The following is a 72,089-nucleotide window of genomic DNA, read 5'->3' on the forward strand; positions in this document are numbered from 1 at the left end:
CAGTGGTTGACAAACACGTAAAGATTAAAGCTTGGATCCTTTCCAATGTCCTTTCCTCCTTCCTTTCCTTTCGAGAAATACCTAAAGCTTGATTCTTTAACTTTATAACAAACTATCAGCAGATCTCCATTTCTCTTAATCACCAACTGCGTGAAAAACCAACGAATTGAAGGTCCATTCGCTCCGAAACGTGTGATGTTGACTTTACAAGTTTTACATTAAGTACGTTTAGGTTGCCTGGAAGAGATCACTATAAGTGATAAGGTCGCCTTTTGCCTGTAACATTATTGTGTTCTTTTCCTTTTTTGTGCAATAAAATTATTATAAATAGGTATGTAAATAATTAGTCGTACTCAGTTGCAAAGTTGTGCTTTACGTTTACGCCTTTAGAAGTTCCGCAAACTTTTGATTTTTCTATAAGCTCTACATTTTCATCATAATCATGCCTCATTCCTATAGGGGTTGTTAGAGACGACCTTTTTCTAATTCTACTTACTACGATCCTTCATATCTCTTGCTTCTTCCATTCCCATCAATCCTTTCTTACTAGTTTCTAACAGTAGTTCTATAAATAAACTGTAGAAAACAGTATAAAATAAATGTACAGCCAATACGATAAATTCCAAACACGTGATATGTGCATCTCTAAGGGCGAGACTAGGCTGGCGCCGCGCTTTTTTAGTTTTTACCCCGCCTCGGGTCCACCGCCAACAAACTGCCGCCATTGGAGTTTTGTTTCAGTTGTACACTGAACGCTGTAGGGAGCGGTTGTGTCTCCCTTCCGCACATACATCGTAAACGTAACACGATACAATGACAATTTAGTGTTTTGTTTTGTTTTTATAAATGAAACTGTGTTTTAACATGCCAATATAAATTTGTTGGTTTGCAAAGTGATTATTTTTGGTCTGAACACATGATTATTATTGAGTGAGAATTGGTTTTAAGTTAATCGGATTTTGAACGAAAGCGAAGGAAAATGTCAACAAATACATTTATTTCCGCCTCCGGTGATGTTGCAGTACCTGATGCTAAAGGTGATTATTTTTTTTTATTTTATTTTTATGTTGTTTTAAAATGAATTTACATTACATTATTACATTCCTCAGTACAAAATTTATACAAATATATTAATTAGATGTTACGTTTAAGTACTTTGATTAAAAGTAATAATTAGTTGTGATTAAAAATATCGGCTTTGAAGGTTCAATGGCTCCGTAGGCTATAGAGTCAGTGGTATAGTCCAGCCAGCCGCTGGACTATTGCCGTACCTATTTCGATTTAATAGGGACCAACTGGAATATTGGGCATGTTACAATAATTTTAGTCCTTTGTTATCATTAATAGTAAACCCTCTTTAGGGTCCGAATCTTAGACCCACCAAGTTTCTTTCAAAAGAAAAGCTCCTAATTTTAAATTTTCTTTTCCAATTCCAAAAAGTTTATTCCATAAACATCCAGGAATTTTCAAAATTGTGATTCCGGAATTGGAATTTTGTTGGTGTCATAATATCTCCGTGCTTCGAAGAGTATGTTTAGCGGTTCGGTTAGTGATAACATTTAATAGTGATCGTTAAATGGTATTTTTTTTATTCTCTACAAGCCCTCGACTACAATCTCAATTCTCACCTGATGACCTGACCGTTGAAATAACTATTTTAAATAATCACAAAAACAAAAATACGATGAAAACGATGTAGTGACTGATAACTTGAATGGTACACCGAGTTACATAATAACCCTGCTGGACCAATTAAGAAAATTTCAATCGGCCCAGCCGGATATCGAACCCAGGACGTCAGTCTTGTAAATCCACTGCACCACAGAGGCCGGCCAAACAGGCAGACAGAAAATTTCTTCAACAATAAATTATGTCAATTAGGTAGCATAGATTAGAGATTTGTGACAGTCAAATAAACCAATATCCTTCCTAGTGGGCGTTTGTCTATGACCGCCGGAAGTCTTAGATTTAGTAACTCACGTACGGAATGACAAATTCGGGTGCCGTATTAGGCTATCCGTAAATAAAGCGAGCTCTGTAAAAGGATCCGATTAATTTATTATAGCAAATTGTTCTACGCCTATAAATAGTAAAGCCGGTACCAAAGCAGCGTAATGAAGTGTTATTAAAATTATACAAGTCATTGCTAGAGTAACCTCAAAAGCTCAGTGGTAAAGCGATCGGACTCATCACCCACACCACATCAGAGGTGGTGGTTCGATCCCCGCCCCGACTATTGTCCATACTAATGTCCAGTTATGTCATGATTTAATGGTAGTAATTAAATTCGAAAACTTAAAATTAAAGTTATGAGGGTTCCAATTTTTCCTTTTTACCTTTTCCTCGAATCATACGTTTTTGTCAAACAATTCGATCGTCTATTTATAGGTAGTTAAGTTTTATCAAACATGTTTGATCGTTAATGCCCACCTTTATAGACCCGCCACGCTCCTCTTATACTGTTTGGCGGGCTTATGGCAATAAGAATTGAAAATTTTCACACAAAGCCCGCCTAACCATACCGGAACAGCGTGGTGGGTATAAGCTACATATTCTGTCTCCTCTCCCTTGAGGGAGGCCTGGCTTTATAGTGGACCGTAAAATAAGCTAATAATGATGAATTTCAGGCTTTAGTGCCGTCCTACTTAAAAAAATATAAATTAGTTTCTCTATTTTTTAAATGCAAACCTAAAGATGCATTTCAAAAATGGAACTGTTTATGTTTGCGGAACAGTTGGCAACACTAACAGTCAGTTCTAAAAAATAAATAAAAAAACAAACTTGACTCCAAATCTCCCGCGACCCCCGCTACGCGACATGTGAACAAACAAATTAACTGTCAATCTCAAAAACGCCTTTACGCCTTACGTAATAAGAGTCATAACGGTGAACAGGTTAACAAGAATAAATTAGTTGTAGTGAAACATACACTTGTTTCGCTAGGGGGTTCACCCTCGTAACATGTGCATTGGATTTTTTGTAGCACCCCTTCTGTTTTAGCGGGCGATAAATAAATTGCTATCGATTAGAATTTTAACGGTTATTGGACTATTTAGGATATGTCTTATTAAGTTTTTATTATAATCTCGTCGTTATCAATCCATATTCGGCTCACTGCTGAGCTCGAGTCTCCTTTCAGAATGAGAGGGGTTAGGCCAATAGTCCACCACGCTGGCCCAATGCTGATTGGCAGACTTCACACACGCAGAGAATTAAGAAAATTCTCTGGTATGCAGGTTTCCTCACGATGTTTTCCTTCACCGTTTGAAACACGTGATATTTAATTACTTAAAATACTAGCAACTTAAAAGTTGGAGGTGCATGCCCCGGACCGGCATTCGAACCCACACCCTCCGGTATCGGAGGCAGAGGTCATATCTACTGGGCTATCATGACTTATAATCTGTCTATACTTATGAAAAACTGAAGAGTCTGTTGGTTGAAATCTATAGTCATCGCCGTTACATAGTGTCTACCAACACAAACTGAATTGAAGATCTGTATTCATTATGATCTATATTTTATCACAGAGTAAAGATATACAGAGAAAGTCTATACAAGCATCGTGGTTAAGCCGGTGAAACCTATAAAAAAATGCGTCACGCGTCTTCTTGACATCCATTTATACAAACTTTTTCATAATTTGTATTTCAAAATTTAACACTAAAAAAATACTCCATCTAATTTCTCTAGTTTTTGTGAACAGTTTTTAAAATATTTAAAAACATAAGACGTAATTTTTCTTGAATAATATTGAAAATTACTGATAGGACGGTTCATGTCGTACCGACACGAAAAAGCGGCTACGACACCGTCATGTTCCGTGCTCCATCTAGGTATATTATTGATTAATATGTGCCTATCCGTTATTATTATAATATCACACTAATCAACGACGTATACTAGGTATAATATAAGTCGTTGACAATAAGAGTTTGGCCCGTGCAATTCGGTATAATTTATTGATAAAGATTTTTATCAATGAATTTCGTAGAATATCCGCTAAGTACGTGCATTGGTACCTACCAACGACAGACAATTTGGCGAACCTGCCTTATCACTTCTCTTTCTTAAATATAATGAAAATACATACTTTGAACATTTCTTTTACATACACAAAAATCAAGTAAGTAAGTTGTATTTGTTAGGATATTATAGTTGTCGTATGCTTTTATTCACAGAAATTCATGAGCAAAGGAATCATTTAATCTTAGGTATATAATTTAATCATCATCATCATTATATCAGCCGATGGACGTCCACTGCATGACATAGGCCTTTTGTAGGGCCTTCCAAACATCACGATACTGAGCCACCTGTAACTTAAACTTCTTTCCTAGTAAAGAAAACAAATTGCAAGTGTTAGTACAAACGCGTTTTTTCATTGATAAATATTACCATCAGAAACAATAGTTAACTTATACTTAGTTAACTTATCCTTACTATGAGGATAAGTTAACTAAAGTTTCTACATAATCTACGTAAACATTATGTAGATACTTCTACATAATGCTTACATAGCATAAATGGTAACAAGAATACTGGCTACATTTCCGGGTTGAACAGCCAGACTGATCCTTTGCGCGCTCCTTTATGTATTTAATTTTTTTTTCTCCAAACAATTGACAGTACAATTTTTAGCGGGAGTCACCCTTTAATTAAGCCGAACACAGATACAGATGTCAACCAGTCGACAGCCAGTGCGCATTATTACAGCTATTATGTGTGTGCCACATCTGGGCGCCGCATCTGGTGACCAAACGGCTTGACGTCACGGCTTTGACATGTGGCGACAACCCGACAACCGTTCGCTTTTATTGCCGATTATTTGTTTAATCCATCATTTTTCATCTGTCGACGTTGTGTAATTCTCTTTAATGGGTACATAGGCTGTAAAGTTGTTGATCTTTGTTTAATTAACGAAAAAATAATCACTGTAATCGTATAGTCCTTTTCATGAAAGAAGTCTCCCAGACGCGGCGTTAATGTCATAATTAAAATAGCCGCAGGACTTCTTTCATGAAAAGGAACCTATGCCGAATGAAATGTTCCATTTTTTTAATTAATTACGAGTTTGTCAAGTAAATTAGGTTAACATTAGGCAAACGAGTATGTACTGTCTCGGAATGGTTTTACACAACGCGTTCGCGCGACATGCTGTTTTTTATAAATCCTAGAAAACACGGATATTTTGGGGATAACAAAATAAATCTTATGTGTTAATCCAGGGTTTGATCTATTTCTATTCCAAATTTCATCCGAATCGGTTCAGTAGTTATGGCGTGAATGAGTAAGACAGACACATAATTTGGCCGTTATATTATTAGTGTGATTAAAAATAGGATAAAAGTTTTTATGACTACGTTTATATTAGACGAAGGCATTCAGGATCTTGTTTATGGCATCCAAATAATGTGGGATTTCCCAGTTGCGTAATGTTGTAAGAATCGCGATAAAAAATGCGATGTTTTAGCAGTTTTTTTACATTCAACGAAATGATCGGCAAAGCGAGACAAATGCCGAAATAACACTAATCCTTGCCTAATAAATTTAAAAATAAACTACGGACGGTATAACGTTCCATTTTTAATCGACTTCCAAAAAGGAGGAGGTTCTACGTTCGGCTGTATGTATGTTTTTTTTTTATGTATCATCATCATCATCATCATCATCATCATCATCATCATCATCATATCAGCCGATGGACGTCCACTGCAGGACATAGGCCTTTTGTAGGGACTTCCAAACATCACGATACTGAGCCGCCTGCATCCAGCGAATCCCTGCGACTCGCTTGATGTCGTCGGTCGACCTGGTGGGGGGACGGCCAACACTGCGCTTACTAGTGCGGGGTCGCCATTCCAGCACTTTGGGACCCCAACGTCCATCGGCTCTTCGAACTATGTGCCCCGCCCATTGCCACTTCAGCTTCGCAACTCGTTGAGCTATGTCGGTGACTTTGGTTCTTCTGCGGATCTCCTCATTTCTGATTCGGTCACCCAGAGATACTCCTAACATAGCTCGTTCCATCGCCCGCTTTGTGACTCTAAGCCTTCTTATGAGGCCCATAGTTAGCGACCAAGTCTCGGAACCATAGGTCATCACTGGCAACACGCACTGTTCGAAGACTTTTGTCTTCAGGCACTGAGGAATTTCGGACGAAAAGATGTCGCGTAGCTTCCCGAATGCAGCCCAGCCGAGTTGGATTCGACGGTTCACCTCTTTCTCGAAATTGGACCTACCTAACTGGATCATATGTCCTAGGTATACGTATTCGTCTACAATTTCGAGTGCAGCGTTCTCAACTATAACTGGGTGGAGCGATACATGAGCATTACACATTATTTTTGTTTTGCCCATGTTCATTTTTAGGCCCACCTGTTGGGAAACTCTGCTGAGGTCATTGAGCATGGTACTAAGGTCATCCAGATCCTCTCAAAGCTTTGTGGGACCATGACCATTGATAATTGGAGTCTAAGTCCAGGTGCTAAGGTTCAGTAAAACAAGCTATTTCGTAGGCACGTGACTGCATCACGTGTTTGGTTACTGTTTCAAAACACAGCCCGTAAAAATGCACGATAAAAGCGATAAAAGCGGAAAATGTTACTAAGATTTCCCGTTTTGAAACAACTTGCAAACTTTTATAAACTCTTTTGTAGGTATTGCTTTGTGTTATTTCAATGGTATCCCAAGACGTGGCCTTTGCGAAACACTGACTTATTATTATTTTTTTTAAAGAATATTTGCCATATCTATACTAATACTAATATTATAAAGCTGAAGAGTTTGTTTGTTTGATTGATTGAACGCGCTAATCTCAGGAACTACTGGTCCGATTTTAAAAATTCTTTCAGTGTTAGATAGACCATTTATCGAGGAAGGCTATAAACTATTTATTATCCCCGTATTCCTACGGGAACGGGAACCACGCGGGTGAAACCGCGCGACGTCAGCTAGTTTTTTATATGACCAATATTTCCATTCCCCTCCAACTAGTCGGGAAAGACTGTGCTAGGAGTGGTGCTGGGAGTACCACCACCTCTCGGTGATGAATCCAACCGCTCTTACCATTGAGACTTTTATTTATCGCCGCTGCCATTTTTAACCGCCTTCTCTAAGGAAGTGGCGTGCATAGGGTTATCGATCAAGGTATGCACAAGTAAGAAAAATAACCAATCTGGGAAAACCTGCATTGAATAAGCACTAAGAAAAACATCTCTTAGGGTATGCAGAACTTTAATGCATGTATAAAGTGCACGCCACTGCTCAAAGGAGGAGGTTCTCATTTCTTTTAGTAACTAATTAGCATGAATTAAACAATTTTTCTTGCATTTCTATTAAATTGTCCTGATTTTCACTGTCTCCTTGATAGAGCTGAGAGGATGTTAAGCCTGGTCATTAAACATAATAGTTATTTAGCGAAACATATTGGTGGGCATGGTGGGTATACGTTCCAAATCCCCTCTCCGGATAATATAACCGGACGGAAGGCCTGGCTCTGTATTGCGGTCAAATGGGCTGTCAATTGATGATTTAATTTCATTAAATAATCTATTTTAAATACATATTTGTACCTTCTTTAAGTGAATTAGAAATTATCTTGACAACGTTTTTGTATCATTGATAAAAAGAAAGTATATCTATCAAGATATTACAGATAGTGATAAGATTATGTCATTATTAGTCACAGGATATGACCCTTGGACCGGACGACGACGGAAATTAATCAAATCTAATCAGTTTGCAGTGTCATAGACTTATTAAAGGGATATTAATGAATTTAATTTATCACTATTCCTTTAAATAACAGAAACTGATGTAATATGTGCCTAGTCCTTGGGCTTAGGAATAAAAATATAAACTAGCTGACGCCACGTGGTCATAGGGGACATAGAGGAATAAAATTGACTGTGACACTTACAGTTAACGAGACTTTCTATTGGTAAAAGAATTATCAAAATCGGTTCCCTATAATACCACAAACATTACCTCTTTAATATTAGTATAGATATAGTAACGATATTTTATAATAGAAATAGAGTACTAGCGAATCAAAACTGAGGCGGACAAATGTGCATAATTCCTTTTTTCATTTAGTCACTTAATAAACAACGAAAGTTTTTTAAACACAAAATACCCAGGTCGAGTTGTGAGTTTAGGAAGTGTAAAACTATATAAAACATAAATTTTACAATGTAAATACACACAAAATTGTGCATGTATGCGCTCAGTAGGGTCGCTAAATTCGGATCATTTTTTGCGGTATAGGCACGTGATATATGACGTATAGTATAAAATAATCATTAAGATAAAGTATATTTTCATTTCAGTATGTAGATCTGTTCATTCCCATGAAATTGTTAAAAGACTAAATAGATAGACTTGGGAATCAAATGAGATCCATGTTTACATGTTTTCTAACAAAGACGAGATTACTAAACGTCTCAGTGACCAGCACATGTTCAGAGCGATTGTCAATGCATCTGCCCGCCGCATGTATGCAGTGTTACATTGTTTTATGCTGTCATAATGCTGCACATCTGGTGCGACAATGCGTTTGTTGGTATTTCTGTAGCTCCACTGTAAACAGACGATACTGAATTTGCTACCAGTTTATTGTAATTACCGACTAAAATAAGGCTAGTACCAGACGGAGTAAACGTAACTTTTATTTTAAGTTGTCGACTAGTTATTATCACCATTATCTTATTATCTTATACCTGACGTTTCGTAAGTGCTTGTAGACTAAGCCTAATTGAAATAAATGAATTATGACATATTATGACTTATGACTTAAACACTTGTAAGAGTTTGCAATTATTGTAGAGTATAAATACGAGTATGAAAACGGAGCCGTGATAGTATAGTGGATTATGACCTCTACCTTCAATTCGGAGGGCGTAGATTCGAATGCAGTTTGGGGCATGCACCTCCAAGTTTTCAGTTATGTGTATTTTAGGAAATTAAATATCATGTGTCTCTAATGGTGAAGGTTAAAAACATCGTGAGGAAACTTGCATATATGACGGTTTTTTTAATTTTCTACAATGTGTGAAGTCTGCCATTCCGCATTGGGCCAGCGTGGTGAACTATTAGCCTAACTCCCCCCTCATTCGGAGAGGAGACTCGTAGTGAACAGTGAGCCCAATATGGGTTGTTAATGATAAATGAAAAAAAATGTTCAGCTACTTGCGAGCGTTAGAAATCTTGTTGCAATTAAGGTGATCAGTTGTTTTTTTAATAATTGAAAATGCATTCAAACACGCAAATACACTAATCATTATCACTCATCACTATCACATTATCACAGGTCTCTCTCCCCATATGAAAGCCAAAGGTGTTATTCTATAACGACCTACGAGTACTAGTACCATATGATGTGTCACTACTTCTTCTTAGAGTGCCTCTTCATTACTGAAGGTCTTCTGTCAGCTTTCTTTGACGGCCTCCGTGGCACAGTGGTATGCGCGGTGGATTTAATGACGGAGGTCCTGGGTTCAATCCCCGGCTGGGCCGACAGAGCTTAATTGGTCCAGATCTAGCTGGTGGGAGGTTTCAGCCGTGGCTAGTTACCACTCTACCGACAAAGACGTACCGAAAAGCGATTTAGCGTTCCGGTACGATGTCGTGTAGAAACCGAAAGGACCATCTTAGATTACATCATCACTTACCATCAGATGAGATTGTAGTCAAGGGCTAACATGTAAAAAAATAAAATAAAAAATTCTATACTTTTCCTTGTCCATGGCTAGGCGGAAAAGTTCTTCGACTGCCATTATGCCAGTCCACTCCCTTATATTTCGTAGCCAGGTCTTCTTTATTCTTCCTACACATCTTTTGCATGCAATCTTGATGATGATGATGATGATGATGATGATGATGATGATGATGATGATGATGATGATGATGATGATGATGATGATGATGATGATGATGATGATGATGATGATGATGATGATGATGATGATGATGATGATGAGATGATGTGTCACGATGGGGCAGTAACACCACCAATTTCCAAACAAATGATTTTTTTATGAAGACCAGTCCAACCTAGGATACAAACCTGGTGATCCGAAGTCACGTAGACTAACCACGGTACCAACTAAGCAGTTCATACACAAACATACAAAGATTCATTTATTACTTAGGATGTTGTAGCATCCTATTTTTTTCAATCGCAAAAAGTTGGGGTGGGAAATCGAATTATAAAATCTGCATGCATATGCATGCGGGGGTGACGGGAAGACCGAATTTCATCGAAAAGGACAAAGGGAGGAAGCGAGCGGGTGGCCACACAAAAACAAAGGTCCTTCCCTTCATACTGTAGATAAAACGTTCTTTTTAATATCCCGTGACGATTCGATTACGATATGTCGTATCGTGTCGTAGTCACGTGACATTTTTTTAAGAAACAATTCTGCAACAGCATGTTTCCATAGGTAGTGTAGAAAATTATAAACAATAAAAAATAATTGTAGGAAATCTAGAATTGAGATTATTTGGATAAATCAAAATAATGTAAGCAGCGAATTAACCATATATTTAATTTTTTTATTGATTTATTCTTTTCTTTTATTAAACATTTATTTTATGGAAAACTATAATATTGTTATTTTTATTTTTATTTCATAAACTATTATTTTCATTATTTTGATATTTCTATGTTCAGACATTTATTTGAGTTTTTTGTAAATTTGTTATGTTATAATGTTGCAAAACTACCTAACATGTTAAAGTAAAGTTAAATAAAAAAAAATATCACTTGACGATTTTATGTCGTACGCTATTTGTATCCGTCATGTCTAAAAAACTTACGCGGATATAGAAAAAGTTGACAATGCACAAAAAGTGTTAAGTTTTTAATGGAAGACTTAAGAATTCCACTTCCATAGATAGGTAGATAAAAAAACGTAGTCTCATGAATCTGGCTTCACTGATTTTGTAATCTTTTGCTATATAAATATACTTATCTCATGTTTCATTAATCTCAATTGGTGAATAATTTTAGAGCGGCTGGACCGATATTAATAAATGGTAAATAATAATTCGAGAATATAGGTGAAATAAAATACATTTTCACTGTAAAAAAATATTATTGAAAATAACAGTATATCTAAAAGTTTTATTCTTTTAAAAAGCTCTGGTGTAAATAACTTTTTTTAGTTAAAAGAAAATAAACGCAAGCAATTTCTGTAACTAATTCTGTAAATAAAATTAGCCTACTCAGACCAAATAAGAACTACCGGAGGATTGTATTCACAAGTGTGTCATCGTCATCATCATTGTCAGTCGATGGACGTCCACTGCTGGATATAGGCCTCTTGGATGGATTTCCAAACAAAACAAAACGATCTCGAGCCGCCAGCATCCAGCGGCTTCCTGCAACCCGCTTGATGTCTTCGGTCCACCTAGTGGGGGTTCGACCAACACTGCGCTTTCCGGTGCGGGTTCGCCATTGCAGCACCTTGGGACCCCAACGTCCATCGGCTCTTAGAACTATGTGGCCTGCCAATTCAGCTTCTCGACTGAGCTATATCAGTGACTTTAGTTCGTCTGCGGATCTCCTCATTTCTGATTCGATCACGCAGATAAACCCCAAGCATAGCTCGCTCCATCGCCCGCTGAGTGACTTTGAGCCTTCTAATAAGGCCCATAGTTAGCGACAACACAAGTGTGTAGGTGTAAAAAAATATTCTTAATTTATTATGTCTGTAATTCAAAATAAAAAAAAAAACAATTTTATTTGACTATCACTTGTTAGTCTAAAATTGCGCGTCTTTTAATAGGACGTTAAATATAGTTTAATCAACGTTGTTGCATCGTTGATTGCTGCGGTTGATCGTATCGCGTTGCCCGGGGAATGACACTGTGTGGCCTTGTTAGGTCGTCCCTTGGTTTTTTTTATCTTTTAATACTTGGTCTCCGTAGGTAATGTGTACAGTGGCGTGCACAAGGATTTCAACTAGGGTATATAATATTATGTACAAAACATACAAAATAGAAAATACCTTCCCCATTCTAGGTTCGTTCTGTGAGTCCTTAGGGTAGGCAGTGTATTTTTGCATCTATGAAGAGCACGCTACTGAATGCGTATAAGTTCTCAACGTGTATAAAATTAAAAAAAAAACTTTATTTTTTTTCTCATTTTAGTTGAAAACTTAGTACTTACCGTAGTAAGCCTATCGTCAAAGAATATTCGGTTTGTGAGATAGCCTTTCTATAAAAAAGATTCCGACGAATTGATAAACTCCTCCTTTTTTTGAAATCTGTTAAAAATTAGACAACAGGTTATAAAAATACACCATTGTAATTATTAGGTATGTACACTAAGAATACTATTAATATTACTATTAAAAAGCTTCCACCAACACCTTAAGAAGCTTTCGCTTAACTGTTGGATCAAGAGTCGGATACAAAAGGCTGTGATAAAAAAAGTGATTCTTGAGACGGCGCGTATTGTGAGGAGGTTCCTCAGTCTGGAGCCCTGACCACCGGTTGCTTGGGCACTCAAAAGTCCCGCAGCGGGAGGGTTGAAATTTTTTTTTATAAGTTTTTAATAGTGTTTTGTATATTTTATGTATAACATTGTTAAAAATTAAAAAAAAGGAGAAATAAATAAATGAGAGATTTTTATTACTAATAAAAAAATATAGCTGTTTGTAAAAATATACCCTAGTTTGTATACGCTGTTTAAGAATGTAGCATTGTTTTAGAAAGCAACAATAACATTTTGTTTACTTCAAATGTTGACAAGTTGGTCACGTTATAAAATTCCACGCGCGCCGTACGGGCCATTTGCATTAATTTGCCAACTGGTACCGAAAGAATTCTAAATAAGTTCTACACATACTCCAACTTACGAACTTACTTAATTAATAGTAAGCACCTAAAGCTAACGGTTAATGGGTCCTATTTACAGTCCTCGCAAGTTTGATTATTACTGTCGTAATTACTTCTTCCAAAGGCTTTAAATTTAATTGGTGAGAAAGGGGAATATAAGTCATCTCTATAATACATGGCTTATGATTTGAAAAAGATTAAATGACGAACCTAGTTACTTAAATGGGTAAAAATAATTTTTAGATTTTGGTCATTGAAATGTGAAAAATAACTCTCCTCCCCGAGCCATGTGGTTTCGCGAGAATTTCCTCACAAAAAGCGAATGTATAATATAATTGTTTCTATTAACTTTTGCATTTGCAACAATTTTTAATAGGATTGAAAATTAGTCTAATTCCGTATAAAAATTGCTAAACTCTTACCTACATTATTGATGTTAAAATTCTATTGATATAAAAAAACAAACTTCGTAGAGTTGGGATGTGTGTAGAGGTCTTATAAAATATTCTCCAAAGATAAATTGCCGCCCGATTCAAATGGCGCTGGCGCTAACTAGTTCGAATTTGGAATAACATCCGGGAAACATTTGGACTTAAATAATAATTTGAATTATCTTTTTTGCATCTTTTTGTTATATTTCGTTTCGTTTGTAATATTATAACTGTAAAAACTTATGACGTGCGTATTGAAATGTATTTTTATTTTTAAGCTCATTGTGCGAAATGCGCAAAATGTTTTGGACAATATTTTAATTTAATCAACTCTAGTCTTTTATTAAGTTGCTCGCTAAATTTAAATTCTTGAAAATTGAATTTGACATACTTTTGTAATGCTTAAAAGGATTTTTTGCTCTATTGTATTATGTGTTAAAAATATACGCGTTGTATTAAGATATTTATAATTTTGGTTGTCAGTTAAAATGAGCTATACCCATTACTTAAAAAACCATCCGTCTTATTAAAAAAAAAAACTCAAAAGAGTATCGCTTGCAAGCAACAGATAAAAAAATCGCAATGTACAGAGCTCCAATTACAATTTTCCCGTGCCAGATGGTTGTAATACACTGGCGCCGACATCTGGTCCGAGCTGTAACATAGTAGCATGCGTAATTGACTTTTTATTTTCCTATGTGATTTATTTACTCCGGGACGCCAGTACAAGGTCATGCCGTATGCTACTCAATTGGCAGTATTAATATACTTTTAATTGCCAGCGTTAGAGTCTAGACATATAGAAACATACATATATACATAGTCTAGTAAAATTTACATTTAAAATAAATTGGGTCAGCCACTGACGATCAGGTAATCTCACTTTATCGTCTGTCTTATAGTAATTACTTGATCGTCGGTGGCTGACATAACAATGGTATGTACGTAAGTTCGGAAGCCTAAAAATTCTTTGCGTATATAAGTAATGTCTTTTGTTCCGCTTTATCTTCAAAGATCGGTGACCACACATGTTTCTTTTTATTTTAGGTGACAGCTTGTGTTGGCAAATAAAAAATTCAGTGGAAAATGTATTATACAAAAGTTCAATATAAGCTGTCACAGTACAAAACAAGTATTAAATTAATGTGTTTTATTTAAGAAATCAATACTAACAAAAATCACCATACGTTTGCCCCCAGTTGCATAAAAAGGCAAGTCCATTCGGCTCCTTGTATCCTATTAACTGTCAATCAAACGGCAAAATTATATGTGTGCAGCTGGGCTGCTGAAAAATCCATAAAATGAATAGGTTTTTTTACCAAGATTTTTTGCGACCAAATCCTCCGAGTCGACCATAGATACGCATAATATTCTAATGTGTCTACAAAAATTGCTATTGTCTATGCTTTAAGTCCTAGGTTTTATTCAAATAGGGACACTAACAAATGACACTGCCAATGTGTCACGGAGATGCAATATGTCACGCTCAACCAGTTGGTTTTTATCCATAATACATCGTATATTGATATGAGCGTAAAAACTTTACTGCTGTCGGAATATATTTTTGGTGTTTTTTTTTTATTTGGAGCAACACCTCTTGTTGCTGAGGTGACGTTTTTGTTTTGAAATTAGGTACATTTACAAACTTCATTTTATTAAATAATTTAAAATAAAAAATATATATGTGGCACTGTGGTAAAGCTATTGAATACCATTTTTTATCAACACAGGCAATTATAATTATTTATTTATTTTATTTATGCAGTATTAAGTACTTTTTTTAAAATAAATAATTGAAAAAAAAAATGTCTATACGTGGACCTGGAATCGAACTCTGGTTTAATAAGCTTTGCTCCTTAATTTCACACCAATTGTCCAGTTATGTCGATATGATATCGTCGAAATGTACTAACTTGATGCACAGCTTGGGTGTTAGGTTTATTTTCGTTACGGAATTTCTTGATTCGCTCGCAGCGCTTAAAGATAAAAGCAATGCAATAGCTTAATAATTGTCATGATTACTATAATAATACAATAGTTTTGTGTTTATATATTATTTCGTTATTTCTTATTCATGATGATTCTTAATTTGATATTTTAAAGATGAATATAGATTTGCTTGCTGCATACTGCAACTGCACTGAGTGAGTGACAGGCAATTACCCGTCATATAAGTTGCCAAAATGGAGCGCTAACAACGCATCTGCCTTTAAAACATCTTAGTTATTTGACGCAGTTGTATGCTAGCCACAAACGGTCAATTATTCTCACGTTTCTGTAGCACCCACGATTATAATTGATTGTGTGTTGGTCACTGCGTACATGACTTGTATAGTATGCCGTGTAGGTTCTGCCGTTTGCTTTTCAGAAACGTGAGAATAATTGACTGTCACTGGCGACCTTTGTGGAGGCATTTGTTCTGGTTCGAAACAAAGCAAATAAAGGTATTATCAGAACACACTGTTATTACACGGGTGCAATGCCTACATTAGCTGGAGTCAAAATATCTATTGTTTCGTTGGAGTAGCCTCAACAAAGCGTCTCTAAGTATAACACACCTGCTTCAGACGAGTAGGTACTAGGTAGACTATACAGGGTGTTGGAGAAAAAAGAAAAAAAAAAAATTCCGACAAAAATTTTTTTTTTCATGTTTATGTATTTGAATTACTTTGTACAACAAAGTAATTCAATTAATTCAGACTATCCAAGGATAGGATAGGACTAGGATAGATAAAGGCGTGTGATTCATGCCTTTATCTATCCTTGCATTTTAAAATACGTAATCGTAGAGGTAAAACTGTAGATATCGACGAAATATTGCAACTGGTACTCCCCACTTCACTAGCAAGCTACTTCATGATATTTATGAATGAATAAGTTAGGTCATAAGGAAGCGATTTAAGGGATAAATATTTTTTACTTCGAAAATATTCATTGTAGAACACAAAGTCCTTAGACATTTTTAATTAATTTTCCTTAAAGAATATAACCCTAGAGTTATGGGAAATACTCCCGAGCACCCTGTATGTCATTTTTAGTCCTTGTTTGCACAGTATGAGTTCCAGAGAAAAGAATAAGACCTATGGTAAAGTATTTTGAGAGGTCTCTAGGTCAGCACAGTAATACAGTTGTTAGGTTAGGTTAATTTTTCTGTTAAGTTAAGGTCCAAGAGATAATGAGAACTACAAAAGTTTTAATGAATAATTTTATAAAGGTAGCTTCCTTATGTAAGACGCTAACAAAGAATAATACCATCAATTCCATATAGAGATTGTTTTAGCGGTGCGGTACCGATAGGGTTGTCAATTATTTCGGCAAAAAAGTAAAGTTTAAAAAATAACGATTTTTTTTTGTGTGATACTTTTGCGGATAATTTGGGCGCTTTGTGCGACGAAATATGCGCCAAATTTCTAATCACTTTAAGTGCAACACGCGTAAATATTATGCCTCTGTCCTATACTTTTGTACATTTGCTGAGTAAGCATGTAAAGTTTGCTTTGGACTTAAAGTTTGGCACATGCTTTACTCAGCTCCGATTTCGCGAATACTGTCGCGAACATTATCGCGATGACTGTGGTCTAGGCATTCGTATTATAACTGTATGTACAGTGGCGTAGAATATGGTTTAAACTAGAGTTACAAACTTTACAATTGATACAAAATGGAAACTTCCTTCTCCGTAACAGATTGGAAATGAGTCCTTGGGCAAAAAGGCAATGTATTTTTGCATCTATGAATTGCATGCCACTGAGTATGTATTCGTTTGGCAACCCTGGGTATCGTGGCGGCGACCGCTCGGCGCCCGGTGTCGCCGCGGTGGCGCGCGCATGCTACATGACTAATCGTATCGGACCCCGGACTAGGGATTGCGGGATATTGTACCACCGAAGTGTCCCACACGGTCTTAGGGTTGGCAACTTTGGATAAAAAAGACAATGTTTATTTCATCCATTTTAATTGGATAAAATAAGTCGAAGAGTCGTCATCTAAAAGAGTTGAGACTTACAGAAATTATAACTTAATACAATATTAATTTCTCTTTTCTTTTATGATGGGCTTAGTGTTGTAGTTCATCCATTCATCCATCTAATTTTTTTTACACCATTAGAGCGATCAAATAATTCATTAAATTGAGCGAAGAGTGATGTGTCGTGGCAAATTTTAAGATTGTGTTAATCTAATTGTACATTAACCTGTATTTTACTGTATGTAAAATACAAGTCCGATCACGAATTAGTCACTCCCCAATGTTTTCATCTATAATCTTCTTCTCATTGCTTTCTTTTGAATTTAGTAAAACTTAACAATCTATGAATAAAACCGAAAACAAAGTCAGAGACTCTATTTTTAAACTCTACTTGTCCCTTGCAAGTTCTTGGTCAAGAAGACAATGAACTACCAACATGAATTGTATCATGACTGATTAAACAATTTCAGAGAGACAAGTTACCAACCATGATGAATTGTATCATGACTGATTGAACAATATCGCACCGCTGGCCTGGCGCCAGAAACATTGGCCGGTGAAAGTCAGCATCACGACTTCCCATACATTAGGCAGAGCTTTAGAGACCGTGCGAATGTACTCGAGTTTCGTACCTAACCGCAGAGGCGACATATTAGTTTAAACTGTAAGGCTGACCGCACATTGCAATTCGGACCGCACATTGACACACATCCAAAACTTACAAATATAATAGTAAACTGAGAGAAAATAACTGTTGGTAATAAGGATACGACTACGTTGAAGTGACGTTTTTTTTAATGCCCGGTAGGTTTAAGTAACTGCTAAGGTTAGTTAAGTTTCCGGTCATGAGGTTCGTGTGCTCGGTATATGCAATATTGAGCTTTTCTTTCTTTCAGAAAAATTCTCAGTAGCCATCTGTAGTTTGTGGTGACTGGTGTCCGTTTTCCGCCCCTTGTAAAAGAATTCGATCCCGGCTATTATCTGACAGTGATTGTTACAGATTCGAAACATTAACAGGAGCAGCTTGGTGACTGTAACCTTGGTCCTTTATTAAGTCATAAAATAGGCATTTAATGACGTTTTCACACAATTAAAAGCGGCAAGAACAAATAAATATGGAATTATGATATGTAATAAAGCTTTAAGATAAATATTAGCGCAAATTTTCGGTGCCTTAAAATTGTCACCGATGTGCGGTCAGCATAAGTAATTTCCATAATAACACTGGTAGTCATCATATTCTCATTTCTTTCGGTACGAACCGCCGCGGTACTTGGTACAGTCTCGTAATTACTGCGGCAATCATTTGTACATCACTACGTTTTGACAGTTCCATGTTTAAATTTTAAATCTCACGAAAATATTCCTTTGCAAATGGCGGTAGCGGTAAATTGGATGATGAGCTTTTGGTTGCGTAAATATTGTTTTTTTTTTACGGTAATGTATTATAAACTTTTTGTCTTTACGTAGAGGTTACCTTACTGCCTCTTAAAAATAACAATTTAATCGTCGACATGCCTTACGTTTAATTTACTTACTTAGTACTCGCTAACAAGGAACTGATTTTGATTGTTTTGACTGTTTTGGACATGATCGTTGTTCATCAAAATATATTACTCATATTAATAAAAACATGATGATGAACATATTTTTGCTACTTAATTTTTATGCTGGAAATTATTGCTGTTTTTCTATTCACAGAACATACAAAACGCTTAAAACTAATTCTAATTCCGTGTTTGTATTCTACATTTTATTTGAATATAGAATCCTACATTCAAATAAAATGTAGCAAAGTAACGCTCTTATGGCCTACCAAAAAATAATAAACAGTTCACTGTACCCTATACAGAGCAAAGATTCTTTTTTCAAAAAAGTAACACTTGACCCGTGCTCGAGGCTTAAAAAAAAAAGAAAAAAAAGCGAATAGAACACAGAACGTGTTTGAAAAGGCTATATATTTTTTTAAGGGCGCCTTTTGTTTCTGTGAAATTTGGCGCCAGATCGGTATCACCTCTCAAGACCTGTTTTATCTAGTGGTGAGATCGACACCATTCAGGACTATAGAAGGGTCCATAGCCGGCTCCTTTGAATCCTTTGCTTGCTTTAGAGTTTTTTGGTTCGGGAATATTATCTTGTAGGTTTTAGTTTTTTTTTTTTATTACAGCTGGGGATCTAGCCTTTTAGTCCTTTTGAGAACTACGCTTTATTAAGGTAGGTTGTTTTATATGAGATTTATGAAGCAATTAACTTTTGTTTTATACACCACTCTGGTCAATAAATTGACTCTATATATCGATATCAGATGCTAATACATATTATGTACATATGAATATAGTATAGTATGACCATGCTATCCGAAGCACGCAGTTGGAACACGATCAATTTCCCAATTCCAGGAACAGTTACAGTTAGTAAAAGTACAAAAAAGAGCAAAGTACCATTTTACTAAAAACACAAAAGTGTAGAGAGAAGAACCTAAAAAAACCGTTTCAGCAGTTAACACTTATCAATTAAGACGAGAATAATTAATTAAGAATAACTAATCTCTTATCAACACTATAACATTTCATTATCACAAGGTCATTTCAATGTACCAGGAATGCAGATGTCGTTGAGTGGTTTTTCAAGTAACAATCATTCTCATAGCGTCCATCAGAGGAATTCTATATATAATGCCACGAAGCAATTAAAACCTCAATCAAACGTAGGCGGGGCCGTCTGAACAACGTTCTATCTTTAAAAAAACCACCTGTAGTGTGAGAAGGTACGCTACATACCATAGATATAGAAACAGATCGCGTGATATCGCACCTGTTTGCTTGTTTTTTTTTTTCATTTGCTAATTAGAATGATACAATTTTAAATTAAAATTCTAATTATTTTGTAACATTAACGTTTTACATTTTATTTTACTTACTAAAATATTTTATTTAAGTAATTTAAATTAAAAAATCGAGTTAGAAAGTAAGCAATGTGGTATTTTTCAAACTACTAATGTTCAATTTACTTTCCAAAAATAATAAATTTAATTAAAATCGACATAAATATCAATTACATTTTTTTGGGTAATTTTGCGTTAAACTTACTTAACCCAGATAAGCTACGGTTGTGAATTTTTTTTTTTATAAGAGAACGCCTTGTTCTGGAGTCTTAAATGAAATTTGTCGTAACTTATCAAGCAGTTTTACGAATGACCTAAAATGCCAATACGAGTGTTATAATAATTTGAATGTCATAGAGAGTTTGTCTATTAGTTTCTAGATCTATGTTGTCCGTGGCATAAGCGAAGACGGCAAAGTATTTTTTTATATCTCTAAAACATTTACACGTTCTTATACTATTGTGTTAATGCCTAATATGGCTTGGCACTAACTTTCCAGGCTTCTATTTGTCTTGTCCAAACGGAACGCCTTCGCGGCGCCACGTTAGCTCGATTATGCGCCATAAACCAATTCCGGTAGCTCCACTATTACCAGACTGTATTTATCGCACGATTTCTCTCGATAATTTTCATAATTATCTAATTAATTAGTAAAATGTATATTTCCAATTAATTTTAATTTTTTTTTTCACTCATATCCGCGTTATATTTTTATTAAGATCAGTAGTCAAGATTATCCTCCGAGGTTCATTCGTCGTCATCAACCCATATTTGGCTCACTGCTCAGCTCGAGTCTCCTCTCAGAATGAGAGGGATTAGGCCAATAGTCCACTACGCTGGCCCAATGCGGATTGGCATACTTCACACACGCAGAGAATTAAGAAAATTCTCTGGTATGCAGGTTTTCTCACGATGTTTTCCTTCACCGATTGAGACACGTGATATTTAATTTCTTAAAATGCACACAACTGAAAAGTTGGAGGTGCATGCCCTGGACCGGATTCGAACTTACACCATCCGGAATCGGAGGCAGAGGTCATATCCACTGGGCTATCACGAGGTTCATTAGCTGTATAGTTTTACAAATTTACAAGCATTTCTAAAGGTCAACAAACAAAATAAGAAAGCAATAAGAAAGTTTTTAAATAAAACAAAGAATATCCTTAAAAGTTGATATTTAAAAGTGTTTTGAAATTACTTTGAAGGATTTGGCTTATTGACCTTGCTATCCTATATTTGCTATATTATATCATATACCTACTTACTTTCCATATTTATATTTATATTATTATATATTTATTTCATACTATATATTTATAAAAAAAAAACAAAAAGTAGGTAAGTGCGTACGTTTTGTTATTGAATCAAGGAAAAACATGCAACCGGAAGTATAGTAAGGATATTTTTATATAAAACTTATTTTTCGTTTCCGATAGCAGTTAATGGAGTTTTGTGTTTATATGAATTGACCGGAAATGCTTTATGTGTGGAATTATTTTAAAGTGCAGTCTATTAATTATTATTTTTAAGATGCATCATTCCGAATCTTTGAGGACATCCATTCATAATCAACCTATATTCGGCTCACTGCTGAGCTCGAATCTCCTCTCAGAATGAGAGGGGTTAGGCCAATTAGTCAGTATGCAGGTTTCCTCGCGATGTTTTTCCTTCACCGTGTTTGAGACACGTGATTATTTACTTTCATAAAATGCACGTAACTGAAAAGTTGGAGGTGCATGCCCCGGACTGGATTCGAACCCACACCCTCCGGAATCGGGGGCAGAGGTCATATCCACTGGGCTATCACGGCTCCGAGGACATGCCACAGTACCTATTCTAGTATTTGTATTATGTAAGTGATAATTTGTATTAGGATATTTCTTAATAATTCTGAGCCTCCTGCCATCTAAAAACCTCTCCTGACTCAAAATATAATTATTATTAAGTTCTACGAAAACAACAAATAATCTTGCAAAAAAAAACACGATGTATTATTATTTATTATACCTAAATTATTATAAACCAATTATCTCTATGGCAACAAAAAGCGAAGGAATGCGGACAACTCTTGTTCTAGAAGTAAAATTATATTACAAGTTAGGCTCGGACTACACTATTCGTTTTCTCCGGTCCTTTAGAGTTTCTAAGTTTCAGTAAATTGTTAAACGATTTATTTCACTTAGAAGTTTATCAAGTGAAGTATACTTAATATTTTAATGATATTATCTTGAAATTTTATTATCTTTAATGTTTGTACATGTAATACAAATATTTAAAAATAATTAAAAAGATCCCCTCCTCGGCTAACGAGACCTTTGAGTGCTCAATTAACCGGGGACAGGGTTCCACAGTGAGGAACCTCTTTATTCGGGGCATTTTAAGGGACCCTTGATCCAAGCAAAACCTTCTTAAGGTGTTGGTCATAATTGTTTAACTTTTAATTTTATTTTTATGTTCGAAGTATATTATGTGGTCAGAGCCTTACAAAGACGCCTCGACCATATGGGCGCCATCAAACCAGTTCGAAGCGATACCGCGGCACAATCCCACTGCACACGAGATTATAATCTAACAGCTATTTCTATTTCAACCCGCTCCAAAATCGGTCCATACATTTATGAACCACGATGCCACTCATACTCATAGATGCACAGATCATGGACTAAAGCCGGTGTACGTCCAATTTCAGGACTTAGGGACTTCCAAACACAACGGTCCTGTCACCTTTTTTTTTTTTTTTTTAACGTGGGGAAATCCTCATGGATACCTTTTCGCCACGGGGAGGCAAGAAGGTTATGTCGGACTTCAACCGACTAAAACCCCACGGTGTTCCGACTCGCCGCCTGATGACTGAGCCACGGGAACATTTCATAAACTACCGCAACCAACGGTCCTGTCACCTATGCCATTTCTGACCAGCAGGCTTAATGCGTTTCAAAAGATATCGTGATAAAAATTCAAAAAATTCAAAAAATTCAAAATTCATTTGTAAAGTAAGCCTAATTGAAGGCTTAGTTTACAAGCACTTTTTAAAAGTCAGGATTATGTCATAATTTTATTTAATCTAATGGTGGTAATAATAGTCGAAAACTTGAAATTAAAGTTACGAGGCTTCCAAATGCGTCTTGGTCCGAGAAGAGCCCACAACAAACTCATAATAATAATTAATTAGTAAGATATTATACATACCACTCTCCTTCTCGTCGTATAGATAGCAATTATAGAGATAGCATACATATCGCTCTCTTTTGTTACGACGGGACAGACGAAACAGATTGGTATATGCAGAAAAATATCTTTATTGCTTGGTTTGTATGTTACTCCAGCTCGGGCTTTATGTATAAACGGATAGAAATTGTATTGTAAACTTAGAAAAAGAAAAGGAATATAGCCCTCTCTGTTTCCGACCCTTGACCAATCAAGCAATATCTTTGGTATTGGTTTATCAAAGGTGTGTGGTCAGAGCCTAACGTCGATGCGTCGACCATATGGGCGCCATAGAACCAGTTCGCAGCGGACAGCGATACAGCGGCACAATGCCAGTGCACACGAGATTACACATCTACAGATTTATCGCCGATGAATTATGTAAAGGACGAATCCGATGATAGCACGCGGAACGTGGAAACGTCGTGTACTTTAGCAGGGGCATGCAAAGAACATGATATCCTGAAAACATAAGACTACTAAAAACTTCAAAAAACACCTCAAGAAGCTTGACTATTGGATCAAGGATAGGATACAGAAGCAGTACCGTATTCAGGAAACTTAATGCCCTAAGCAATCTTCCCCTATGGGTCTATGTTCTTAAGTGACAGTTCACATAAGAACATAGACCCATATGAAAAACCATTTGTGTTGCTCGGTTGTCTCTTGTGCTTTTCTAAACGCGATGACCTAAGCAATTGCTTCAATAGCTTATACGCTAATCCAGAACTGTACAGAAGGAGTTTGGCTGGTTGGAGGCTTCGGCCGTGGCTAGTTACCACCCTACCGACAAAGATTTAGCGTTCCGGTACAAGTGTAGAAACCAAAAGGAGTGTGGATTTCATCCTACGCCTAACAAGTTAGCCCGCTTATATCTTAGATTGCATCATCACTTACCTGGCGAGATTGTAGTCAAGGGCTAACATGTAGAGAAAAAAAATAAAGTGATTTTTCCCCACTCTGGAGCCCTCCAGGGTTACAAATAACAATTGTGACTTATTATTTTTCGTCGTTTTTTCGTTTTTCTGATCCCAACTAACTCTGATCTAACTATGTTAAATGATTTATAATAGGGTAGCTGACCACCGGTTGCTTGGTGTATCAAAAAAATAATAATATTGTTTTGTATTTTACAAAAATTGTTAAAAAAATAACAGTACTAGGTACTTATAAAATAAATTAATAAGAAAAATATTATTACAAACTTTAAATCATATAAGTTTAACTCAACTTATATTGCAATATCCTGTTGGCGAAGTTAGCATTCCGCGGCACACATTGACAGTCACACACATTCACACGCACACAGGCGTAGTGTGTGACGTCACGCGCAGGCGCCGGCGCTAGCTGGTTCCCATGCTCCGAGATATATTGAATAATTGAATTAATACCAACTGCTGACTAATGAGCAATACCTTTAATGGCAATAGGTAGGTGGTTATGGTAAAATTATAACTGTACTTCACTTGGGATGCAAGTTTCTAATGTTTTTTGTTGAGCGGCTAAAACTTTAACTATCGGACGCGAATTCAATTTTTTTTTTAGATAGGTAACTTTTAACATATTGGTATACATATTACCGGTAAAATATTAAACAGTTTGTTTCGATTATTTCAAATTTCCACTCTGATTCCGCGACTACGTCTGTTAGAAAATCAATGACATTCGCCTTTTTATGGTAGGCATCCACATATTATCTGCATCGTACGTATCGGACGCATCGCATCAAACGGATTTGTCCGATCAGTGGACGCATATGTTTAACCACATCACATGTTACATTAAGTAGAAGGCTTTGACAAGTTATTATATAATATATCCATTCATACAAAATACATATGTAATTGTACATTTGTACAAAACATAGGGCGAACGGGATGGCGACCCGTTCCCGTCCTGAAAAGATAACAGATAGACAGACTTACTTTCGCATTTATAATATTAGAAGGTATGGTTTTTAAACCACCCTTGTATTGGAACAAACATTACTAAACAGAAATGTCTTAAATCAATTAAAATGTAGGTAGGTGCATCATTTCAAGACTGGAATCTCATGTAATAGATATTACCAACTTCGTTCTAAGCTCGATCACACTTGACCAGTTATAATTTTAAGTGTGAAAAAATACTGAACCAACCGCAAAGCTTTTTTCGATATTATAGTTCCTGTCACCATGCAGGCTTCAAACCGGAATACCAACTTATAAGCGCCTTTGTGTAATTTAATAGGTGTTATCGAGTGATATCGGATCTGATACATTTTGTAGCGAGGGCCTGTGATGGTCAGATATACTTCGGTACGGTAGCCGATTATGGAGTTTGATCTGTGATAGTGTTTGGAAGGTAGCAGGTTTCAAGGGCTTCAATCCTTCCTAGTATAAAGCGTAGTTTTTTTGTTTTTTGTTTTCCTCTGCAAGCAACCTTTTACCTTCCAAAATTTACACAATTGTCGCTTCTGTCCTCTGAAATTAGGTATTACACTGTTTACAATAGCGTTAATTCCTTTTTTTACCCGACTACAGCGAATCCAGAAGGAAGATTTTGGCAGTCTATGTATACGTGTATATTCCACCGTAGCGCGTAAACTTCTGAAGTGATTTTACTGAATGAGGTGTCAAAAGATTTGTAATAATAGTGCGGGTTATATAAATTTTATAGATTTTTTTTAGGAAATAATCTAGTTTCTAGATTATTTTTAACATTTTGGGTATAATTTTAATCTAAGAAAAACAAAACTTTTTTACTGAACTATTTATAAGGATACTGTTATCACTGCAATTTTTCTTTCTCAAGCCTTCTTTCTGTATGGTGAAGCGGCCCTGCTACTGTATTTTAATAAGGAAGGAGCATTAGGCTGACATAGCTTCAGCCTTTACAATGAGTAATGTGTGGCCATCGCACATCCACGAATATAACCAAGTAGGAATTTTTCCTCGCATCAACCACAAAACAACTTTCAAATAACTTATGCAATCATAAAATTAAGTGTTGGGGTTTTTTCGATTATCTCGCTCATATTTCGTACACCGCGGGGTAACGAATTAATTATTCAAACAATATACATAATTGCCTTTTTATTGATCACGTTTTCGGCTGTGATTAACAAATATATAGCCTCCACGCTTAAATTTGAACTTTTGGCACGTGAAAATGTGACAACCCAGTGTCTGGTAAGTTTCGTCCTCAATAGCTTAACGGTATTAGCAGTCGGACTCATCACCGAGGGGTGGTGGTTCGATCTCCGCCCCGTTGGACTATTGTCGTGCCCACTCTTAATACAGTCTTTCCCGGTTAGTTTGAGGGGAATGGGAATATTGGTCATATTAATAAAAAAAGATATGGCAAATATTCTTTTAAATTAATAAAAAAAAGCGATTTTTTGCCGTTTTTATTATATAAATGGTACGTGGATGGTTTTTTTCCTCTGCGATAGTTATCTAAAACATGTCGAAGTGGCTTTATTCTCTCTCAAGTCAAATATTAAAGTAAGGGCGACAAGTGATAAGTAACATAAATAATTTAAATGAGGGATTTAAACGTGCCTTAGTCACTAATTTAAAAATACATCCTCGTATATTTTTAAGTAAATCAATTACGATAAAAGTCATTGTATAACCATTCAAGTCTATGTGTTACATTCAATTCGGTTTCAATCCATATTCGGTTCACTGCAGAGCTCGAGTCTCCTCTCAGAGTGAGAGGGATTAGGCCAATAGTCCACCACGCTGGCCCAATGCGGATTGGCAGACTTCACATGCAGAGAAAAAAGAAAAATCTCTGGTATGCAGAACTGCAGGTTACATCACGATATTTTCCTTCACCTCTAAAAATTAATAACATAATAAAAAATAATACATTCAATAAATGCAAATAAATTATAACAGTATCTCTCTTGTTACAGATCGTATCCTAGAACGAGACGCGGGCTTCGTGTCGGGCGGCGAAGATGACGACTCGTGTTCCGGCCCCGCCCACTCCGACGACTCCGGAGTCAGACTCACCGAGACCGAGTCACGAGTCAAACGGGTCCACTCCCCCACCCGCCAGCCGCCAAAGAAACGTATCCGCCTCGACTCCACAGAAGACATATGCGAAGCGCCGAGATTCAGACCTTGGTCATTCGCCGAGGAACCCCAAAATGAACCCTTATCTTTAGTGAAGAAAAGCGAAACTAGTCTGCTGAGGCAAAGGCGGAGGCCTTTAGAACCACCTCCGCCTCCAACCCCAACTCTTATCCCAATGCCAGAGACCACAGGCCCGCCTAGAGTTCCACCGCATCCAGGAGTAACCGATTCGTTTACGGAGAAAAACAAACCGCGAGAGCAGAGGAATTACAAAAACATGACAAGAGAAAGGAGGATAGAAGCCAACGCGAGAGAGAGAACAAGAGTTCATACAATAAGCGCAGCTTTCGACACTCTTAGAAAAGCAGTGCCTTCTTATAGCCATAACCAAAAGTTGTCCAAACTTTCCGTTCTTCGGATAGCGTGCGCCTACATTGCGGCCTTGTCAGCAGCGACAGACCCCGACGCTGACCTCGCGGACGCAGTGGAAAAAGTCACGCAAACCATACACACGGAAGGAAAACTCAGGAAAAAGAAAGACGAGCCTTGAACGAAAATCGCGTAGGACTTCAACAATGGTTCCTTGAATTTATACCGTCCTTTGAAGCCTTCGAAGTCATGGAGTACAAAAACGACAATAATTAGCTATATACCTAATAATTGGTTGTTGAAAAATATTTACTTGAAAACTGCGGTAGATTAAGAAAAGATAAATGTTGTTCCTTTTTAAATTCTGATATATTGGGCTTGAATCTCATTCGACTGACACGTATTGATATTTATCTAGACTTCTTATTCTGTATGACAGTTACTACCTATTTTGCACCAAATGTTTAAAATGTGAATAAATTTAATAAATAACAGCCCTATACAAAAATATTGTACCTTTTTATCTTACTTCGGAGATCGGGTATATTTTTCTCAAAACTTTTGTTTTTAAACCTGTAACGTGTTCCTAGCGACAATCGTTCCGTTTTGAAATTAAAGACAAAACCATTCAAAGACAATCTATAGACTATAATAGTTTAGTTTATCATTTACCCATTCCCAAAAGCGCAGTATTAGGAAGGTTGTACAAAACATAAATGAAAACTGTGTAAAGTTATGTATTTTTGGCTTTAATACTTTATATTTATTACAATTTTACAAATCGAGTCAGTAATTTTAAGGCAGAATTGTATATTTTATTTAGTTAGCACGTAAGTTATGTATTTTATGTAAATAGTAGGTTACTATTGCTAAAATGTACAGTGGATTCAAGTTTAGAGACGTAACTAAGGGCATTTGCAAGCTAAACTCTAAAGTGTAAACTTGTTTGAACGTACCACAAAGAAAAATATGTTTCGTGCCTATATGATTCTGAAAATATAACGAAAAAATCTCAATTCAATTTTATTTCCAATTAATTGTAATTATTATATTGAGTCTGTAAAACGGATTCAGTCCAAAATTGATCAGAGCTGTGTATCAAAACCTCGGCATCTCTCTTCTACCAGCATAACTGACTCTGCTATACTATAAAACAAGGGCATATAGCTAAATATAACTCTGTGGTAATAAACACAGGCTTCTTTTGTTTCAAACTGTAAATAACCCCTAAACGATGATATGGTAGTTTGTGACTAGATCGTTGAACGGGGTGATTAGCAATGGAACTTAAAAAATACTGGATACGCACGATTCATGGTACAAAAAAAAAACTGAAATAATCTACGACTGTTGAGACTTGAGTCATAAATTGAATGCCTTAATTGTGATAATAATATATTTCTGTAGAAAATAATGCGTGTTTGTAGCGTTGCAAATTAATTTATTATGAGATTCAGTTGAATGCAAGGATTATTTTACTTTTAAATCTTTTTTATTGGCTTCACGACTCTGCGTTCTACACCCTTAGCCTCTGTCACTTTGTTTATAAAAAAAAATATGGTTGTTCGACTTTAAAAGTAAAATGAATCACGTATTATTTGCTGCAAACTATAGATCTAACGCATAAACGGAAATAAAGAAAAGAATTTTAAAACTATATTTCATTGTTTTATTTTTTCTATTAGCTTTAACTTTCCGAGAGTAAAATCAAGAAATTAAACCAATCAAGAAATTATACCATGTACGGTTAAAATATTTAAAAGAAACATATAGGTACAGCAATAACAAAAAACACAACAAGGTAGTTGGTAGATAGACATATCTTTTTATTTATATATATCTAAGAAAGCTATTATTTAAATTTAAAATTGCTTAAATTGCTAGTAAAGAACTGAAAGTATTGTTCCTTGATCCGAATATCGTTAATGCATTTTTCATGAGAAAATTTTAAAAATGCTTAGGTCTAGATATAACAAAGACTGATTTGTACCTGAAGATGCAGTTTTAAAATCCAGTCACAGCACAGAACAGAAAGCTAAATCAGATATATTATCATCTTTCGAAGTTTTCAGCACATGGCAAAAAGAATAAACTACAGAATTATCCTTGCCATGTGCTCAAAACTGCCAAAGACAATAAAACTTTTTTTTACAAGAATAAAAAGGCAAGGAGCATAACGGAAACAGCTTAACAGTAATTTTAACGTCTTTTCAATGTTTCTTTTTTCTATGTACATGTACAGCTACTAATTCAGACAATTTACGCCGACATTTACCTAAATAGGAAGTAGCTAGCATCTGTTGGTTCACAATAACCTCTCTCATGGCACAGCTGCTCGGGGTGGTAGATAAGGTGGCACGTGGCTCCGTGTAAATACTCCTTTGCCCCTTATCTGTTCTGTGGGATGTTGAAAAATAGGGAGTCGCGGTTAGCGCGGGGTTTTTACGTTCGTGAGTAGGAATAGGTAGCTCGTAGTATTAGGTACTCTTTCATGCCTTTGTTTTTTTTCCTGACTACAGTAACCAGGACCGCTTAAGAGGTTACAAAAGTTCTTTAAACTTTGAACTAGGTTATCAACCCATATTCGGCTCACTGCTTAGCACGAGTCTTCTCTCAGAATGAGAGGGGTTAGGTCAATAGTCCACGCGGATTGGCAGACTTCACACACGTAGAGAATTGCGAAAATTCTCAGGTATGCAGGTTTCCTTACGAAGTTTTTCCTTCACAGTTTGAGTTTGTTTGATATTTAATTTCTTAGAAGGCACATAATTGAAAAGTTGGAGGTGCATGCCCCGTACCGGATTGGAACCTACACCCTCAGGAATTTGAGGCAAGAGGTTATATCCACTGGGTTGTCACGGTTCTTAAAATAAGCCTTGCACTAACTTGTAAACTAAGCCTATTGGAAATAAATTAATTTATAACACAAAGAGCACAATTTTTGCCAAAAAGTTAAATTAAGAATATGTTTTTTTTTATCGGTAGGTAGTAAATACACTATTTTTTAATAGATTAATAAGTCCTGCTTATTAATCTATTAAAAATATCAGCTGCCCTGAGGCCTGAAAGACTCATTTGCCTTTACTTAGACCTTCAACAATACAGACCGAATCACAGCGATGCTACTAGACGGTAGTCATACTTCCTAGGACAAGTTCTACCTATTAATTTGACTCTTATATTAAACTTGCACCTCTTCCAAATAAGCTTGCATCGCCATAAACCTTCAGGCAAAGAGTATAAAATCTTTGCCACCAGGTGAAAATAAGTATAAGTTGTCATTGAATAAAAATTATAATAAAAAGGCTAAAAATAAAATAAAATTAAATTAAAATAAAATTAAGTGTCCTTCTCTGTATAAGAAACTCGAACCCGGTTCCTCAAAATCTATAGTCGTAGTTGTTAACCGCTACAACAATGAGGCATTTCAATTTGAGCCCCATTTGTTCTGCGCACGTTTACAAACAATCTGCCCTTTATTTTAGTGCCATGTTACTAACGATACGGAGACAGCTGTTGTCACAAATGTTGAATTATCGCTAATGCCTCTGATCGCCCCTAGCGTCCTTCGCTGGGGGATCGATTGGGTGCAATTTATGATTACGTATCATTATTAGACCAGATACAAGACCTCTGTGGTGTAGCGGTGTAGGTGGCAGATCCTGGGTCTGTGTAGAGCAAAACAGTATTATTTTTTCGAAAAATTTACTTATCTATTTTTTTTAATTTTCTTAGAGACTTAAGTACTACCTACCTACAGTCGTACAATGAATCCTTAGTTTTAGGATTTTCTGAGTAATAGGTAATATTTGAGCAGTAATTAATAAAATATTGTATTCTGGTAATACATACGCATAGGCGTATATAGCGGGTGGGCCGGGTGGGCCGGGAATAGTCTAGAAGACTTCTCGACTTCTCAATTTGAAATTCTATGATGGACGCCTTAATAGTAATAATTTTACACAAAATATCAAATAATAATAATTATAACTTTTAATAAAGAAAACCCTTTCGTAATAAAGATTTTGAAAAATATTTTAGGACCTTTTCTGATACCTATACCATAGATAAAAAAAATAATAAAAAGTCGAGTCGTTTCCGTCCACAAACATTGCTGACGAAATTTTTATAATGAGTGTCGACTGTCGACTCTGTTCAGTGATATGTAGGCCCACCCCAGGAAATAATCCTAGATACGCCAATGTACATACGATATATTTTTAAAAGCTTATGTACAAAAGATTACCTATTAAGCACCTGTAGATTGATTTTAAAATTTAAAGTGCGCTCTACACTCGCGGCGTAGACTCCAAAATTTCAGTTTGGTTTATTTTGGTTTGTGGTTTGCACTTTTCAACGAGAAGGCTGTTGACGAATTCATGAAAGATTTTGAAGATAACTAACAAGCCGCGAACGCCTATATCAGTTCACAGCGTTTGCACCGCGAGTGTAGAGCGTGCATAAAATTAATTGTTGCGCCACCTATTGACGGGTAGAAAACTTTTTGAAACCCAACTTCCACCACTAGATGGCGCTGCGTAGAGTATCTGGCTTGGAACATTCTTCAGCTAGATGGCGCCGTTTTTCTACATTGTCTATGACAACTTTTAGCGGGAAATAAAAATAACCTACTGTTGACAATTACTTTATTGCTTGCGATTATTCGAATCTAATATTAATAATTGCGCAGAATTGTTAATAAGTAAATAATTTAGACAGTCCATTTGAGGCATCTCGTATCCAAGTGTGTTCCAAGACATCGTACGGAGCAGTATCTAGCACCACAGGATATACAGGTATAGTTAGATGGAAATCCACATACAGCGCAGAAATGGCGGTCGGGAAATCTGAAAAAGAATGATTTTACATTTTCTTAATACAATTTTCTACTCTTTAAGTGTTATTACTTACATAAAGTTCAATTGTAAGGTGTTTTTACGTTAAACAACATGATAAATATTCTAGAACTAGGATGTCAGAGATTATATTGTAAAGATTTTTCTCATTATCATAAAAAATCTCGTTGTTTTAGGTGTATAAATTTCATGATTTTAAGATTACAACAATAAATATAATTATTTGTATGAACAAAAGAATATAAACATCAGTTAGTAAATAAGCTTACATATTATGTTTAATGAAGAAGCTTTGCTATTTTACAAATTGTAATATTTGCATTTAATATAAATTGAGTACCCCAAACAAGGCTGTAATATTGCTTTCATTTTATTTGTATCAAACATTTAGTAAATTATAGCTATTTTTTGTATATTTTACTCATCAGACGTAAAATAATAAATAGTCATTCTAAACAATACTAATTGAAATTATTTCCACAATCTTGTTATTTTTTTTTTATTTTTATTTATTCGGGCAAAAAACAGTCATTACAATAAAAGTTTTACAATCAAATATTTCTTAGGACACAGACAATGCATTGCCGAAATGTTGTGAAGCATGATCAGATTTACTTAATTTTATAGTATAACTAGCGGACCCGCTCAAGCTTCTCTTTCACTTATGATGCACTTCTTCCCTATCCCTACCCTACCCTGCTTCTACCCTACTCCTACCCTACCCCTACATTACCTCTACCGTACCTCAACCTTAAATACATATGAAATTGTAAAGTACTCACTTGGACGGTCCAACTTGAGCCGACAAGTAGTTCGGTGGATCCGGTCTGAAACTTGCATCCTCCTCGACTAACTGAGCAAATGTCTTTCTGAATCTCATTTTGTAATACTCAGCACTTTTAGATTTTTTCTTTCTTGTCGGTTTTTCATTGGAATCTGCAAATTTGGGCACCTTTTTTGACATAACCAGGTCAGCATGCGGGTCTTCGTGGAAGTTATCCTGTTCCAATGCTTCAACAGCTTTCCGAGCTCTCCTTTTTCTCGCTGCATCGTCTAAAACTCTCCTTTTCTCTACATCTTTGACTCTACCCGACTCTCTTGTAGACATTTTTGTGGCTTGTTCTGTAACACACATACAAATAAAATGTTAGCTTGAATAACCAGCAATACCAATTTGACACATCAACTGGAATTTTCTATTACTAATACACACACACACAGTCAGACATATAATATACAGTTAATTTTTCATACATAAATAGGAAGTTCTCAGTGGCGTTCATAACATTTTTAACTAGGGTAGGCATTGTAAAAGCAAAATCCAACTTGGCTTAGTTTACAAGAACTTTTGAAAGATAAACTAAATATACAGGTATATTTATTACTTAAATCGTATTAGGTACTTTGTAAGTGAATATATTTTTACATTTGAGGGAAGTATAAAAAATTTCGTTATCAACCCTTATTCGGCTCACTGTTGAGCACGAGCCTCCTCTCAGAATGAGAGGAGTTAAGCCAATAGTCCACCACGCTGGCCCAATTGGCAGACTTCACACATTTAATATACTCAAATTTAATATGATTTTTTTTTAAATTTGCACATTCAGCTTACAAATTAGGGATAAAACGACTGACCTGACTTACTGGTTACTTTATGAAATTAATAAATTATAATCCTTTATCGTGCACTGGAATACTGAGTTGGTCCATCAAGTCGTCAACTCGGGCTTGCAGTGTGTCAACAATGTCAGACGAGATGAACAGATGTGTTTCGTCCAGGTCTTGAAGGATAAACTTTCTGCCGAGTGCGAGTGTCTCATCCAGGTGGAGCAAGAACTGTTTCATCGCTGGATCACTGGAAAGAAAGACATAATATTGAGTATTATTGAGTACATAAGACAATAGAGCAAACATAGGTAAATAGATAGATAGATGAACATAGATATTACTGAGGAAAGAAGACATATTGAGTATTACTGCATACAGAAGTCAATAGAGCTAATATTATATAGATAGCTAGATAAGTATATATATTACTCAGCATTGAGTATTAGTGAGCAAAGAATAGAGATATTGAGAGATGTCCAAAAAAAGAGGACTGAGCGCTGATGAGAAGAAAATCAGGATGTTGGAGATATTCCATAAAAGCAAGGACTTTTTTCAACTAAAGGTACTTCAGTTCTTAATCAACCCCTTTGTTGCTATTTGTAGACAAGTCAAATTCGACCAAAAAATAAGGGTAAAGTTACATGAATTTTCATTCTTTCCAGGAATTAGAGAAAATAGCTCCCAAAGAGAAAGGAATAACTATGCAATCAGTGAAAGAGGTAGTTCAGAGCTTAGTTGATGATCACCTGGTTGACTCCGAGAAGATAGGCACTTCTATCTATTTTTGGTCTTTTCCAAGGTAATATACTCTCGTCATATTAATGAGGGCGGATAATTGTGCCCCTGATTATACTCAGCATTTGAGACCGAACAAATTGCAAGTTTTTAGACAATCAATGCCTAAAAAAAATTAACTTTATTTTTATAATAATAATAATAATAATAATAAAGCCTTTATTTGCTGAATTTATAAACAAAATATTATTACAACATATCATTGACACTGATTCATTTCTTCAGCTTGCCCTCGGGCATAGGCCTCCTCCAGACACTTCCATATTTCTCTATCTCTTGCTTTCCTTCTCCATGTGTCTCCTGCTGTCTGTCTGAGGTCATCCTCCCATCTTTGGCAGGGGCGACCTCTTTTCCTTTTTCCTATCCTAGGATACCACTCTGTCACATCCCTGGTCCACTTATCCCTTTTATCCCGCATGAAGTGTCCTGTCCACTTCCACTTAAGCTTCTTAATTGTTACTGCCACATCTCTGACCTTGGTCTTGCTTCGGATAGTAGAGAGTCTGACTTTGTCTTGTTTTTTTATATGAAGCATGCTTCTTTCTAGATTATTTTGGCATGTTTTCAGTTTCACAATATTTTTCTCAGTCAGACCCCAGGTTTGGCAACCATAGGTTAAGCATGGCAAGATACAGGTGTTGAATACTTTAGACTTGTCTGATATAGGGATATCTTTATTTTTCATTACTTCCTTAAGGGACCAGTAGCTTTTCCAGGTGTTGCATATTCTCCTGTCTATTTCCTTTGTGTTTTGTTCTCTCGGTGATATTGTTTGACCCAAATAAATATATTCATCAACATACTCCAATATGTTTGAACCCAACTTTATATCTTCTTTCTTACAATTAGTCATTACTTTTGTTTTGTTGGTGTTCATGTGTAAACCGACTTTCTCACTTTCTGTGGCTAGTTGTTGTACCATTATTTGGAGTGATTTTGAGTTATTTGATAGTAAAATAAGGTCGTCAGCAAACCTCAAATGGTTTAGATTTTTTCCATTTATATTTAGGCCAAAGTTGTTCCAATGTAAGTTTCTAAATATATTTTCGAGTACAGCAGAGAATAGTTTGGGCGATAGTGGGTCACCTTGTTTTACTCCTTTTAATATTCTGAATTCTCTTCCTGGTTGTTCCAATTGTATTTTTGCAACACCGTTTTTATATATTTCTTTTAAAATGCGTACATATTTTTGTTCAACTCCTTGATCCATTAAGGCTTCCCATAGTTTATTGTGTTTAATGGAGTCAAAAGCCTTGTTATAGTCTACAAAGGCTATATATAAGGGCATACTATACTCATTATATTTTTCCATTATCTGTTTTATAACATGGATGTGATCAAGTGTTGAGTACCCACTACGAAAGCCTCCTTGTTCCCTTGGTTGGTGTTCATCCAGAGTGCTAGATATTCGGTTTAGTAAAACTTTTGAGAATATTTTATATAGATTTGATGTAAGGCTTATGGGTCTGTAATTGTTAATGTCTTCTTTACTTCCTTTTTTATAAATCAGGATTATTGTGCTCTGTGTCCATTGTTTTGGCACTTCTTCTGTATCTAAGATATTATTAAAAAGCATAGTGAGGGGACAAGTTATTATATCTATTACATTTTTAAGAAGTTCGTTTGTTATGCTGTCATCCCCTGGTGATTTGTCCTTTTTTTGGGACAGTATGGCTCTTCTTACTTCTCCGTTTAGGATGCATGGGATAGGTTCTTCGTTTTCTTGGTCATTGTTGGTATCTACTTCTTCAGTAATAGCATCCCAGTAAAGGTCTTCATAGAAATCTGTAGCTAACTGGTTTATTCGTTTACGGTTTGTTATTTTTTTGTTCCTTTTATTGTTTACTCCAGCTATCCATGTCTTGCTTTCTTGTAACACTTTTAAAGCTTTGCGTACACCTCCTGTTTCATTAATAAAGTTGCTTATAATTTTTTTTCTGTATGATTTCCTGTGATTTCTTATGGATATGTTTATATGTTTGCTTATTTTGGCAATTTCTTTCCTGTTGTTTTTCTTGTCTACTAATAGTGTTTTCCTCTTAGCTATGAGGTCTCTTGCTTCAGACCCTATCTTGTCTGTGTTTCTTATTTCAGTGTTAAATTTTTTGTTTAAACTGTTCAAGGTCGTTTCAATGCAATCATAGTTTTTTTGAACTGATTGTGTCCTATTAATACCCTGTAGTGATATTTTAAGTGTTTCTATTAAGTTTGGTGGCATTGAAGTCTGAATATGCCTTGTCTTTCTATTAATATGTTTTCTTGATATTTTTGGTGAAGTAGAAGATATTTTTCCCCTCAGAAGACGATGATTTGTATTGAAATTAAATTTGTTGACAATGTTTACATCTTTGAATATTTTTGGTTTGTTTGTGAGTAGGAAATCAATTTCATTTTTGTATTTTCCATCTGGGGAGATCCATGTCCATTTTCTTGATTTGCGCTTCTTATAGAATGTATTCATTATTGAGAGGTTATATTGCAACGAAAAATCTAATAATAACTTTATTTTTAATCAACTTTAATAAGGGGGTTCTTTATTTGATCTGTTTGTAATGTAGTTTGTATGCCCACAACTTTCCAAACTACTGATCCAATTTAGATGAGGTTTTTGTTATTTAATTGCACCAGGTAAGGTTTTAGTATATAATTTGAAGGCAAGCTGCCAATCAGTATATTGTAGACAGTTAGTGCTCCTTTATAAATATTGAGGTTTTTTGTGGACTGTCTCTACCAAAGGACTATGGAATCAGATAACAAATCAGCACCTATATTAGAATTGAAACTATCGTGAGTGTTGTTCTTATTATTTTTTTTATGAAACACAGCTAAAACTCATGCTCATCTGAGTTTGGATCGTGCCGCGTTGCAAGAACCAGATCAAAACCAAGGGCCCCGTATGGGTTCAAAACTAGTCTTACATAAACATACTTTGAAGTTGTATCACGTGAGTTTTAGCAGTGTTTCATAATAAGTTAATACAATAACAAAAGCTACCCAATTATTTTTATAGTAAAGCAAATAATAACAAGAAAAGGAAGCTTCAAACTCTGCAAAGTGAAGTTGATGAAACAACCAAGAAATTGAGAAAAGCTGAAGATACTTTAACTAAGGAATCAGTAAGTAAAACCTTAGGTATCAATATATAGATTATAATCTGTATAGATCAGTATATATTACTCAACAGGTTGGACGGGAACCTAGCGATGAGAGAACTGAGCTTCTGGCAATGTTGGAACAACTTACAAAACAAGAAAACAAACTTAAAAAGGAGGTGCAAAAATATAGGGACTGTGACCCCGAGTATATAGCTCAAGTGAAAACTGAAATTGAAGTTAGTTTAAACTGCAATTGAATATTTTACATTTGTTGATACTGGTTTTGGGTATATACATTTTTAGTACCCATGTACAATTTCATTATCAAACCTGGGTACCTAAGTGCCTACTATGATCAAAGAATTCATCTGTTAAAATTTTCAAACTTAATGCTTTAACCATGAAAGATTACAAACAGACTTACTTTGCTTACTTTACTTCTTGATAAGAAAATTTATTATTTTTCTGCAACAATTGCTGGGCATGGCAAATTTTGCAGGAAATGAGTACATTTTCTTACCTATAACCAGGTATACTAAAAATAATACCATTTTTCTAAGGATTATAAAACATCTGATACGTGAAAACCCTAATACTGACTGCAAGGTTCTCAGTTGAGTAGGTAAAGCTCAGAAATATTGGGGTTTTGAGTTGAGTTACGCTCAATTCATAATTCATTAAATTCCCTTATAATAAAAAAATGGCTTTGTATTCTGTTTTTAAGGACTTGAAAACTGCAGCAAACAGATGGACGGAAAACATATACATAATCAAGTCATACATCAAAAACACCTTTCAAATGGAGAATGATACCATTGACCAGAGCTTTGGAATACCACCAGATCTAGATTACATAGAAGATTAATTTAATACCATATTTACTGTATAAAAAAAAGATTGTTTCAAAAACAAAAACCTCTTTTCAGCTATGAAATTACAAAGTGATACTTAATTTGTTCATTTCCTTTTATTAATTGTTTGATATTTTCACAGTGGTGTCTTGAGTTTGTGTATTATATTTACGATATCTTTAATTGGAGGAATTAAAGTTCATTAGTGTATAATTATTTTTATTTCATCATTCTTTGATACAAACCAATCCAAAGAGCAACACTAAGATGTGATGGAAATCAGTTTTCAGTGTTCGAAATTTAGCCAAGAAAGCTAGAATACAGCATATTAGGAGATTTGTTAATTGACTTACTCCTGATGCATAATCTCTAACCAACAGACAAACGGCTCAATGTCAAATGATAGATTGCCAAGTAACAATTTAGGAGAAAGAAGAAAAAATAAAAGTAGTAAAACAAATCCTGCTGTGAAATACAGCCCCTGTAGCCAAGTGGCTTGTTGATTCTCTGTCTACAACTGCTAACTCTTCAACTAAAAAAATGTATGGGAATGACATTTGCTATTGACAGGTCATGCGATGAAGATCTGTCTCTACTCTCATTCATAAATTTTTCTAGCTAATGTTAGTGATCGATCAATGTGACACTTGGCTACAGTGGCTGAGAGACGAATATCTTAGCATTGGTAGAGAGAAAAACACCAAGCAAAGTCCAGGACTTCTACGACGTACAGACTAGCTACAAAGCCATTTTTAGTTAGTTCATTTGTTAGGTCATAATATTTATTCACTTTTAAACTGTGGTCCTTCGGAATGTTATTCTATCAATTTTTTGCGTAATAATTCCTTGGCTTTGATAGCAGTGAAAGTGTTGGTCTGTTAGGTTGTTTTGTAGTGGCTGTTATGCATGCATGCATATGTTATGTAGGCTTATAATAATGTAAGTAGTTTTGCTGAACAACAAGAATGTGCTGTTCTTGTCTTAGTTTCAATTATCTATATTATATGAGCAATCTGTACAAAGGGTAAATGAAGGCCTGGTTGTAGACATACATTTTGGCTCTAGAAGTTACGCCAATGGTTCAATATGAGTACCAGATCACTCTTTTAGGCTGAAATAAATAAAGTAAAATTAGCCTTAATGATTATTTACCTCCGCTAGGAGATGGCACTAACAGTAGAAGTATGTCAACACATCTGATGAATGGGCACTGTACAGGGTATTGAGAAACATGTTTGAGCCTTCATGACCTTTGTATTTGCATGACCACATTTGTGTATTCCTGCACTAAAGTCATTATGCCAGCAATAGATTATCATGAACAGACTTCTTTCTTGCTTGTTTTATAGTAATGTAAGTTATTTTAAGTATATATAAATTTCCTAGCTTAAAAACACACAAGCAGTAAGTGTTGATGCTTTATAACCTATCACCTATCAAAAATAAGTAGGTAACTGCTTAAAAAAGTGGATGCAAGGCAAGTACTTTTGGTAAAATGTTTGCGTGCATCTTAGATAACGTAAATCGTACAGAAACACTTCTGGAAATGTGTAAATTCAAGTGGAAATTTATTATGAGCTTATTACAATTCGCGCTATATAAACGTACCATTCAACAAGAACTCCTTTCATAACATTCACCATGATGCATTATTATGTTCGCTCCCCAAACAATTGGTTTTTTCACAACACAACTTCTTACTTTAGTCTATTTCAAAAATCAAAACTAGCAAATCGCTACACAAAATCACCACAAAAGTCACACACACAGATTAGTAGACAAAACAAAATAAAATATTGATCATTGATCACACTTCACAGATTAAATAGATACTTGTTATGCGATTTGCGACCTCAGAGTACAGACTAACAGTGAACAGGAGCACAGATTAATATACAATATAGATTATCTATGATTCTATAGTATCTATGGATATACTATAGACCATAGACTTAGTATATCTATGCTATAGACAGACTAGAGCTTTATAATATAGACTCTCAGACCAATTACAAAAGGAACTAACTCGTTAGAACCTTAACCCCTCTGTCAAAGATCAAGAATCAACAATCTTCATAAACTGTATTCACGATCAAGTAAAAATTTAATCAATCATTTGATAGTTAATTTAACATTATCACCCTATTCCCGCCAACCGGCATTAGAACAGCGTCGTGTATCTAAACCACATATCCCCTTTCCTTTAAGGAGGGAGGCCTACCCTGTTGTGGGCAGTTAAAACATACTGATAATCATGAAATATCTGTCTGTTTATCCGTGTTATTCTCAGAAAAATATATAATTTAGGTACTCGGGGAAAACTACATTTCACGCGGACGAAGTCTCGGGCGTCTGCTAGTTACTAATGTGATCATATTTTTATTAAATTACGCAATCAGTTATGTAAAAGCTTCAACTTGAAGTGTTTATGTAGTTAAGAGACACCTAATGGAAAACTGCACCGATAAACCTTATCGTCACTTGAATGGCGGCGTTGCGAAATGTGGTGGCTTTTAGCTTTTAAAGCCGCCCACTGCCAATACCTACAGTTGTTTTATACCCCACATAATGGGGCTTCATTGTAAAGCGCGGGTGACACTGTAGATAAGGTAAACAATTTTAAAAGTGACAATTTAATTGTGTAAACATTTTTACAAGGCGCGCTCGCATTGGGAAAACTCTTGCGTATAAAATAGGGATGATGACAGTTTTTTTTAAATTGTATATAAATTAAGAGTATGCTAATAGTAAAGCAATTTTGTAAAAGTAACAGAGTATCTGCGATCATTACATTCGGAGCTACAGGGATTTAAAGGGTCAGATTTGCGGCGCTGCCGCGGATCCCTGAAAAACGCCCCATACAAAATGGCACGAACTAATGACGTCGTAGGTAATGTAATGATCGACTAGTATCTTCGTTATTTGTGCGTTAATGTTTGTAGTTCATATATTAAAAAATGTCACATTTAATGCAAGGAAGCTAAACTGTATGAATTTTCATCTAATTACGATAAAAGAATTTTAATAGATTTAGAAATTTTATAATCTTATTTATTTTTCAAATAACAGACAATATTTGCTTTTTATGCATAAATTAGTTAACATTGACCTTATTTACCTGAATGTATCATAAAAATCAATATATTCAAACCTAGTCATCATCCCTATTGTCGTTTTTCTAAAGCGACTATTGGACGCCTGCGACTGGAAACAGTGTTAAACTTAGGTACCATACCTTCATTTTGAATCACTCAATTTTGCGTAGTTTTAAAGGTCTGAGCGTCTAAGCGTATACGATGGCGGAAAGAATGTGGAATATGACGGTGGTTCTTGAAAGTCAAAGCGAAAAGTCCATATCAGGAATTTATACTGTTAGTCAAAGCCTTCGATATGAGTCTGGCCGCTTATCTATGTCATTGAGGAGATTCATTGAATAAACACTATAATAACAAAACTTTTATATAAAAAAAATACTTTTTTCAGCACAATCTTGACAAATCCTTCCGACTAATGCGACAAAATATTTTTATCAAGTTTGCAGAGGCGTATCCAGGGGAAGGTTGAGGTCTCATACCCGTTCCCCAAAATCAAAACTTTGAAGTACGAATGACGAATGAGGAATGTTTTGTCTAACGATTACCTAAGTAACGCATGGAGATCCTATGATGTATGAGGAACTGTTTTTCAATGATCGTGAATACAGTAATAGTATTCGTGACATAATAAGTCAATATGTATAAGCCTTTAACGCACTTAATATGAGCAGGACAGCACGCAGGTATTAACTGACTCATTTCAAGTTGCATTCAGCGGTTTCTTCACAGCCACTCGCCTTAAACTTAAAAAGTACCTTTAAACTCTGAGTATGTGCCTATTTACTTTAAGGAGTTATGCTTACTTTGTTACTTTAACAAAAACTTCTTGACAGACCGGCACCAACGATTTGATATAGTACTTACTTTACCTTACATTTCTAACTCTTATAGCAAAAGTGTGAAGTGCCCTTCGAGTCTGTTTCTTGCCCACCATAAAAATGTGAGCAATTTTCAGGCAAGAGTATATTTTCCAGGACGGCTCGCATTAACACCTAAACTTTCAAATTATCGACTTCTTCATTAGACATAATCATTATTGTAGTCCAGCGCATGCCCATCTAACTATAAAAAACCAAGGAAGACTTTTCTTACAAAACATAGGTACCTACGTATTCTTCGTATCACCAACTGAAGATTATGTAGATATACCTACGAACCCTGGTATTTACAGAGTGTTCGTCCTCTATATAATTGAGTAGTCTTTCACCTCAGAATAAATTAAATCCCTAATTATCTGCTTAAAAGGCTTGCATTGCTGTCCTACCGTAATTAAATAAACAGGTAGATACAAAGGGCACACAGGACCGCCTTGTTATAAAAGTCCCATGGGCACATAATTTAGGGCCCATAAAATGTAAACAAAATATTATAAAATGAAACATCATTTATTTCCTTCAAAAAAAGGTTTCCATTTACCTGTGACGATGCAATCTAGCTTTCGACTGCGTAAAAATTCGTTTTTTCAAGGTATTTCAGACCAATCATATTCTTTCACAATTTCCTGCGCAAAATTGAAAGACGGACAAAGTTATATTATATATTATACTTATACCTTTAGTCTTTAGATGTGTGGAACACTAACAATTTAAAACAGTCGACGGTTTTCCGTTTCAATAAATGCAATAAGGATACAATTTAGTCAGAAACTGGGCCATTTTTGTCTGTCATTAGGATCCCTATCAGACTAGGGTCCAAAACAAATTCATCGTTTGCCCATGTAACGGCCCTGACTATACGCATTTACGAGACATGGGTATTTAAAGACGGGTCTTTAATTACTTGCCTGTATTTATAGAATTGAATGCAGTGGTTAAGACTTAGCGGGTCTTAAAGCTCCAATGGAGTAATGCTCACCGTGACTGTGGGTGTATCTTACGAGTACTTATTCAAGTCTTAGTGAAGTTTATTCTATCTACCTAAGTTTCTATCAATACAGTAAGTAGTTTAAATGTTTCTTCGAGTAGAAATCGCAATGTACTTTATTGGCCATGGCGAACCAGCTGGCTTATTCACTATTTTGGCCTTTATTATCAACCTATTAAAATTTATTTATTTATTTATTTATTTATACACATGAAATATGCCCAGAGAAACATTACAGTTTCCCAATTCGTTTCTCGAGCAATCAGAAATAATAATTAGAACAATAAATCTAAAATTACAAAATGAATATTAAGCAATCAAAATAATTTAAAAATAATAAATTCAATTCAAATTAAAAATTAAGAATAATTAACATTAACCAAGTCAAATAAATTAAAATAAACAATTCAAATAAATTAATAACAATTATCAAGAATTAGAATACACAAAAAAAATAACAATAAAAATTAACTAGTCAAAAAACAAAATTAAAAATATCCTAAACATAAAATCTATTCTAGTAACAATTTAATTTTATTTACAAGCTGATAAACAGGTGTGTGAAATGTCCAATTCTAAATTTCTACTAGTGAGATCATTGAGCAGGCGCAGCGCTTGTGCCAGCGGCGCGTGCTGGCTCAATTTAGTTCTGCCAAAATAAACCACAAATCAATTGACAAATGATTTGTGGTTTATTTTGTAGTGCTGTATCTTGCTAGTTGCTAAATATAGTCAGTTATCCACCCAGTCTTGAGTGAACATCAGAATCAGATTGGCAGGAAAGGTAAAAATATGGGTATAAATAAAAAAACCAAAACTCAAAAAATCACTTAGATATATTAATAACATAAAATATATTAGATCACTACGTTTCACATAAACTCCACTAAGCCGTGAGAAATCTAACGTTAACCACATAATAATTTACAATTATTAAATATTAGTTACTTTAACTCTTAATTATTAGGTATAACACACAGGTGCACTACTTAGTGGTCAAAGATCTTGCAACGGCTAGATCTCCCTCAAACACTGAAAGTTTATCAGCTAATGCTCAAGCCATAGGTAAGTATGGTAGGCAATTATTGAGTTTGGACCGTGGTGTTTCTGGGAGGTAGCAGTTTTCAAGAGTGTCCAGACCCTCAATTTTTCATGTATAAAACGTATTTTTTTGTAAAGATGTGCTGAAAAGTTTTAATTTTATTATATTTATTATTCTACAGTAATAAAATTAAGCCTAACCATAGTACAACATAAACCACAGTTGGTTTTACTGTACACTGGTTATTCTAATTATACAGTATTAAAAACTAATAAATAAACAACAAAAAGAAAGCTTAGGGGCAACTCTTCGCTAAAGACGTAGATAATTTTGATTTTTAGTATTTTTGTCGGGTGTCTGTGAAGCTAAGAGACTGCGGACACGATTTCTCATAATTATGTCGAGAAAACTATAAACAAAAATTACATTTTTTACTTTGAAAATTGAGGCTCTCTTGAAACGGGCTTCCTTCTAAAGCCACCACGATCCAAGTGTAACAGAAGCCTAATGTACTGTCCCATGGTGAGAGCATAGGCCGGCAAACTTTCAGCCTTTAAATAGTAACGAAGATCTGGCCATGACAAGCCTTAAATCTAGTATATACAGCGTGGATTCACCATATATTTACAAGTCGGTAACACACATAAAAATTATAATCTTTGACATATAAATTATTTACATTAACATTTAGGTAGGTACTGTAAACATTTCAAAAGTCTAGTTTGAGTTACTTATGAATTATATTTTATTTACAAATTAGATTAATTTTATATATCGAATTTTCATATAAATTATGATAACGTACGATATAAATATTATTTTACTTATTTCTAGGCATTAACATAGTTGTTTAATAAATTAAGTGCTTAAAACTAATTTTTGGTATTTACATTATAATCTGTTTAGATATAACTATTAATTTTACACAAGTTACCTGTTTAGGTTAGGTATATACATAATTGAATCTAATTTATTTATTTACACAGTAGCTACTGCATTTTAGTCAGTAGCGAATTTTAGACTGGAGTCTAGGGCGACAGATTTTGTTTATTGTAATTATTATTATAATGGCGAACTAGGATATCGAATGTTAGAGGTCAGTATTTTGTGGTGTTTCAAAAGACATATAAATTCTTGTAGACCATTGTATTCACCATTATTCGGAAGGAAGCAAGAGGTCGCTAGTAGCTAGTGGGTTGCTAGTACACTTTACAATATAATTACCATAGATAAATTTATTCATAGACAACTTATGATAGACAATAATATACAACAGTCAGGCGATAATTAAACAGTTCAATGGCGCTAAATTTGTAAATCCGACACTGATTTTTGTAGATAGTGAAGGAATAACTAGCTGGTCTAGCAATCGTTGTTTTACCTTATAAATTTTGGGACGGGTTACCGTTATCATCTATGGGTAAGAAAAATAGATGTTACCGATTCTCAAACCTACCCACACACACAAAATAGGTTCATAAAATAGGTCATCCATTTAGATCTTTTTCTTATTTGGACTAGAGAACACAGAGAATACAGAGAACAAATCCTTCGCTGACATCCTAGTTGATCTGAAAAAAAAAAAACAACTTCTCGATGCGTAAAACACTTAACGCTTAATATCGTTCGACTATTTATTGTATCGCGACATTTTACGATGTTGTCGAATCGGTATTTTGCGAATATAAACCTTTTATTGTTCACTCCTAGGCATTTCGGCGCGATAAAAAGTCGATTATGTTAAACTTTATCGAGATTGGGGCATAAACGAGAAGTGTGGGAGTTTGAGATCAAAGAGTATGTAAGTGAAAGGTTCCAAATTCCAATATATGGAAATTCGTAGTTCAATATCTTTAGAGACAGTGCCTACTCAATTACTAGCATTGTTTCTAACATTGTTGCACTGTTTCATTGAATTTATTGTAATTTTATGTTAGTTTTCTCCTCGAGGCGAAAAGAGATTTTCGCGCTACGATAAAAGGACATTGTTGTCGCGTACAGTTGGGAAAAGTTCTGGAAAACTTCTAAGAATTTCTAACTAGAGCACGCTGCTGTATTTGGTATAGCATTTTCGTTTTGAAATAACAAAAAAATAAAAAGTTTGAAAGTCCCCGAATGTTTTGAACTTATTATTACACTTTCGATCTTTCAGTGTGCATTCATTTGAGACCCCATTCGAGTATATTTGCAGAGATTCGGTTATTTTTTACCACTTTCACCCCCCAAACTTCTACACGGTTCAACTGATTTTCATGAAACTTGTCTAAGAACACTCGCGCATAAGTTACCTTTAATACAAAAAAAAAATTTAATCGCTTCATCCGAGCTACGGTGGCACAGACAGATAGACAGACACGTCAAACTTATAACACCCCTCTTTTTGCGTCGCGGGTTAAAAAGTAGTACGTAAGAAAGACGGAAATGAGGAAGACTTGTGGTTTTTAATTAAGATAAATATAGTATATTTATCTTAATTAATTTGTTGTCAAAAATTTTATAAGTCGGAGAAAAACGCGTTTGACATCAGAAGCAGAAGTCTGCAAAACACAATTATTGAATGAAAGTCTGTCAGGTAAAATAATTCCCAGATGTCCTTCAGTGGAGTCATGCACTTGTGAACGATGTGTGTAAGGTAAAAGGCGCCTTTGACTGTTAACAAACACTCCCATTTTCCACTCAAGTCACTCTCCCCGCCTATCCCATATCAACCCAGGATCTCGACTCATGACGACATGAGCCAACCGATCAAATAACTCACTTGCGCCGACATTATATTTTAGGTGTCTTAGCTATGAAAAATTATATCATAGGCAAAAATAATGCATGAAAACAGGTTTCATAAAGGTCTAAGAAAACATTTAAAGTGAGCAATTTAAAATGAGAAACGAACATCTTAAATGATCCGAAAGACTGAATGAAACAAGAAGAAATTGTCGTCACAAAATGTTTTTAAAAATTATTAAAACAATGTTCTTACATTTAGAGCCGTCAGTTCATTAAGATTGTAGAGCATTTAGGAGGAGAGATTACTCAGCGAAATAGTTTACAATGGAGTTTTTTTCCGTCAATTTTAAAAGGTTAAGGAAAGCTAATTGTTCCACTAGTTTTTTTTTTTAATTCTCTACAAGTTAGCCCTTGACTACAATCTCACCTGATGGTAAGTGATTATGCAATCTAAGATGGAAGCTGAGTCTGCTAAAACAATATTAATTTATTTCAATAAGGCTATTATAAGATACCTAATGTTGATAATAATAAGTCGTAAACTCAAAATTAAAATTACGAGCTATTGCTTGGCAAGTTCGTTGATGACACTCCCATGATATGCGGGTGACGGGGGTAAAGACTGAGTGGGTGTGAAATCGAGCTACACGCCCTCCGGCCCGCGCGGACCATCGAGAGTGTTACCAACGGACTTGGCTATAGGCTCCCTACATGGACTTAACGGATCAGCCTCCTTGGCGCCTTGGGCCTCCTTGGCGCAGCGGTGCGCGCGGTGGATTTACAAGACAGAGGTCTAGCGTTCCGGTACGATGTCGTGTAGAAACCGAAAGGGGTGTGGATTTTCATCCTCCTCCTAACAAGTTAGCCCGCTTCCATCTTATCCATAAGGTGAGATTATAATCAAGGGCTAGCTTGTAAAGAATAAAAAAAAAATAGAGAATTTCATTTGAATACGAACGCATTCGGAAAATGCAATACAATCGACGCATACAATGCTACGTCGATCGAGCACTGTGTTCAAAATAACGTATGTCCTAACTCAATACGATGTTTTTAAATGGAATTCCCGCCTGCGTTTTGTTATTTTATCTAGTTTTTGTTGATTGAATTGAATGAATCTACAACTTTTGTGCTTTTGATTAGAGTCGTTCTTGATCGAACAGTGTGATCTTTTTATTAACATAAAAATGGAACCTACTTCAGAGACGTATTTCAGGTATTTTGATTTTAACACAAAATTACTAAACCGTTTTTCATGAAAATTAAATAGGATTGGTCCTATTTAATAAATAGAAGTGGATAGTCTTTCAAACAAAAAAGAATTTTCAAAATTCGTTAATAAATGACGAAGTTATGAGGTAGCAAACATTAAAACTCAAGTAACTTTTAAGCAAAAAATATTTTTTGCTCAAAAGAAAAAAAAAAATATTTATACTTTGTTTTAAAAATGTATGCAATGTTAGGTAGCTCGATTTGCTAAGTGTAGCTCAGTAAATATAATGGTTTCTGCACATCGTACCGGAACGCTAAATCCAATAGGTGACTTTAACTACGAATATACGACGCTCTTCTAGCACCATATCTCACTTTCTAACAGAAAATGGTCGAGTGAGATTTCGCAATGCACTTAAGTTCAATATACCTAAATGGATTTTCTATATAAAAGTTTGCCCTAGATCGGAATGATATTTATTTTTATCGCGTAATAAAATATCTATCGCTCTTCCATGAAAATGCTTTGTGCTGTATGAATTATGTAACAGTTTATTTTGGTATACGGTAAAGCTAAATTTATTCTACAAATATTACAGACTATTTTTGACGGCCTCCGTGGCGCAGTGGTATGCGCGGTGGATTTACAAGACGGAGGTCCTGGGTTCGATCCCCGGCTGGGCCGATTGAGATTTTCTTAATTGGTCTAGGTCTGGCTGGTGGGAGGCTTCCGCCGTGGCTAGTTACCACCCTACCGGCAAAGACGTACCGCCAAGCGATTTAGCGTTCCGGTACGATGCCGTGTAGAAACCGAAAGTGGTGTGGTTTTCATCCTCCTCCTAACAAGTTAGCCCGCGTCCATCTTAGATTGCATCATCATTTACCATCAGGTGAGATTGTAGTCAAGGGCTATCTTGTAAAGAATAAAAAAAAAACAAACTCCAAATCGCCTTTTAAATACTGAGTTTCCGTATAGATCAAAAAATCAAAATTAATTTATTTCAAGTTAGCTTAGTTTACAAGCCCTTTGAAACGTCAAGTTAGACTATTTGTAAATACTCTGCCACCGGTTCAGAAGGCAGGTTCTGGTGAGAAGAACTGGAAAGAAACTCAGAAGAGGTCTTTTAAAAGAATTATCATACCAATTACTTTCCTTATTATGTCCCTTACAGACAGACAATTTTGACGTTTTAAAAGTGGTTCTATTTTTATTTTCGAAACATGAAGTATCTTATAACTTTCCTTGTAGTATGAACTCGAATCATGCCAAGTTCCAGTTGAATTCATCTAGTAGTTTCAGAATGATACACCTTTTAAAAATGCTTGCTATTAACTTTGTAGTGTTTTTTAATAGATGCTACTAATATTATAAACACGAAAGTTTTCATGGATGTTTGGATGTATGTTTGTTTGGATGTTTATTACTCTTCAACGCCTCTACTACTTAAGCGATTTGGCTGAAATTTGGAATGGAAATAGATTTTACTCTGGATTATCCTGAAAAAATCCATGGTTTCCCGAGATTTGATGATTTTGATGATATGAATGTTTGTTACTCTTTCACGCCTCGACTACTGAAGTCGTCTGATATTTGGTATTAAGATATATTATAGCTTGGATTAACACATAGGTTCCCGAGGGATTTGTGAAAAACTTAATTCCACGCGGATGAAGTCGCGGGCGCCTTGTTAGCTAATAATGTGATAATGTCATGCCAAAAAATTTAATAATCTTAACACAACAGATACAAATCATTTGTTCAGTCCATATACACGACACCAAAGGAGGTAGGGTGTAACAAAAGAATGGACAAACAAACCTGCTGGCAATATACACAATCGTAATATGCATGTTTTTCTGAGTCCAAAACTGTAAACAGAATGCGGTCCTCGATTTTTGTATACTAACCAAAGATAGAATGACAAAAGCTAAAAAAAAAACATACATACAGCCGAACATAGAACCTCCTCCTTTTTGGAAGTTGGTTAAAAACGGTGGGTGACAACTGGTGTATTTGATGTATTCATAGAGCACCAATTTTCATTTTAAGCTTACAGTTCCATAAATAAACATTCCGTATTCAAATATCACAAAAATACATCTCTCTCTTTTAAATCTCTCTATGCAAATTGCCACAAGCAAATAAATTCCACCATTACGATGCTAATTAGGTTGTCTGATGTTTCAACAACCATCTTGTTAGAGGATAATTTTCGTCAGAATTATGTATTACTTGTCGGTGGGAATGTGGTCGTTGAATGTGTTATTTATATCTTTACCTCAAAGACATACTGCATTAAGGGCCTGCGATGACTAGACTTACTAGACTAGTTTCATTTTATGAAGGATAAAACTTTTTTTCTTGAAAAAGGCTTGGCTGGCAGACAAGACCCTCAATTGTCCAAGTACAGTTCTCAGAATGGTCAAAAGACTTACTCTTTTGACCATTCTGGCGCAGTTGGTATGTTCTGGTTCTCAGTGAGAGAGAGACAGAGAGGTTTAATTCCCAGCACAGGCAGTAGTATTTTTCAAAATTGGTTAGGTCTGGTCTGGTAGTAGGCTTCGGTCGTGGCTAGTTACCACTCATACGGCAAAGACATAACATCAAGCGATTTAGCCGGAACGATGCCGAGTAGAAACCGTTAGAGGTATGGGTATATATCTATATATCTCTTCCAAGTTAACCTGCTTCCATCTTAGACAGATCGCGTCGTGGGTTTTTCATTCATCGCTACACGCCCCCTGGCCCGCGCGTAACATCGGGAGTGTTACGAACCAAGTTGCCAAGCTATAGTAATTTAGGCTGACGAAATTTCAGCCTTCAGAAATGTGAATGAGTTATGTCTGACTCTCGCAGGCTGTTTTATACAACTTTATTAAACAAAACTCAAATTTTAAATATGCAATTCGAATGTGCTTGGATTAAATATTCCTTTTGTTTACATCGTGAAAGTTTATTCTTAATATCCAGTAAAGCTGGTGCTTGCGAATTTGTAACTGCATAACAGAATTTTTGAAACAAAGAGACTATTGTATCTTTTTGTTGAAAATGGTGAAGTGTTTTCATAAAAAGGCTTAAAACGTTTTCTGCAATTGTCTGCGAGTAGAAAGAAAACTTATTATTAAATTTTTCATAATATAAATTAGTTTCTGTGAAAAACTTTAAAAACTGCCTACCTTTTCGTAATTTTCTAGAAAAGTCATGATATAGAATTTTCCAGAATTCAAATTAGTTTCTGTATAACTGCATCAAAAGCTCGACAGTAAAGCGACAGACTCATCAATGAAAGGTCGTGGGGTCGATCCAGCCTCGATGGTCTATATCACTCATAACATAGTATTTCTGACTGTTAAGTTCCTTAAAGATAAAAGCGCTTGGAGGCCATTGGATCAGCTTCCACCTTCACACAGAAAGTAAAACTATAAGAAATTGTAATGTTATCAACAATTGTAAATTATAATACTGTATGATTTTTTAAAAAAGAGCAACTGTTGAGTTTCATGCCGGTTTCTTCTCAGCAGAACCTGCCTTCCGAACCGGTGGTAGAATCTTTACAAATAGTCAACTGACGTGTCAAAAGTGCTTGTAAACTGAGCCTACTTGAACTAAATGAATTTTGATTTTGACTTACTGAAGACACTTAGAAGGTGGTGAAAGCTGTCTAAATTAACTCACTGCATGTGTTTAATTTTAAGTTTCATGGTAGGTATAATAAATAAATGCAATAAATTTCCCAGCACCCTGTATATTGATACTAATAACTACAAACTAGCGGACGTCCTTGGCTTCGTCCGCCCTAAGACCTCCTTAAGAGCGCGCAGCGCGTCGGCACGATATAATAAAATTCGAAGCGCAAACGAGACGCCGAATTATGACTTTCACGTGATTGAAAAACACGGAGCGATTGACGCGCGACGCAAATGTGACGTGAGCGCCAAAAGAATTTTACCTAATTGCAAGTAAATTAAACAACATAACGAAAAACAAAATGGCCATGTTCAAGATATATACCTAATTTTCTATACAAAACAAAAATTTAAGAAAACAAGTTTGCTTTTCCTGAGATTGAAAGCAAAATGTGAGCAAAACATGTATTTTTCAAAAAAATAAACTATCGAGAAAAGTTTTACAAATTGTGTATTTTGTATAGTCATAACGAAGCTAACACTTCGAAATATCATTTACCCAAATATCAGGCTCCTAATTTTTCCAGAATCTGAGATCCAGAACCATTTGAAACCATCAAATTACATATTGCACTCTCTTAATTCGTTCGTAAAATCCGTTCTTAGCGGACGTTTGTTCGCTATAAACTATACAGCCAAGTTTCATCTTTGTACGTCTAACAGCTTTCGTGATGAGTGAGGGAGTGATGACCTATTTTATTTACTCGTAGATTCGAAAATGTGTCTGTCTGTACCTTTTCAAAAACGCGCAACCGATTTACATAAATTTTGCTATAGTGATACAGGACCATGGAGCATAGGTTTCTTTTTTCGGAAATATCTATGCGGGATTTGTGAAAAACAGAATTACACGCGAACAGACATCGCGGAATCTAGTATCATAAATTAAATTAACCTATTCTTATAGTCTAGACATTTCACCAAACTTCCATTTGAATTAACTACGTCCAAAATTGTCTATGGGTAGAAGGAAACTCTCCGTGCTAATGTCTTTAGAGTCTATGTTAGTTTCGGCTAGTTTCAGACCGTTTTCACTCTCACAGCACTTGGGGAAGGGAGGCATGTTGTCCGGCTTGAAGACTAGACACTTCCTGTAGTTCTCCTTGCTCCTCTCCTGATTGTTGTTAGCCGCGGCGAGCGGGCGGGGCCTTCCTCAGAGGTTCGAGCCGTTGTTTAGGAGGCGGATGCTACTGTCTCGGCCGACACTTGTTCTGTGGGACAGAGAATATATTTAATGCCTTATTTTTGACGGCCTCCGTGGCGCAGTGGTATGCGCGGTGGATTTACAAAACGGAGGTCCGATCCCGGGGCAGATTGAGATTTTCTTAATTAGTCCAGGTCTGGATGGTGGGAGGCTTCGGCCATGGCTAGTTACCATCCTACCGGCAAAGACGTACCGCCAAGCGATTTAGCGTTCCGGTACGATGCCGTGTAGAAACCAAAAGGGGTGTGGATTTTCATCCTCCTCCTAACAAGTTAGCCCGCTTTCATCTTAGACTGCATCATCACTTACCATCAGGTGAGATTGTAGTCGAGGGCTAACTTGTAAAGAATAAAAACAAAATAAAAAAAAAATGCATAGATCAAAGAATAATAGGCAGATAGAGCGTACGGAACACGGCAAGGATGCAGCCGTTCCAAATACAAATTCAAAACCGAATACATTCTCGAGAAAGTACGACACGAAGCGTCGTATCAGTAATTTTCAATATTATTAAAAAAAATGGCGTCTTATGTTATTAAATGTATTAAAAACTGTTGACAAATATACTAATAAAATAAGATCGAGTATTTTTTATAGTCTATTATGATATGATATGAGCCGTGATAACCCAGTGGATATGACCTCTGCCTCCGATTCCGGAGGGTGTGGGTTCGAGTTCGGTCCGGGGCATGCACCTCCAACTTTTCGGTTGTGCGCATTTTAAAAAATTAAATATCACGTGTCTCAATCGGTGAAGGAAAACATCGTGAGGAAACCTGCATACCAGAGAATTATCTTAATTCTCTGCGTGTGTGAAGTCTGCCAATCCGCATTGGGCCAGCGTGGTGGACTATTGGCCCTACCCCTCTCGTTCTGAGAGGAGACTTGAGCTCAGCAGTGCAGTGTAAGTACACGTCCATCGTTTGTTATTGATGATGATGATGAATACTGAATAGATAATATATAAAGCGGAAAATCTCGTGTTTGTTTGTTGAAACGGGGTAATTTCTAGAAATAAGTATCTGTCACAAAAAGCTCTACTACGAGTACTATCTATCTCTCGATCTACTACAAGTACTATCTATCTCTAGAGAGAAATATAAATGAACGTAAATCGTCTATTCCATCTAGCGTAGAATTGCACCAACTGCACGGCACTCGGCAAATGTGCACCCAGTGGCGGATTTAAAAATTTGCCGCCAGTAGGCTATTGAATTTTTGAAGCTTCTACTGAATTCTGAAATCCGATATCCTAGTTCGCAATCAATACAATTAGGTACCTTTAATTGTGTCAATGAGCCGTGATAGCCCAGTGGATATGACCTCTGCCTCCGATTCCGGAGGGTGTGGGTTCGAATCCGGTCCGGAATTCTATATATAATGCCACGAAGCAATTAAAACCTCAATCAAACGTAGGCGGGGCCGTCTGAACAACGTTCTATCTTTAAAAAAACCACCTGTAGTGTGAGAAGGTACGCTACGTACCATAGATATAGAAACAGATCGCGTGATATCGCACCTGTTTGCTTGTTTTTTTTCATTTGGTAATTAGAATGATACAACTTTAAATTAAAATTCTATTTATTTTGTAACACGAGATATTGTGCTAAGACGTTTTACATTTTGTTTTACTAAAATATTTTATTTAAGTAATTTAAATTAAAAAGTCGAGTTAGAAAGTAACTAATGTGGTGGTTTTTAAAACTAATAATGTTTAATTTACCGGCCCGGCCCGGGGCATGCACCTCCAACTTTTCAGTTGTGTGCATTTTAAGAAATTAAATATCACGTGTCTCAAACGGTGAAAGAAAACATCGTGAGGAAACCTGCATAGTAGAGAATTTTCTTAATTCTCTGCGTGTGTGAAGTCTGCCAATCCGCATTGGGCCAGCGTGGTGGACTATTGGCCTAACCCCTCTCATTCTGAGAGGAGACTCGAGCTCAGCAGTGAGCCGAATATGGGTTGATAACGACGAATTGTGTCAATAAAATTTTGTGTTTTAATATTTTAGTAGGAGTGTGCAGGACGTACAATATTAAAATTATCGTTTGGTACATTTTCTTTGTTTCTGTAGAAGAGACAGTTTTTTGGGTCAAATTTGCCGCCATCTAAAATCTGCCACCCTAGGTTCCAGCCTATTTAGCTTACTGGTAAATCCACCACTGTGTGCACCAACCCACCACCGCAAACAAAAGGTCGCGGATTAAATACGGAACGGCACTGTTTTTGCTATAAATACGAGTACAAGTTAATTGGTTTAGCAAAAAGCCCAGTTCAGAAACCAATTAGTGAGTCAACCGGGACTACATAGCTATTGTAATAGTCGTAAAAGGACATAGGGTCTTTGTTTTTCGAGTTTATTTAGATATATAGCAGAAACAGACGCCTCGCCGTTTCATATAATAATATGTTGGGTTTAGTTTCCGTACTGAGAGATTGAAAGCCAGAGAATACCAATGATATAGAAGGACCAGTAATCATCATCATCATCATTATCAGCCGATGGACGCCCACTGCTGGACATAGGCCTCTTGCATGGACTTCCAAACAAAACAGTCTCAAGCCGCCAGTATCCAGCCGTCAGTATATACTTTGACAGAAAAGTAACGTCTAGCGAGGCAGGTCCTATACAATAATTGGTCTGAGCTGAGAGCCTGCAACAGCCAGACTTATCTCACTATAGAAAGGCAAAAGTCAATGCTCCTCCCATAGGTACTCGTAAGTATGGTAACCAATTATGGAGTTTGGACTGTGGTCGATTTGGTAGGTCCAGATAAGGGTTAAGGTTAAGGGTCCAGATACTCAAATATCCAAGTACCAGACATATTTTTTTTTCAAAACCGAAAGGGGAGTGGATTTTCATCCTCATCCTAATTAGTTAGCCCTCTTCCATCTTAGATTGCATCATCACTTACCATCAGGTGAGATTGTAGTCAAGGGCTAACTTGTAAAGAATAAAAAAAAAAAGTTGCCAATGCCTTTGTTTCGTAGCAACCCTAACCTTACCACCCTACGACGAAAAGAACATTTTGAAAAATGCTCTTATTTTATTAATATTTATTATTTTATCATTAAAACATGTCAGGATTGAAACAATGATATTAAACGGTATCCCCACAACTCTTTTGTGTTTATACATTTCATTTACATCAGCAGAAAACGAGACAATAACTCATAAATTTCCAAAACAAAACCTTCATGGAAGCGACCCTCGTCAAAACGAAAACAATCGATATTATATTCGTTACCGAATAAATATCTCTTGCGATTAATTAAAAACTTAGTTCAGACAAAAAATGATTTGGGGCTCGACCGTTACGGCCGGTTTACATTGTTCAAGTCAAAGATATTTTACAAAACATACATTAGCTCTGTAGCGTAGTGCTAGTATTGCGGTAGTTTTCAATAGACACATCCAGCAGGCTATTACACTGTCTTTGACGTGTGTTAGTTGACATATACGAAATTGAGATTCTATGTAACATCCGGCTACTGGATATCTTATAGTACCGCTATACTCAACCTGCGGCCCTCCAGGCTTCTGTTGTTGGCCCATCTAGAAAATCTGATAGTAATTAAACCATTTTGAAAACTAACCGCGCGCGCCTTTCACCTACCGGTAGTTGCCTGCCGCATCACGCGTTTCGTTATACTTATTACCGTAGTAGTTGATTTCAGAGATTAGCATACTTTTAATTTAAATACAATTAAAAAAACTATTATTATTCCTATTGCAAAAACCTAAGAAATTATTTATTTATTTTTGTGGCCCGAGACACCATGACTAACACGTGTTTGAGAAAAAGGTTGAGTAGGTACCATTGTTATAGTAGGTAGATGACAGTGATGTTTATTTTAATACGTTGATAATAAATACCAAAATAGTGAATAAGTCAGCTGGTCTCGATTCCCAATTCGGTTCATTTTGGGATTTTATATTTTATAAATGGTCTCAGGTCTAGTCTTGTATGAGCCATCGGCCGTAGCTAGTTACTACCATACAAGCAAAGATGTACCACCAAGTGATTTAGCAGCAACTGTGTTAGTTCCAGTCACAGAGTAACCAGAGAAAGTCTTTACAAACTGCGCGCTGAAGCCGGTGCAAACCACAAAAAAAAAACAAAAGTCACGCGTCTCCTTGACATCTACATAAACAAACTTTTTTCATTATTTGTATTTCAAAATTTAACACTAACAATTACGTAAATTAATATAAAAATCTATAATAACCCGTAATCAAAAATACTCCATCTTATTTCTTTAGTTTTTGAGAACAGTTTTTAAAATATTTAAAACATAAGACGCCATTTTTCTTAAGTAATATTGAAAATTACTGATGCGACGGTTCGTATCGTACTAACAAGAGAACAAGTTTTTGAATTTCATATCCGTGACGGGTACGACACCGTCGTGTTCCGTACGCTCCATCTGTATATTATTGACTAGCGGACGCCCGCGACTTCGTCCGCGTAAAAATTAATGTAAACTTCTCTACCTCTACCTTACCCTGCTCGTAAGCCTACCCAACCTTACCCTACCCTACCCTACCCCTACCTTACTCCTACCCTACCGCTAACGCTAACCCTTCCCTCCCCCCACCTTACCCTACCCTAACCCTACCCGTAACCTATCCTACCCTACCCCTAATCTACCCCTACCCTACCCCTACCTTACTCCTATCCTACCGCAAACCCTAACCCTTCCCTACCCCTATCTTATCCCTACCCTAACCCTAACTTACCCGTACCCTACCCCTACCCTACCTTACCCCTATCCTACTCCTCCCCTACCCTATACGTTCCATATCCTTCCCCTACCTCTACCTTGCCCCTACCCTACACTACCCCTACCCTACCCTACCCTACACTTTCCCTAAATTACCTCTATCCTAACCCTTCCCTAACCTCTATCCTATCCCTACCTTCAGCAAAATTGGTCCAGCCTTTTGTGCGTGGTGCAATGACTAAAAGACTATAATTTCCCAAGCGACTTCTATGCTAATACTATAAAGAGGTAAAGTTTGTGGGGTTGTCGGGGGTAATCTCTGGATCTACTGGACCGATTTGGAAAATTCTTTTACCAATAGAAAGCTACATTATTTGCGAGTGTCATAGACTATGTTTGGTCCTCATATTCATACGGGAACGGGAACCACGTAATTGAAACCGCGGGGCGTCATATAGCGGCATTTCTGCGACTTTCAGAAATTTTGTATTATCTCCGAAACTATATAACTAATTAACATACTGTAAAGGGCAAATCTGATCTCTATAATATCCTTGTGATTATTAAATCATTTATTTTGATAAGGATTTAAGTTTAGTTGTGTAAATAATGACGTAAACCTTAGTTTAAAATTTAAATAATTTATTAAAGTACTAAAGGTACTATATCTGCTAAAATATAAAAGATAGATAATAGATATATGGTGTCGTGGACTTTTTTGTAGAACTTTTAAAGGTTCAAAAAGCCTCCATACATTTATTTCAGTTATACGCAATGGTTGAGGCAGCGCATGCGAATAAGTAAGTTTTTCGGTTTGACCTGTAAGAGAAAACCCGCAATATCTCAGTAGTTATATATGATAGAAATATAAAATATAGCCTATAGCACTCCCCGATAACGTAGCATTCTACTGGTGAAAGAATTTTTAAAATCGGTCCAGTAGTTCCGAAGATTACCCCATTTCAAAAAATTGTTACAAACTTACAAACTTACAAACTTACAAACTTTACCTCTTTATAATATTAGTATAGATTAATCTGTGGTTCCAGTATGCTGCCGCAAAGACAATAAATAGATGCATTACTTCTCAAGTAAGCCCGTTACAATCTTGGACTACATCATCACTTAACAGGCCGAAATCGAAGTCAAGGGTTAACTAAACAAGAGATCAATTAAAGTACCGTGACATTTTTAGCATAATAATCACAATAATCTTTAATATCTAAAATTAATTTTACGAGGGTGGGCGCAGTACTAAATATTTTAACTCATTTAAATTGACAGGTGAAATATTATCGCTATCCTTTTCAACAGAGAACAATAGACTAGAGATAGCACTATTAGACTTGTCAGTTTAGTTAAAGTAATTAGGGATTCATAGTAAAATGATTAGGTAATACCTTCCATTATTATGTATTCTATACCTAATTGAAACTATTATCAATCTGAAATTGCTTAGTATTGAAATTAATTTTGAAAATCCTGTACAATACGAGTACATTTTGTAGTAATAATTTAAATACGATTTTTATCTTTCAAGTACTAAGTCTGAACTAAGTTTTAATTAAAAAAATCTTCAATGATAATGTACCTAATTAATTATATTAATTGATTATGAAACACGGCTAAAACTCACGTGTTCAAACGTCGGAGTATGCCCGACTAGTTTCGAACTCATACGGTTTAATTTGTAAAAAACTTAATTATTTAATTTAAAAAAAGTTTATAAAGCCTCCTATCGGGAGGCATGGATTTTTACAATGTTTTAAAGTTGTTGTTGTGTTTTATATACTTATAATAAAAGTGGTCGAATTCTATACATTAATTTGCAATTTAAGATTTTACTTATACCATTTGTAACACCAAACGTTACCGTGGCATAAAGGACGCCAGCGCCATCTAGAATCTATACTTATAATACGAATTCTGTACATCTTTAGAAATTAAATTTTTGTTGGGGATCATTATATAATCGATACTAAAGCTAAAAATATTTCTTTTCGATTTTTTATCTGTCTATCTGTCTGTCTGTCCGTGTTTTTTTTTGTTATTTGGGCATCACGCTGAAACTACTGAATGAATTCAAATGAAACTTAGCACAGTTTAATTAGTTTAATACGGAGAAGATTATAAAATACTTTTTATTGCGAAAATAGAATAAGAAAGGGGTGAAATAGGGGTTGAAAGTTTCTATCGAAAGTTCTTCATTTTTAGAGTTACAGTTTTAAAAATTTGTTCATAAATCATAAAGAAAAATTACGAAATATAATGGGATTAAAAAAATTTTAAAATTCAAACTCTAAAGTGGTGAAATAGGGCTTGAAAGTTTACATTGATTTCCACGCGGACGAAGTCGCGGGTGTCCGCTAGTGAATAAATAAATGAGTATAGGTTTGTACTATTATATTGTGTGGTGTAGGTAGGAGTCATATAGAAGGAAGGTAGTTCTTACGTCCGGGGCACCATGCTGATGTTGGTCTTCCTGCTGGAGGTCAGACGTCTCGAGGTGGAGAGAGAGAGAGAGCCACGCTGCCCGTGAGCTGACCCGCTGCGGCATAGGAGGTACCTTGGAAGATAATAACATGTTTAATCATCCATCATTAGCAACCTATAATCGGCTCACTGTTGAGCACGAGTCTCGTCTTATAATGAGAGGGGTTAGGCCAATAGTCCACCACGCTGGCCCAATGCGGATTGGCAGTATTCACATAGGTAGAGCATTATGAAAATTCTCTGGTATGCAGGTTTCCTCACGATGTTTTCCTTCACTGTTTGAGACACGTCATATTTAATTTCTTAAAATGCACACAATTGAAAAGTTGGAGGTGCATGCCTCGGACCGGATTCGAGCCTACGCCCTCCGAATCGAAGGCAGGGCAGAGGTCATATCCACTGGGATATCACGGCCCTATTGTGTAATATTTAGCTCATTTTTGCCAACTAAGGTTGATACTTGATGGCTCAAAGTCACGCGGGCGATGGAGAGATCTACGAGTACCTATGTTCGGAGTACCTCTGCGCGATCGAATCAGAAATGAGACGATTCGCTGATCAAAGTCACCGACGTAGTTCAACGAGTTGAAAAGTTCAAGTGGCAGTGGGCGGGGCATGAAAAGTTTTTACCTTGGAAGAAAATAACATGTTTATGTTTAATATTAACTTCGTTTTCGCTAACTCAGGAAGGCTCAATGTTACTCGGGCGATGGAGAGCTACGAGTATGTTCGGAGTATCTCCGCGTGATCGAATCAGAAATGAGACGATTCACTGATCAAAGTCACTGACGTAGTTCAACGAGTTGAAAAGTTCAAGTGGCAATGGGCGGGGCGTGTAAAGTTTTTACCTTGGATGAAATCATGTTTATGTTTAATATTAACTTCATTTTCGCTAACTCAGGAAGGCTCAAAGTTACTCGGGCGATGGAGAGCTACGAGTATGTTCGGAGTATCTCCGCGTGATCGAATCAGAAATGAGACGATTCACTGATCAGTCACCGACGTAGTTCAACGAGTTGAAAAATTCAAGTGGCAATGGGCGGGGCATGTAAAGTTTTTACCTTGGAAGAAAATAACATGTTTATCTTTAATATTAACTTCGTTTTCGCTAACTCAGGAAGGCTCAAAGTTACTAGGGCGATGGAGAGCAACGAGTATGTTCGGTGTATCTCCGCGTGATCGAATCAGAAATGAGACGATTCACTGATCAAAGTCACCGACTTAGTTCAACGAGTTGAAAAGTTCAAGTGGCAATGGGCGGGGCATGAAAAGTTTTTGCCTTGGAAGAAAATAACATGTTTATGTTTAATATTAACTTAATTTTCGCTAACTCAGGAAGGCTCAAAGTGACTCGGGCGATGGAGAGCTACGAGTATGTTCGGAGTACCTCTGCGTGATCGAATCAGAAATGAGACGATTCACTGATCAGTCACCGACGTAGTTCAACGAGTTGCAAAGTTGAAATGCACATACAGTTTTGATGAAAGTAGGAAAAGTTAAAAAAATGTTTTTACTTTTTTCGTGTAGGTTGAGGAAAGTAACTCATAAATACGGATTAACCTAATTAAATTTTTTAGTCTAACTCGTTTGCAAAATAAATATATATATATATATATATTTATTGTTTACAAGTTAGCCCTTGACTACAATCTCACCTGATGGTAAGTGATGATGTAATCTAAGATGGAAGCGGGCTAACTTGTTAGGAGGATGATGAAAATCCACACTCCTTTCGGTTTCTACACGACATCGTACCGGAACGCTAAATCGCTTGGCGGTATGTCTTTGTCGGTAGGGTGGTAACTAGCCACGGCCGATGCCGCCCACCAGCTAGACCTAGACTAATTAAGAAAAACCTCAATCGGCCTAGCCGGGGCTCGAACCCAGGACCTCCGTCAATAAATCCACCGCGCATACCACTGCGCCACGGAGGCCGTCAAAATTATAATATTTGTATAGTTAAGTGTATATAGATGTGATAGTTCGTTTAAATACATTCGACTAGCAAACGCCGCGTGGTTTCACCTGCTTAGTTCCCGTTCCAGTAGGAATACGGGGATAAAATATAGCCTTTGACACTCGCTAATAACATGGCATTCTATTAGTAAAAGAATCAAAATTGGTTTGATTGTGTCAACACTGTTGAGCACGATTCTCCTCTAAGAATGAAACGCATTAATCCACCACGGTGGCCAAATGGTGGATTGGCAGACTTCATACACTTGGAAAATGAAGAAAATTCTCAGGTATGCAGATTTTCTCACGATAGATTCGTTAAAATTAGGTAGGTACACTTTTAATCAACTGAATAGACTAATTTGAGTGTTCCTCTTAATACATATCTCGTTAAAGTAGCCTTCTAAGTCACGTTATCATCCTTAATAGGATAAATGTATTAAATCGGGGGAGAACATCAAAATCGAATCAACCGGGCCCATTAGAAGTTAATAAACAGAGGGGTTGGGAGGGGTGACATTATCACGTCTCAGAGATTTTCACCCTTAATCTAATATAAGGTACGTTGGGAAAATAAAAATTCGTGTGAGCTGAAACGATTCGAATGAATGATTCATTGATAAAAAGGTCAAGGGTTTACCTGCCTTGTACGAGTTCAGTAATGTGTTTTTTTTTACATTTTTAGGGTTCCTTACATAGATTTATGACCTCTGCCTCCAATTTCGGAGGGTGTGGGTTCTAATCCGGTCCGGGGCATGCACCTCCAACTTCTCAGTTGTGTGCATTTTAAGAAATTAAATATCCCGTGTCTCAAACAGTAAAGGAGAAACATCGTGAGGAAACCTGCATACCAGAGAATTTTCTTAATTCTCTGCGTGTGTGAAGTCTCTTAATCCGCATTGGCCAGCGTGGTGGACCCATCTCATTCTGAGAGGAGATTCGAGCTTAGCAGTGAGCCGAATATGGGTTGATAAATATATAAAAAGCTTGTTCGAAAACGGGTTTTAGAATTTTTCTGTTTTAAAAGAGGAGAAAACTTTCTATAAATGAGTTCTTTTTATACTAGAAAAAATACACGGCTTTCCGATACTGAACGTAAATAATTAATGAACCGTATTAGGATTATCGGATATTCGCATCGTGTATTATGGTTTCTTCTATATTACTACGCTTTATTTATAATGTAAGTACAAATAAATGTAGGAAACCAGAATTTTTTTTTTTTTTTTTAACAGTATTTTCTATATCCGCTTTTTAATTATTCCTCAGCAGACTTATTTTACCTCTGCGTTTGGGACACAGGAATTCAACTTAATTGGTCCAGCAGATTCCGAGAAAATATACTGTGACAGACAGACATTAAGATGTGCGCGAGAGATCTTTTAAGGCTTCTGTTTTTGTACGCCACTTTTGTACACAACTTAAAAGTTGGAGGTGCATGCTCCGGACCGAATTCGAACTCACCCTCCGGAATTGGAGGCAGAGGTCATATCCACTGGGCTATCATGGCTCTTATGTAAATGCTTTAAAACGTAGTACCAGAGTGTTGAGAAAAAGAAGAGAGAATGAGCTCAAGCACAGCGGTTTCATTAAACCCTGAAGCAAAATAACTTTAAATAGTTTAAAAACTAAAAAACACGCCTTTAGCACGCACTCAAAATTACAAATATTTGATTTAAGTCACGTGATTATTTTTTTCGTATTCCTGACAGCAAACCCTTTCATTTGATATCCATATCATGGGGGTGGATTTCCAACAGCCAGTCCGCCATCTTGTGGAGGCCGCCACATTGGATGTCTCATGATGTTTCTTAGCTAATCATGTATTGTCATCAGAACTTAGGTCGTGTGCAAAATTTCATTCTAATCGAAGACCGGAAACTGGGTCAAATTTAGATTCCAAGATTTTCTTACATACATAGGTTACAAGTGTTAAATAGGGGTGTTTTAAGTGACTGCTATCTGTCTGTGGCATCTCAATCTCAAATCATCTCAATATTGGTAAAATATTAAACGTCTATTTACTTGTAACAAGCTTTAAGTGACGCATATTGGCAAATTCTGATTAATTTGAAACCCCAAACCATACGCTACGTGGCACCAAACACTACATTATAAATTTACGTACGACATCAAAAGCCATTTATCGGGTAAAATCAATTCGCCAAAGACAAAACCCATTAAAACATTATTAGCCCAGAGACCCTCCATTTACTTATTAATATCTAATTGCTTACACATGATGGTTTAGCTGGTTTTAACTGTGGTTCAGTAAGGATAATGATATTAGGTACGCCTTTTATTTTCCTTCTGAGTGAAAGTGAACTGGCTCGTTGGTTGAATATGAAATGAATGGAATGAAAAATGAATGAAAATACACTTTATTGTACACTACAAAGAAACATACAATACAGAAAAATAAAGGAGAAAAAGAATATTTAGCTTATGTGACCTCAATCACGAGGTCCTGGATTCAAATCTTGGGTCAGACTAAGGTGTACTGAGCTTTTGTTTCTTCTAATAAATTTTAGCAGTAAGACTCAGCCCTGAGTTGGGATGTTGGTAGTGTTACTCCCCTGTGCCTCGGAGAGCACTTTAAGCCGGAGGTTCTGGTCTGGTGGTTGTTGCACAAATTAGCATTACCACCCTGAACCCGCTAATCTATGGTGCCAACCCAAGCAAGGTTTATTTTATTTATAGTTTATTTTAATTTTATTTTCTACTTCGTCAGCCCTTAGACCTCTTCAATCCAGCCCTTACTGTAGTATCGCTGTAAAAATGGAGTAACTTCTCCCGTTTTCCCAAAATTTCTCTTCACTGCTCTGCTCTTATAGCGTAGCGTGATGAAAAGTATACTATAACCTGCCCAGGAGTATGAAGAATAATTGTACCAGGTTTCGTTAAAATCCGTCGAGTAGTTTTTGTTTCCATAACGAACATACATACAGACAGATAAAAATTTTACTGATTGCATTTTTGGCATCACTATCGATCACTAATCACCTTAAGATAATTATTTTGGAAATATATTTCATGTACAGAATTGACCTCTCTACAGATTTATTATAAGTACCTATAGATCATCAACTTTCTTTAGGTCTTTTTAGTGCAGTCGGGTTTTTGACTATCAGATTCTTCATCATCATTATCAACTCATATTCGGGTCTCTGTGACACGAGTCTCCTCTCAGAATAAGAGCCCTCCACGCTGGCCCAATGCGGATTGGCAGACTTCACACATGTATTAAGAAAATTCTCAGGTATGCAGATTTCCTTACGCTGTTTTTCCTTCACCGTTTGAGATACGTGATATTCAATATCTCAAAATGCACATAACTGAAAAGTGTTGGAGGTGCATGCCCCGGACCAGATTCAAACATACGCCCTCAGGAATCGGAGGCCGAGGTCATATCTATTGGGTTATCACGATGACTAATTATTAATTATTTTATAGTAAATAGCGCCCCGCGGTTATTATTTTAAATATTACTTAGAAGAAGAAAATAAATTAGAAGTTGTTGACCGTTTTTTCACACCATTCTCCTGCACAAACCATTTTTAGAGATCACTTCACCTGAAAAGACGATTGCAGCAATGGAACATAGATATAGAAACAGTCATTATAAATGCGTTAGATCGTTGATCTTATATTTTGACAGAGGGGTAACGTCTAGCGAGTCAGGTCCCTATCTAATTGGTCTGAGCTGAGGAACATAGTTACCTATTGAAGTGCTTCCGGAAGATGCCGCTGGTGCAGTAGAGCGCGATGGGGTTGACGCAGCTGTTGAGGAAGGAGAAGCAGAAGCCCACGATGCGCAGCCCGTGCCACCACGAGTTGTAGTCCTCTTGGGCAGTGGGGCTGCAACAGACTCACTATTTAGTACTCTATATGCACGGAATGTGACGTCATAGCCTCTGCCTTGGATTTGGAAGGCGTTGGTTCGAATCTGGTCCAGGGCATGCACTTCCATTTTTCATTTTTGTGCATATTAAGAAATTAAACATCACGTGTCTCAAATGGTGAAGGAAAACATCGTGAGATACCCTGCATACTTAAAATTGTTTTAGTTCTCTACGTGTGTGAAGTCTGCCAATCTGCATTTGGCCAGCGTTGTGGACTAAGGTCTAACCCTTCTCATACTCAACAGTGGACCTAATTTGGGTTGGGTTGTTAATGGTAATGATAATTGATGCACGTAATTCCTCAGTGCATGAAGACGAAAGTTTTCAAACAGTGCGTGTTGCCAGTGATTACCAACGGATACGAAAATTAGTCACTAACTGTGACCTTCTTAACCATAATAAAGTTTTCATAGTTTTATTGAATATTTCTATAAGTTGTAATGTATTGATTTTTTCTAGAAAACGTGTGCTTTAATATGGTGCATAGATATTTCTATGTTGTGTGTTCGATGTTGATTAATGTTGTGAAATGAAATTGGTAAGTTTTTGGCATTTCACGAGCAGTTTACTGTATTTTGTGGAGCAATTTACTTTTAAACCCTGGACGGACCTGGACGTTAAAGTGGTTATGAAGGCTCAAAGTCAATCAGCGTTGTACACGCAGCGTACTCCCCTCTTATATACCTAAGTAGAGACTTGGTCCTGCTGTGGATCATTACAAATAGATGATGGTGAAAATTACAAATTACTTAGTAACAACAAGTGTATACAAACCAGTAATAGAACCACATCATGAAGACGTGTGAGGGAAGGAAGCAAGCGGCGAACACTAGCACAAAGGCGAGCACTGTTAACGCCACTTTTCTTCTAGCTCGCATCTGTGACAAATGGATATTGTGGTTAATTAAAGTCGTTTTTATTTTATCAAAAAAACATAATTTCATTGAAGGAGTAACATTTACAACAATTTCATTTAGTTTTCTTTAGCCTTTCTCTAATAAATCGTTGATTTCTCTAATTCTCTAACGAATCGCTCGCCCTACATGCAGTGCATAAAGGGCCTTAAGCCAGTGAATATAGGGAGAGCGATATAATGGAATTAAAGACAAAATTGTACATGTGTGCGTTCAGAGTTGTAGGCTATTCGGATCACTTTTTGCGGTGATTTCGTAGGAACGTAACCGATCTATAGTATAAAAAATATCACAGGTGCTAGGCAATTAATTTTTGTAAAAGTTGCTAATATTGGTAAAACTGTACCTTCCTTTACTTATATGTCTACATATAAATTACCATATTATTCAACTTTTACTAGCCCAACCCAAGACTCGAATCCGAGACTTAATGAATCGCTAACTACGAGAACAACGGTGTAATTAAATCAATCATTTATTACTATGAAGTCTTACATTGAAATGCACAGCTACATTCCAACAATTCAAACTATACACAAACAAACTAGTTCTAGCATTGCGGATTAATTGTTCCTAAATAGTTTAGCAGTGTAACTGAATTCTAGAATACAAATTACACGCTACACGATAGTCTAGAATTTACAGTATTCATAGTTCCATCCAGACAATTATAAGCCGGTATCTGTTTTGTTCTATATTGTAAAGTTTCAACAAAGCCATTGAGAAGCAACTAGACTACAAGCCCATGGACAAAATTAACATGTGAAGTGAACCAACGTGAATAACGCTTAGAAGCCATCGGTCCTGGTCATTATCATTAACATCCAATAATGGTCGTTAAAGAAATATTATCACCCTAAGCCCGCCAACCCGCATTAGAGCTGCGTGTTGGGTCTAAGCTCCATATCCCCTCTCCTATATGGAAGGGCCTGCCCCTGTATACAAGTGGCACGTCGATTCTCTTTCTACGATCGAAAACGCTTCGAAAACTAGAAAAATGTATAGAAATGACATTTGCTATCGACAGGCCATGTGATAAAGATCTGTCATAAAATTTGATAAATTAATGTTAAAATAGGCCGATAATGACTATAATGAAATTAATATATAAATGTTATTTAGATATAATTAATCGGATATTGTTATAATTAGTTTATACAACTTGTTGTTAACTTGTAAATTAATCACGCAAAAACGATTTATAATTTAATCATGCGGGAAAATAGATATTCCGTGGGCTGAAATTATTATGTAGATTGTTAACAAGTAGGTACATTATATGTTTATATTGTTAATGTTTATACTACAATAGTTTATAATAATACTTGCATAATATAATGTAGAACTAAATTAGTTTTGCACGTGAATACATTATACTCACCTACTTAATTTTAAATGAAAAAATATGAGTTCCTCAGGGATGTACATTAGGGCCAATTCTATACATAATTTATTTTTTCACCTGTGTTTATGTAAAGTATTATGTTTTTATAAAAAAAAATACAGTACATTGCAGTGTAGTTTCATGCCTGTCTCTGCGTTCCTTGTATCTCTCTCAGCTTGTTCTGTGAGCTCAGCACTAGATGGCGCGCCATGAGCGGCTGGGAGTATTAGAGCAGGAAGCGCATGAGCACCATGGTTTGCGCATACAACACGCTCCACTGCGGCGGGTATGGTATTTACCTGTCTCTGTGTTCCCTGCATCTCTCCCGGCATGTTCTGTGTGCTCAGCACTAGATGGCGCGCCATGAGCACGTAGAACAAGGCGATGACGGCAAGCGGCAGGGAATAGTAGAGGATGAACCGCATCAGCACCATGGTTTGCGCGTACGACTCGCCCCACTGCGGTGGGTAGGGGTAGCATACGTGGAACTGTAGGTGAAATTGAAAGCTTTATTAAAGATTTTTGAAGTGTGCTTTGCGTTTCAAAGGAGTGCGGAGTGAGTGAGTGTCGACTTTTTTTTTTCAGGGAGGAAAAAAATCCCTCCGGATTTCTGCCGGCAGTCGACAGGGCATGTCTGACTTGCACGGACTAAAAATAACGCAGCACGGAACCGCATTGACTGACCTTCCTGATGTTTTCTTTCACTCTCTCACTTTTTTGTTCTGTCTCTTTTTCCTCCCTTCTTTTCTTAGTGCTGTATACTAAAACATAGGATTTGTAATGTTACGTATTTACCTCGACAAGGGCATGGAGCTATGTGGCCCTACGATTCTCTTTCTACAATCGAAAACGCTTCCTAAATTAGAAAATGCATTGGTATGACATTTGACGATAGGTCACGTGATCAAGATATCAATCGGATCTGTCATTACCATAAATTTTATTAGTTTTCGAAGCGTTAACGTTTGTAGAAAATCGTCTTCTCAAATTTGACGACCTCTGTGGCGCAGTGGTCAGCGCGGTCGATTTACAAGACGAAGGTCCTGTGTTCGATACCCAGCTGGGCTGATTGAGGCTTTCTTAATTGGTCCAGGTCTGGCTGGTTTCAGCCGAGGCTAGTTACCACCCTACCGGAAAATACTTACCCCGCATCATCACTTGCCATCAGGTGAGATTGTAGTCAAGGGCTAACTTGAAAAGAATGAAAAAAAAATCGAGACGTATTCTTAAAATTGCCTAATTAACTGTTTTGTCCGGAAGCCATTTAAGATATTATTTTCATCTTAATACAAAAAAATCAAGGAAACAATTTTTCCCATTAATACCTTTTAACTCCGAAATATCGAAGTAATTGGTATTGTTAATAAAATAGGGAAGCTGATAAAAAAAAGTTTCCGGACTTTCCTCAACTCAGCAGATAATTACTGATTAATGAAAAAAAAGGGTTATTAAAGCTTCTTAAACAAAGGTTAAGCTAAAATGAAAAGTGTTAACTTATTAGGTAAGAGAAAGAAAATATTTCAAAGTAAAATTTTGTCGGTATAAAAGTTTTTAAATAATTATATCCGGCAAAGTCCGAGTCGGACTTACACATGAATGATACTGTATTGTAATTTACCATCAGTTACGTGTATGAGTCCCCCATGTTAATTTAAATTTTTGAAATATTTATAAGAATTATATTAATCTAAGGACATAAATATGGCTTTAAAAGCAATTAGTACTTAAATGTAAAATACTTCGCTTTATTGACGCTAATTTCGCCGTAAGAATTATATCATAGAACACAAGCTAGGTACTCTGTATGCTTAGTTTGGGGCTAGAAGATAGTCATGTGTATTGTTTAAGTATATTTATTTATTTTTTATTATTTATTATCTAAGTCTAAATAGGTATTAATATAAAAGCGTAAGATCACGAAATCTCGAAAATTATTCGACGTATGACATTTAGCCGGGAGGTAGTTTATATTTATAGTGGATGTCAGTTAGAACATACTTTGCGACATGCGTGTGAAGGCAGACGAAGTTGCGGGCGTACGCTAGTACCTTCGTATATTGGAAGTACACACTTTTCCATAGATATTCCTAGAAAAAGCGATCTTGTAATTTAATATCACAAAACAATATTCTCTCATCGTAGACTCCGACGAGCTTCATAAGAAATGTAATAAAAAGTATGAGTTTCTAAAGTGTCGTTATGAGATAGTAATAATCTTTATTAGGTTGACCGCCAGGGCGGAGATTCCTAATCTTATTTGCAGGAGGCTGTAGTTTGAAGTGTAATTATATTAGCATAGCGGCGAAGGCTTTATTAAAGCAATACTGTGAAGCCATCTTAGTTTTATTGCACGGCTGGTTTTCTCTAAATATTCGTTCCCAAGAAGTTTATTTTTTCCTGTAGACTTAAGTTTTTTTCGGAAACAAAGTCACCTACAGGTACTTTTTAACCGAAGGAAGGAATTTTATTCTAGCTTGTCTTTTCTTTTCTTTTTAGTTCATTATGAAAGTACATAATTTTTAGAATATAAACTATGGCTGGGCTGCTGGCCCAATGCGGATTGATAGACTTCGCTCGCAGAGAAAAGGGATGATGACTAGGTTTGAATATGTTGATTTTTATGATACATTCAGGTAAATAAGGTCAATTTAACTAATTTATACATTAAAAGCAAAAATTTACTGAATATTTGCAAAATAAATAAGATTATAATATTTATTATAAACTTTTATCGTAATTAGATGAAAGTTCATACAGTTTTAGCTTCCTTACATTAAATGTGACATTTAGTAATAAACATAAACGCATAAATAACAAAGATATTAGAAATGTTGTTTGACCGCCCATACAAATCTAACGATCATTATGCACCTACGACGTCATTAAATCGTACCATTTTGTATAGGGTGTTTTTCAG

At 36.0% G+C, this 72,089-nt stretch overlaps 5 protein-coding genes across 5 annotated transcripts in view; 2 read left to right on the forward strand and 3 right to left on the reverse strand.

Moving 5' to 3' along the window:
- Window positions 1-731: 731 nt before the first annotated feature.
- LOC112055221 (transcription factor ATOH8) lies at window positions 732-28,323 on the forward strand. Its single transcript, XM_024095242.2, has 2 exons — window positions 732-1,037; window positions 27,234-28,323. Exons 1-2 carry the CDS (start codon window positions 980-982, stop codon window positions 27,944-27,946), a joined length of 771 nt encoding a protein of 256 aa, XP_023951010.2. The 5' UTR covers window positions 732-979; the 3' UTR covers window positions 27,947-28,323.
- Window positions 28,324-32,397: 4,074 nt separating this feature from the next.
- On the reverse strand, window positions 32,398-33,729 carry LOC112055219 (zinc finger HIT domain-containing protein 1). The gene is made up of 2 exons (XM_024095238.2): window positions 33,404-33,729; window positions 32,398-32,612 (listed from the first exon to the last, which is right to left on the reverse strand). The coding sequence occupies exons 1-2, from the start codon at window positions 33,727-33,729 to the stop codon at window positions 32,477-32,479; spliced, it is 462 nt and encodes a 153-aa protein (XP_023951006.1). The 3' UTR covers window positions 32,398-32,476.
- Window positions 33,730-34,265: 536 nt separating this feature from the next.
- Window positions 34,266-40,770, reverse strand: LOC112055220 (general transcription factor IIH subunit 5). Its single transcript, XM_024095241.2, has 2 exons — window positions 40,579-40,770; window positions 34,266-34,476 (listed from the first exon to the last, which is right to left on the reverse strand). Exons 1-2 carry the CDS (start codon window positions 40,611-40,613, stop codon window positions 34,290-34,292), a joined length of 222 nt encoding a protein of 73 aa, XP_023951009.1. The 5' UTR covers window positions 40,614-40,770; the 3' UTR covers window positions 34,266-34,289.
- Window positions 34,411-39,245, forward strand: LOC112055218 (meiotic nuclear division protein 1 homolog). The gene is made up of 5 exons (XM_024095237.2): window positions 34,411-34,791; window positions 34,892-35,028; window positions 38,035-38,140; window positions 38,209-38,355; window positions 38,844-39,245. Exons 1-5 carry the CDS (start codon window positions 34,702-34,704, stop codon window positions 38,982-38,984), a joined length of 621 nt encoding a protein of 206 aa, XP_023951005.1. The 5' UTR covers window positions 34,411-34,701; the 3' UTR covers window positions 38,985-39,245.
- Window positions 40,771-53,305: 12,535 nt separating the features above from the next.
- LOC112055215 (neuropeptide CCHamide-1 receptor-like) overlaps window positions 53,306-72,089 on the reverse strand; it is a 90,429-nt gene continuing 71,645 nt past the window's right edge. Inside the window, exons 4-8 of the mRNA XM_052887493.1 lie at window positions 69,472-69,660; window positions 67,649-67,752; window positions 66,693-66,830; window positions 60,976-61,089; window positions 53,306-53,804 (exon numbers count right to left, since the gene is read on the reverse strand). Coding sequence (XP_052743453.1) covers window positions 53,747-53,804; window positions 60,976-61,089; window positions 66,693-66,830; window positions 67,649-67,752; window positions 69,472-69,660 — 603 coding nt within the window. The 3' untranslated portion in view covers window positions 53,306-53,746. The remainder of the gene's footprint in view (window positions 53,805-60,975; window positions 61,090-66,692; window positions 66,831-67,648; window positions 67,753-69,471; window positions 69,661-72,089) is intronic.

The sequence above is a fragment of the Bicyclus anynana genome, chromosome 19 (assembly GCF_947172395.1).
Source record: "Bicyclus anynana chromosome 19, ilBicAnyn1.1, whole genome shotgun sequence".
NCBI lineage: Eukaryota > Metazoa > Arthropoda > Insecta > Lepidoptera > Nymphalidae > Bicyclus > Bicyclus anynana.

Bases quoted from the DNA above. Each gene is read 5' to 3' on its own strand.
- LOC112055221 (XM_024095242.2), top strand. From the start codon at position 980: ATGTCAACAAATACATTTATTTCCGCCTCCGGTGATGTTGCAGTACCT. The intron at 1,038-27,233 runs GTGATTATTTTT...CTCTTGTTACAG, and splicing joins TGCAGTACCTGATGCTAAAG to ATCGTATCCTAGAACGAGAC.
- LOC112055219 (XM_024095238.2), bottom strand. From the start codon at position 33,729: ATGTCTACAAGAGAGTCGGGTAGAGTCAAAGATGTAGAGAAAAGGAGA. The intron at 32,613-33,403 runs GTGAGTACTTTA...ATTCTTTTTCAG, and splicing joins GCTCAAGTTGGACCGTCCAA to ATTTCCCGACCGCCATTTCT.
- LOC112055218 (XM_024095237.2), top strand. From the start codon at position 34,702: ATGTCCAAAAAAAGAGGACTGAGCGCTGATGAGAAGAAAATCAGGATG. The intron at 35,029-38,034 runs GTAATATACTCT...TTATTTTTATAG, and splicing joins TATTTTTGGTCTTTTCCAAG to TAAAGCAAATAATAACAAGA. The intron at 38,141-38,208 runs GTAAGTAAAACC...ATTACTCAACAG, and splicing joins ATACTTTAACTAAGGAATCA to GTTGGACGGGAACCTAGCGA.
- LOC112055220 (XM_024095241.2), bottom strand. From the start codon at position 40,613: ATGGTGAATGTTATGAAAGGAGTTCTTGTTGAATG. The intron at 34,477-40,578 runs GTACGTTTATAT...CTTTCTTTCCAG, and splicing joins AAAGGAGTTCTTGTTGAATG to TGATCCAGCGATGAAACAGT.